This window comes from Lissotriton helveticus, chromosome 2_1 (genome assembly GCF_964261635.1).
Source record: "Lissotriton helveticus chromosome 2_1, aLisHel1.1, whole genome shotgun sequence".
Lineage (NCBI taxonomy): Eukaryota > Metazoa > Chordata > Amphibia > Caudata > Salamandridae > Lissotriton > Lissotriton helveticus.
The window spans coordinates 424807562-424879650 of record NC_136059.1 but is presented as its reverse complement, the minus strand read 5'-3'; positions in this window follow the sequence as shown (position 1 = coordinate 424879650).

The following is a 72089-nucleotide window of genomic DNA, read 5'->3' as shown; positions in this document are numbered from 1 at the left end:
TTTCACAGGCAGATGTATCTCACACCTAGACCTTCCTCCGCCATTGTCCAAGTAGCCAGAGTGGCATCAATCCCAGTGGGGGGGGGACCTGTTTAAGAACTGGGTTATGGGGGAGCTCCTCAGTTCCCTAGCCATGCATCAGGGTTAATCCCAAAGTTCCGACCAGGAGGAAGAACAATTCTGGCATACTGTATTTCAGCAGAGCAGGGCACCTCGGAATTGTTAGGGGCAAACACCCAGGTGATGATGTCAAAATTTATAGATTTTTCTCACAGGATCTGTTTTCCTATTGGATTGAGTGTTTCCCGAAACCACAAAATAATGCCATGGGGAAAGGTGAAACTCCTGAATACCTTCGTCAGAACACTACTGGGCTGAGGAAGACAGAAGAAGACTGCATTTGATGAACCCTTTGGACTGCAGAAACAGGATTGCGCCTAGTGTGAGCTGTGGAGAGAAAACACAAGGGCTTGACTTGCTCCCACTTGAATGCAGAACAGAAAGTGGACTCCAAGGGATAATTACATGCCTCCTGTTACACAACAGGGACTTAAACATTTGCAAGAAGCACACATTCCTAAAGAGCCCAGATGACCAGTTCCAACTGGACTTGACTTGGACTCTGATGGTGGCTTCCTCTGGAATGAGTCCTGGTCCCCTTGTTATATTCCTAATGTCCAGGGACCCTTGGATAAGTATCAGAGTGTACTCCTCCTGCCTAACCCTAGAAGCGGGGACTTAGAAACTTTTTCAATAATGTTTGTCAAAAGAACCACAGGCTGTCACTGAATAGCAGGTAAGATGCAGCCACATATGTCGTATTGCCAGTTGGACATAACTTGCTGTTTTTCCCCACTCAAAAGAACCTGGCTTCAAAAAAAATTCTATGTCCAAAGGTAGAAATCTTCGAGAAGAAAGCACCAAAAGTATCCAGCTGTGATGGGCTTTCTTTGAGCACAAATTTCAAATTTCTCCTGCTTGGAGTTCTCACACCAAAAGTAAATGGCTTCATTGGGCAGGATATCCAGCCGTGTGGAACCCATCTGAAACACAGCCTTCTGCCTTGCCCTGCAGAGTATTTTTGACTTCCTTTCGAGAAACTAAGTAATAAGATTAAACTTCCCACCAGGCCAAACTTGGTTTGTGTATCCAACCCATGCTCTATTTTGGTTTGCCATAACTTTTGCCTTTGACCCGTTTTGCAAGACCAGATACCCGCAGTTGGAGCTTTGCACATTTTGATTCTAGAAACATCAAAAATTTTGAAAAATCATATCTAGTGCCCTACACCCATTTTTTAAAATGTTGGTGTCTACTATTTGCTCATTAAAATGTTCTCTATTTTTATAAATTAGATTGAGATTTTTATTGTGTTGTGTTTTCTAGTTTTTAACTGTTTTGTTACTGATAATTAAATGCTTTAATCATTTCTCGTAAGTGAAGCCTGTCTGAGTGCAGGTTTAAATTATTGAGACCTAAGTGGACCTAGTAACGAATAGTGGCATTATTACTTGAACCACACTACCATCACTTCAATTAATCACACGCTTTCTCACACTAAGTATGTGAGGATATCTACACAAGCAGAGATTTCCACCAATAAATATACCTTTGTGAATAGGCCTCCTCAATATTGCTATTCCTTTATGGTAGAAAAAGTATGCTCATAAATTCTTAGTAGCACTTGGAAGTCAGTTCTACTTTTATAGAAGAACATCTCTAAAGGCATGGGCTACAACTTGGTCCTTATTATCAGAGGGTCAGAAATTGTGCTCTTTACATGGAAAGTAGGATCCTCTTTGTTTTCTGAATCTGAATGTACATAAACATCTTCCTTTATATGGAAAGTACTGTTGTCTGAAGTCATGGTAGCAGATTTGTAACCTCAAGATTATGGGGCATATGCATAAGCCCCTATTGCCACCACAATATCACTTTTAACAACGCTGTGGTGGCGATAGGGGTTTAGCCTTATTTACAAAGCAGCATAAAGCCACTTAATGTGGCTTAACGCTGCCTTGTAAAGAAGGCACCCTTTCCTGATATGGTTATCAGGAAAGGGGTGGGCAGTGGGTGTTGCAGTTGGTGTTCCACCACAACACCCATTGATTTGATGCTGCCCCCTATGTACAAGGGCAGTGTACATAGGAGGCAGCGCCAAAATTAAGACCAGGGAAAACCTGGCCTTAACTTGGCAAAACGAGGAGAAATGATTTATTTATTTCAAATTTTTGCTTTTTCTATGTGTGCTGCCTTGTGCAGCACACATGGAAAAAGCAAAATGCCATGGATTGTTTATGTGTAGGAAGGTCCCCCTTCCTGTACATAAACAATCTAAGAAACAAAAAATGCCATTTTGAGATTTTCATGTGCGCTCCATGAAGCAGCACCCATGAAGGTCACAAAATGGCATTTCAGGACAAATTCCTACACATAAACAATCCTCCCCTGCACACAGACACCCTTGCACTATGGTATAAGTATAGCTCCATCGCAGCGGAAAACGCATGGCTGCACCATATTGTTGTAAAATGGTGCAGCTTTGTGTTGCTAAAGTGGTGGAGTGAGGCGTTAAGCAATGACGACTAATGTCTCACTCTACCACTTCATTGGTATCTCCTTTCACAGGCAGATGTATCTCACACCTAGACCTTCCTCCGCCATTGTCCAAGTAGCCAGAGTGGCATCAATCCCAGATACTAGGGCGTTAAAAGGAGAGGTCAGCCAGGGCCTTTTCCATGGGCCTTGCCCATTTCAGGACTGTGATCTCTTATTGCAACACTTGTTTAAATAATAAACCAGAATGCCTGACCTGTTTCCTCCTAATGCAGCTAACATAGCAATATATCTGACTGGCACAAAATACTGTGTGCCTCATTTAAGAAGTTTTGCCATGGGGCAGCGCTGCAGGCCTACCAGTTGCGCTGCCCTATGGCAAATGAAAAGTCAAATTAAGTAGTTTCCTTTGTAAAAAGTGCTACAATGCTAATTTATCATAATCTTAATGCAACACCTGCTTAAAATTTGTTATATGGATATTAGAATCCGCAATTGGCAAATTGTTTCAATTTAAGTAGCTCTAGACTCAGACTTTGAGTGTGGTATGCATTTACCTTTGAGTAAATGTATGTAATCTGCATACTATTTTCACCAAAAGTCTTTTTATCCTGTCAATGTGTATGCCCACTTTGAGAAAGTACTACTTTTTACATGATACAAGCAACACATGATGACAATGGTAGTCGAGATGCTAGCACATACATAAATTCAGGGACGTTTAACACTCATAAGTAAACATGGTGTGCTCAATGAAAGCAAGGACACTATGTTATCCCAATAGCGTAAATGTTGGGGGGAAACCATACATATAAATTAGAAATAATGTTCAGAGCACCACCAAATAAAAACAGTATCAAGGTCCATGGCTCCAGTGGGTCCTTTCAATTGTGTTCAGCAGCATGCCGCAAAAAGTACATAGAGACAAAAGGATGGTTCCATATTGTTTATTCTCTATGTCCAATTAAGCGGTAGCCGTCACGTGTTTTGTCGTAAGACATCTTTTTCAAGGCTTATGATAGATAGTTATGGATGACCGTGCATCGAGATGGACGTATTCGAGCGGACTCTAAGTGCCAGCGACTTATCAAGGTCCTGATTGTACATTTCGTACTCTTCCTCGGCGATCGGATCCTGATGTTTTGAGACTTGTGTTCACCTACGACACACTGTGACTGTGGATCTACCACTAACGAATATAGCATATACTGCGCTTTGATGATTCTTCATAACTATGTATCATAAGCCTTGAAAAAATCGTCTCACGACGAAACACCTGACTGGCATAATTAACTCCCCTATAAGGCCATAGTGTACTGTGTAGAAACCATACCCATTTCATTGAAAGTTAAATGTCACATTTTGACTGCAGCACGTATTGTGCATCCACTAGTGGGGCAATGAAAACATGGCTCCAGGCCTACCCTGTGTAGCCGGACTGCTGTAGTACAAGGCTGGCAGTGTGACCTGTAAAAATAATCATTTTGGACAGGTAAATACCTCCATTTTAAATATTCCCTCCTGTACTTGGCCTGAATAAAGTGTGAAAGAAGTGTCAAATTCCTCCTAGGAGCTACATAATAGGTCTCTGTGAATCCCAGGGTGACCTGAGTAAGTAGGGATGACTCCTTTGAGCTCAGGAGAAGGGTGGAGGCCTGCCACCCTGTTTGCACACAGTGTCACATCCTGCCTGACAGGTCTATTTGAGCCATGTAACACTTGACAGCAAGCAAACATGATGCCAGGACAAATAGTGTTTGTTGGTTTCCAGGTTTATGGTAGGCACAGGGCTTTCTTCAACTGCATTTTAATGTTAGTTGAGAGTAAATGCTGGTGATTTACATAGTCCACTTCCCTACACACCCAAACCTTTTCAGCTCAAATTTGGCCATCTTGAAAATGACCTGGCACTTGGCAGTTTGCAGTAAGGCAAACAAGAACTACTAAAAAAGTGGGTCCGGTTGCACCTCGGACCTGATTGGTTAAGGAGTTCCCATGAATCACCCCCAACAACTAGTTGGACTCAACTATAAATGTGGCACCCCAAAGCACCTACTCAGAACACTTTCTGGACCTGCAGATGATTAGAAGAGGACTAGAACTTCCGTCCTTTACCTGAGAGGAGAACTAAAGGACTGAACATACTCTCTCTTTCACTCAGGACTAAGCAGTGGGCTCCCGGGTTTAGCTGGAGACCCACCTGTGTGTCAATAGTGACACAACTAACGGCAAGAGGCCTTTCCTTGGAAATGCCCAGCTGATTAGTAGCAACTGGACCTGCACTTGACTTTGCTGATGACCTCTGCTTGACAGCCTGAAATTCTCTTAAAGCCTTCCCGAGGTCCTGGGAGACTTATAAGTGTATGTTTATGGTTGCATGGGCACCAAAAGCAAGTTTGGAGACTTTAAAAAACAAGTCTTCACCCAGAGTTTCAGTGGCCCCGCCAGAAACAAACATGCCTTTGCAATGCAATAGCTATTGACATTACAAGTAACAATGCCTTTTATTTTTGTTTTCGTTTTCAAAACATAAATAAAAGGCATTTTCATTTGCAATGCCAATAGCTTAAACTTGCATAAATACGTGACCTATTGCATTGCAAATGCTTGTTTTTATTATAAATTAAGGACCGAGTACACCTCTTAATGCACCTGCTATTATGCTGTAGTCTCAGGGTGGGATTCATAGAACTATGTGAGTCCTTAATCAACACAAGGTCACACCACTGCTGTGCAATCGCTTTGCAGACACTTTTTACAGTGAGAGCTCTGAAGTCATGTGTATGTTCAAGCACACGAGGACCAATGATATCTTGTCTGCACCCCCTCAGGTGCCTGCTGTGTTTAGACTGTTTTTGTTCATTAGGCACAAGGAGTCGTTGGGCGTGCAGCTTCTATCACACATGTGAGGGATTCCTGGGACTGGTGGGTTTGTTCATTGGAAGTGTGTAGGATGTGTGTTGCTCAGTGGGCCTAGGTGTCAGTTTTCTTGGTGGTGTGTGTGGGTGGGTTGAGTGTTGGGTATGTGTGGTTTGACCGTCTGTGCTTGTGGTGTAATTGTATATGAACAGAAGTAAAAAGAGGGTGACAGCTGTTAATGCGGGTGAGGTCACGGGCCGGTTTCTGTCACCTCCTATCTATTCGACTTTCAGTCCCTAATGCACTTTGTGATAGCCCTGAGATAAAAATATACATTGCATACTGCCTTGCGTGACAGCAGTCATGATTGTACCTGCAAGCCCTTTTCACAGTTACTCGCTGTAAATGTTTCCAACCGGTAGTGTGTATTATTTACACCATGAGCAGGAAGGCGAGCTGAAGGTTGTCACGGATGTGAGCTTTTCCTTTGTGAGAATGGATTTCAAAGGCAGGGGGCTGTTCAAAGCCCGACCCAATTTCCAAGTCCTGCATTTGCTTGTGACTAAAGTCACCACCCTCCTGTAGGCGCGACACCCAGTACATGCGCCATGATGCTTTCAGCTGGCGGGCGGGAGTGTAACTGCGTGCTGAACTGCAACAAAGAGCAGGGTTTTCCTTGTAAGCGCCATGTCCCCTCTTTGTGAGTCGAGTGGAGGGGGCTTCTGTGAAGACATACATTATTCATGGCATTGCCTAGATTATTTTAGTGTTGCCTGACCTCGAAATTGGATTCATCTGCCCATGGGTGGCTTGCAACCTGTGACCTTGTGCAGCAAAGGGACTAAAGAAAGAGACCAGTACAAAAACAAGATAAAGGCACGCGCGCACCTGCTTGTGCCTGAGCCAATACTCCATCACTCCACAAAGTAATACAACAGACTTGACCTAAATATCAGACCAGTTCTATGGCATCAGATAAAATTTCAGCTTTGTCCAAGTCAATGATCCACTTTACCTGGGGGGACGCGACCCCACTCTCCTCTCCTGCAGCAGCAGCATGGCCTCACTCCCGAACCTTATCACCACGGGCAAGGCGCGCTCGGCCGGTAGTTCAGCTCCTGCGGGGCTGCCGGTCTGAGTCGCTAACGTTCAGCACAAACTCCTTCCACGAAGCCTTCCACACGACGCTGGTGCTACCTCATGTTGCCTTCAAGGGCCCAATCACTTGGCCCTCCTCTCCAGCGCTGTTAGGACTTCTTCCGCCCCTGGTGATCACCGCTCCCCTGTATGTTATGTTATGTTATGTTAAGGCCGTACTTTTAGAGCGCACGGCTACCCCGAGGGGTGTCCCGGCGCTTTGGCAAAGAGACCTGAAACCTAAAAACACAAAGGCAGCAACACCACAGTCGCAGTGATTACGCGGAAAAGAGCATGGTCTTCAGCTCTTTCCTAAAAGCTAAGAGACTCTTAGCTTTACGGAGGGAGAGAGGGAGCTCGTTCCAAAGGCGAGCTGCCACAAATTGAAAGGACCGTCCTCCCATCCAAACTCGTTTGGCAGTAGGCACCTCCATTTTAGCCAAATCGGCTGACCGCAACATCCTCCGCGGCACATAGAAAGCAATACGCTTTCTGATATAATTAGGACCGACAGAGTGAAGGGCTTTGAAAGCCAGCGTGAGGATTTTAAACCTGATTCTTTTGGAAATAGGTAGCCAATGCAACCTGTTTAGAAGCAGTTGGGCGCTGGCTCTCCTAGGGAGGCCAAATATAGCTCTGGCCGCCGAGTTTTGGACAATTTGCAGTCTGGCCAGAAGGTACCTGGACAGACCAGCAAAAAGCGCATTAGCGTAATCTAACCTAGATCCCACTAGCGCCTGAACTACTGTCTTCCGATATTGTAGGGAGAGCAAAGGAAGAAACTTCCTTAGCCTCTTGAGGATGCCGAAGCATTTCCCGGATATCCCCATAATGTGGGGACGAAAGGAGAGGTCATCATCAAATACCACTCCAAGATTTTTCACTTGGGAAGATGATTTCTCAGGGGGGAACATATCCTGGGGCCACCAGGACTTCCAACCCGGATCAGGGGCACAGCCAAAGAAAAGCAGCTCAGACTTATCCGAGTTGCATTTCAGGCTGTGCCGCTGAAACCACGCAAAGACTGCACTCAGACAGTCTTTGGTCCTGTCGCCGTCAAAAGCCTCTCCTTTGCTGCATGTAAACAGAAGCTGGGTGTCATCAGCGTATGAGATGACCCGGGCCCCATAAGCCTCCGCTACCACCGCCAGAGGAGCCATATAGATGTTAAAAATGGTGGGGCTCAGAATGGACCCTTGGGGAACCCCAACCTCTAGCGATGGCATTTCAGCGGAGAACGGAGGAGCCCAGATCACCTGTCGGCGGCCCGATAAGAAGGATTGAAACCAATCCAACACCTCCCCCGCAGTCCGATCTCCCTGAGTCTTAAAAGGAGACCAGCATGAGGGACGGTGTCGAAAGCCGCCGACAAATCCAGCATGACTAACATAGCCTTTCCCCCTAGATCGAGCGTCTCCCTGATGGCGTCGGTCACCTCCACGAGGGCAGTCTCCGTGCTATAATTAGCACGGAAACCGGATTGAGAATCATGGAGAATGTTGTTATTCTCAATAAAGGTGGTAAGTGTGTACTGAACATGCTTCTCAACCACCTTTGCCAGAGCAGGGAGGAGGGAGATCGGTCTATAGTTAGCCAGCAGCAAAGGATCTAACTGAGGCTTTTTGATCAGCGGCAGAATGAGTGCGTGTTTCCAATCCCGAGGCACCACTCCGGAGCTCAAAGACAAGTTGAGCAGGGGGTTCAGCAAGCTGTTTACTGCCGGTGCCACCCTGCCCAAGCACCTTGCTGGACATGCATCCAGGGGTGAGCCAGATTGAAGCCGGGACAGTAGCTCCAGCGATGTTGCACAGGACAGCTGCGGAGAAACCGATAGTGTGGGTTCAGGTTCTGCCTCTAAAGATGGTACCGGCCCGTTGCTGGCGAAATCGTCGGCAACCCCGGAAGAGTCCACGGGAGGAAAGGAATCCTGAATAGTTTTAATCTTTGTGACAAAAAAGTCAGCAAGCTGCCTAATCCACCCTTCGGTATGAGAGTGTGAGAGGGCACCAGCAGCAGGATCCACAAACTCCTTTACAATTCTAAAGAGTTCCCTACTCGTATTATCCGCTCGATCTATCCTGTGCTCAAGATATTCCTTTTTGGCTTCGGCAATACCTTTATGTTAATGTTTTATGGCATCACGATACTTTATTTTCTCCACTGGATCGTATTTACGACGCCAGAGTCTTTCCGCCTTTTTACAATCTTGGCGCATTATACGTAGTGTGGAGGTAAACCAAGGAGCGGAATCATGACAGGGAGCAGTTCTAGTTGACTTCACTGGGGCTAGCTCCTCGAATCTTGTTTGCAGCCATTTCTGAACCAAAATCAGATCAGTATCTAAGTTCCCTGTAAGTTTGCATGGGTGTTGACAGAGAGCAGCCGATAGCATATCTGCTGTCACTAAATGGAATGCTCTGGATTGACGAGTCACCTCCTTCTGTGTTCTTTGCCTGGGCCTAGTCTCATAAGAGATAACAAACTTTATTAAAAAATGGTCAGACCAAAGGACTGGGAGCGGCGAGGACACTTCAATCGACACCGTAGAAAAAATTAAATCTAACGTGTGTCCTTTAACGTGGGTAGGGCTGTACTCCTCACCAACACCTCCGGTGGCACCTTCGACATGCAACTCCAGTGTGTCCGAGATTACTCCATCTCCTGGTGCACACGGTCTTCAGGCGCTCTCCACTAACGCCCGGTCGCACCACGACATGCCTACTGCAGGTCTGAGTCTCACCTCTCCTCCCGGTGCAAACAAAGTACCAGGAGCTCTCCACTAACGCCCTGGCTGCACCACCACACGGTGACCCGCATAGCGGAAACCCATTCCCTCTTGTGCCCAAGATGTCCCTGCACTCTTCACTGGCGCCTGGACTGCACTGCAACACACACCCCCTGTGCGTCCAGAATCTCGGCTCTCTTCCACAACGACCACAATCTACAGGCACCAGCAGCCGCACCAAGAAACGCACCCTGCGTGTCAGAATCTTGATTCGCTCGGGGTGCCCATGATCACCTTAGGCACCCCTTTGGAGGTCTCAGGCTGCCACGACACGGTCCCACCACCGCTCCACTTGAAACTTCCTATAAACTGTTATGTTCCTGTGTTTCGGAACAGGGAGCCAGCTCACCTCTGGCCCTTAGGGTACAGGACACAGCAATCAGTAAATTCCTGCTCAGGAAGAAGGGGGGACACGACCCACTGCAGCACCCATTCAGTCTCACGTCGGGCAGGAACTACAAACTGCCCACAAGCACCAGATCATGAAGCAAGGGTCAAGTGTCTCCCGGAGCCTATTCAGCAACTCTTCCTGAGGCAGAGGTTTTCTTCCCAATCGTGGATAGGTCAAGGCCCCCAGAGACTCGACCAGTCCACAGCGTCTTCAAAGCACTCCCAGCACTTCTCTGAATGATATCGAGACCATTCTCACGGACATCATCAACATAACAAAAGTGTTGGGGTTACAGTTTTTCCAGATATACCCCTCATTGTCTTTGAAGTTTCCTTGTGCTCAGTGGTCTATGACTCCTCCCTAAATCAGTCTTGCGTATCTCCCCCCCAGTGTCACTGTCTCCCTTTGATACCAGGGGCCTGGTTCTTTAATCACTCATAGGGAGATGGGTCTATTGTTTTATGGCTTTGAACCAGGCCTCTTCACCTCGCAAAGCCTCTCCTTCTTCCTGCTCTAGGTGCAGGGCAACCTGGTGCTGTCTTCACCCCTCCCCTGGGCCACAACCTCCCTAAGCCTTTCTTACTTCTCCCAGATCCAGGCCGGCAAGTCACATTCTACTGAGACACACAAAAAGGTCTAAAGCACAAACTCTACCAGTTTCTCAAACAGCGGTTTCTGGACACACATCGACAAGACCATCTTCCCAAAAAGATGCCTTATGACGCTGTGAGTTCAGACATACCAAAATTCACTGATCCATTTCCATTTCTTGGGAAACTAAGCTAACAATGCTACACCCAGCCTCCCCCATTTTGCCCTATGGGCAGGATGGCCTTTCTCCAGGGAAAATGTAATGGAGTATTTTCCACTGTCAAGGCCTAGCACCCACACTGGCACAAGTCCTGCCTTTTACCTACAATGCACCCTGCCTAGGGGCTACCCAGGATGTATTACAGGGTGCCCCATGTGAATGCAAAAGGGAAAGTAGGGCCTGACAAGTGGTAGCACTTGTTAGGACACATGCTAATTTAGCATAATGCGCGCATGCCCTACAACGAAGACCTGTGTTCCCTCTCTGCGCATTTCTTTAGTACTACCTCTGGAACACACAGTGCACATCACTTAGGGATCTTGCTAGTAAGGCAAACATACCAATCAGAGACAACCAAACACCACTACAATGTATACAGGGAACAGCTGTACTTGCACACTGATTAGCAGTGGCAAGTACCCACAGCATCTAACTTCACAGCTCTCTGTCAGGAAAACGGTCTAGGGGAAAAGCAAAAGTGAACTTTAGCCAACAAGGCTAAGTCCAACAGTGGACTACCATCCATCTCAAACAATAATTCACTTTCTAACAGTTGCATTTGAGTTACACAGAAAACAATTTGTCAATTGGATGCAATAAGATCTGGCTTACATGTGCACTTGAGAAATCTTCAATATTGTCTCCTCGGTCATATTGGAATGTGAATCAATCTACTGTGTTGAGTAATTGATCATGGTTTAAGGACCAGTCATGATCAATATTCTTGTTTAGGTCACTGCAGATCTTAGTAAAATTCTTATTAAAAACTATCGTTATATGTGAATGGGGGTAATGGGATACTGTGGTTAAGTGTTTCTAGTGAGAACTTGAAACCTAATTTAATATGTACCTGTTTAGGTGTAAACTTTATCGTGCCAATTATATATTTAGCAACAGGTTCTTAAAATGTCCATTCCAATGAATATGGATGCTGAATAAAGGAGGGGTCATCATGAGTTTCCATGCTATATAAAAGCCCTTTCCCTGAAATATTTATCATTCCCTTCTGGAATTCTAGTGGCCCTTGCCTTACAGTTCGGCATGGTACTGGTTCAACATGGACATTGCTCAGTTCTGATTTATGCAAGATGGGTACCTGTAGGAAAATGGCCCTCCCTAAAGGGTTACCCCCAAACGTTTCACCTTCCTTCCCCTACTTTTTGATGAATTCATTTTTATCGGCTTTTGGACTATGGGCGCATTACCACTGGTAGCCAGTGTAAAGTGCATGTGCTCTCTCCTTAAAACATGGTAATATTGACTTATCCGCAATTGGCAGATTTACTTTACCTCTAAGTCTCTAGTAAAGTGCAGTACATGGGCCGATGGTCTGTAAATTAAATGCTACAAGTGGGCCTGCAGCACTGATTGTGCCACCTACTTTAATATCCCTTTCAACATGTCTCAAGCCTGCCACTCCAGAGCCTGTGTGGGCAGTTTACACTTCCATGTAGACTTGCAATTTAAACCCCTGGACAAGCCTTAAACTCCTCCTTTATTACATATACGTCACCTCTAAGGTAGGCCCTAGGTGGCCCATAGAGCAGGGTGCTCTTCAATTAAAAAGTAGGACATACACTTTTAAGCTTTACATGTCCTGGTAGTGAAAAAATACTAAATTAGTTTTTCACTACTGTGCTGTCTACTCCTCCCATATGTTCACATTGGGAATACCTTGGTACATCTAATAAGTGTAATTCCCGATTGTAAGGAGGTAGAGCTGTCATGTTTACTACATGAGAAATTGTAATGATAAATCTTATTAAATGTTTAGTTGAATTTATCATTACAATTTTAAAAATGCCATTTTTCTGCTCTTAGCCCTGTATGTGCCTGCAGTCTATCTCCAATCTATGTCTAGGGTGGGTGACAGCTGGTACGTATGCATTCCCTCTGGATAGCCACACACAAAGAGAGCTTAGGTGTGACTTGATGGGCCATCCTGGGCAGGATGGGAGGGAGGAGCTAGGCAAAACCTCACACTTACATCTCTTTAGACTATGGCCTGTCCCCACACAAAGAACTGCTTAACCCCCTGTGGTAATTCTGAAACCAGGGCGGAAAGGGAGGATATCTGTGTATTTCAAAGTCTTCTTTGAAGTCTCCCCATTTCAAAAGCACCGCTGGGTATTAGAATTGAACTTATGACCCTACCATCTCAGCACACTTCTGGACTTGTCGATACTCTGCCAGGAAGGAGGACCACTGTGCTGCTGAAGGACTGCCACTCTGCTGGACTGCTTCTCTGGAAGAACTATTTTTTTGCTTTTCAGCTGTTCTACCTGACTGCTACCCTCCTTGCCTGGGTGAGAAGGACTGGATCTGCACCACTTGAACCTAAAGTGACTCCAAGGGCTTACCAGCTTGCCTCCTGGTCTAGAGTCTAAGGGACATCAAAGACTTCCAACCACTGTGTCAAAGCACACAGACTCTCTCAACTGTGATTCTTGCTCTGCCAAGTGGTGCCAATTCAGCTATGGGTCCTAGAATGTGGGTATATAGTGCTGCTCCAGCAGAAATCCATGCATCGGAGCTGTTGCGATGTTCGGAACTGGTGCATCTTCATTGACAGTGACGCATCGCCTCCATCCTAAGGATCGAAGCCGATGCATTGCCTCCTTTGCTCTTCGCATCTTGTCCTTGACGCAGCCATGAACCAAGGTAATGTTTCAACAGGCCAGGCCAAGGCCATATACCCAACCCACACTCCATCACGGTCAGCTTGAACTTTTGGATTTGACGCAGTCTGGCTGACCAGATAGCCCTGGTAGGTGCCATATGCTTTTAAGCTTGGAACAATCTTGGCAGTCTGATAGGAGCCCATAATTCGGCTGCCTTCCAAAATGGAGCAATAAAGCATATAAAAATAGGAGGCTCAGACAAGAGCTTCAGATTGGAACAGGTTCCCATGGATGGAGCCAGGAATTGAAGCTTTAAGATGAGGAATTATCTTTATTGCCTCCAAGATATCATTGAATTTGAAAGTCAATGGGATGGCTTCTCTTGCTTAGGGATTAAGGGATTATTCAATATCTCTACACATATTAGTTGGAATGGCTGCAAAGACATTCTGGAAGTGAGCCTCCCAGGTGTTTGGTTTGAGTTATAATCAACACAAGTAGAAGAATTGTGACTGCCTCGGGCCACTATGCCCAGAATTATTTGCTAGCCCCTGCCTTAGCAGCTACTACCAGATGCTCCCACACCCTACAATCCCATACAGATCTGACCTGTGACAGTGTGTCTTTAAAGATTTTCAAGGACCAAGCAATATCAATTCTATTCCCAGCTTTTATCATCTGATTAAGGTAGGTTCTGATCTGCCTACAATCGCCGTCAAAACAATAACAACTAGAATGTGGCTTAGTTTCCTTACTACTTTCCTTTCTTAAAAGACCTTGGAGGCAAGTAAACAATTTTTCATGAGCCTTACGTACAGACATAAAGTCAGGGGCTCGCACTCGGCTGGGAATCAGTAGGTTTTTTAAAGCAGCACCATCTTTATTAATACATGAGCTGCATTTAACAAAAGGGTCCCTATTTGGAAATGCAAAAATAGGAATCGAGGTGTGATGTTCCATGTAGGCCACCATGCCTCTGTTCATACACAGCTAAAGGTGGTCACACATACAGACCTGTCTTATTAATATTCATTAGACACGTGGTTCTGTGCGCCCCTGCAATTGGAGATTTTGCAACGTGACCTCTTGGTATATAGATCGTATCACAAAATAGAAGGCAGGTGTCAAAAAGTCACTATACACTTTGCAACCAACAGTTCCAATCTGCCCTTTTGCACACATGACCCTGATTTACAAATTCATATAAGACAGACATTTCCACTTATCAATCAAACCAATGCTTGTGTGTGATTGTTTTTCGCAGCCTTCATGGGCATAGTATTAGTGGAACACAAAATCTGAAGTCTTCCCTTAAACCAAGCCCCATTTACAGGGTGGGCTGTTATATGTGCTTTCCTATAATAATTTTGAACTGCTCTTTAGATTAGAAACATATATTCCTCAAGCTGCACTTATGCTCTCATTGTTTTAAACATATTCCAGCCACTAAGGCAAAGCATACAATGCAGATCACTACATAGAACAGTTTGAGTAATTTAACTTTTGTTTAACTAAACAAGAAGCCAATTTTATGCGGACTAAATTCACTTTAAAACATAACATTATAATAAATGTATTTTAAAAATGTAGGAATTTTGATTGAGGAACTAGTTAATCGCTCTTTGGTTTACATAAACCTTTTTAGCAATACCACATTGCGATTGAAGTAAGTAAGTTTGAAAATACTATTGCGGATAATCTGATGATAGCTGCGAGACATTCAATCTACATTTACATAAAAGCATCTTTAAAGTATTGCTTTAAAGCCATTATAGTTTGAAAAACAATTCTATTTACTTGTACTTATGTTAAGTGGGGCTTAGTGTACTGATCTAATTGATGTAATAAAGGATGAAATGACATTAGAATCTATGTTTTAGTTTCTGCACGCATTCAACCAGTATTAGCTTTTTGCTGAATGTGTTATGTTGTTTCAAAAAGTTATTGCCTAATGCTCAATATTTCGCTGCTGAAGTACATACAATAATGCATTTTGAAAATCATTCTGTGTAGGTTTTAAGTATTGAAAATGTAACTTTATATTAAGCAGTTTGTGCACTATGAGACACTAAAAGCCTTGGCTCCAAAGAATATCATTATTGCCTCCGCTAATACCTATTTCATTGATCAAGGTCTCCAGTGACATGTTTGTTAAACATTTTCTTGGAGTGGTTAGTTGAGAATGCAGCACGGCACCTTAAAGAGGTTTTCCACACCATGAACACGCTTGAGTAAAGATGGAACAATAGAACAGACAATGAATGACATTTAAAGCCTGAGATAGAGGAAACGCACAATATTGCCCACATGCATCAAGGTAAATTGCATTCGCAAACGGTGCGAATCGCAAAATTCGTCCGTTTGCGAATGCAATTTCCTTTTTTGGATGCATTATTTTTTAATTTTTTTTCGCAATTTAAGGAATAGCAATTATGTTGCGATTTCTTAAATTGCGATTGCATTTAAGAAATCGCAATTTGTGATTTCTTAAATGCAATGCATTAACATTTTTTTTTGCGAATTCGCAAATAGGAAGAGGTAAATTACCATGAAGTTGAACTTCATGGTAATTTGTGAAAACTTTTGTTCATTTTTGAAAGTTCATTTTACACACACACATGCCCTTGGGGCATGTGTGTGTGAAAAATGTTCTTAAAGTTTAATTTCAGGGGTGCAGGGGGGGGTCCTTTGGACACCCTCTGCACCCATGAAAAAGCATTCTCATTTTGCGATTCCTTAATTGCGAATCGCAAAATGGAAATGGCTTCCCATTCATTACTATGGGCCTCTAGGCCTATAGGAATCAATGGGAAGGTATTCCTTAATTGCGATTCGCAAATTGTGAATCGCAATTAGGGAAAATTAAGAAATCGCAAAAAAAATTGCGATTTCTTAATGCATAGCATTTTGCGATTTCTTAATTGCGATTCCTTAATTTTCGCAATTAAGAAATCGCAAAATGTAACAATGATGCATGTGGCCGTAGGAATCTTCAGTGGGTCGATTACCTCCTGCACTTGAAGAGCTATATCCACTATTTGCAGTTGTCCTGAACTTTCAAATATTGTGCTATGGAAGTGGAACTTAACTCCCTCCACAATAAGGGGACTATTTTTGAGCAGGTTTGGGTTTCTGTTGTACCACATAGAGTGGTGCAAGAGCGACACAAACCTACAGTCAGGTTTATGAAGCCACACAAGGCCATTTTGTGTGGCCCCGAGTGGCTCTATAAATCTGGAGTAAGGTAATGCGGCACAAATCACTGCACTGTCTTACTCTGCCCTGGAAAGGAGTTCCATGGGCATTCTGTGGGTGTTCCTATACAACTAACATGGTATCTGACGCATTCCCAGATGTACCAGAACTGATAAACCTGGGGCAGCACCAATAGATATGACTTCCCAAGAGAGGCGAAAGAGAAATGTCTTTATCGCTCATCTTTTTATGTGTGCTACATTCTGCAACATAGAAAGAGGAATATGCCTCTAAAGATTCTTTTTGTATAGGATGGTATCCCTTCCTGCACAATAACAATCCTGCATGCAACATATGCCACCCTCCACAGTGGTGCAGGGGTGCCACTGTTGGCGCTAGGCTGCCAAAAGTGCACCAGTGCAGAGGAATAAGCAGGAATGCACCGTATTGGCTCAAACACGGCGCATTCCTGTCTTTTGCCTGTCACGCAGTCCAGCACAGCAAGGTGACTTGTTGCGCTGCACTGCGTGACTTTTTCATAAATCGGTCCCTCAGTGTTAAATAAAAGGCTGACAATTCATTATATGGGAGGATTTGTCACCAATATTTGGCCTGGGCAAATTGTCTGAAAGATCTGTACCTTGTAAAAAAGCTATTCCTTTAGTGGATCTAAATCCTCAAAACAGGTCCACAGGAATGTGGATATTGACAGATAACTTGCGAATTAGATGAAGTGCCACTTCATAATCATGGAAATTACTCCGGCTCAATTCCCCATTGTCTGTATGTAGATAGTCAAAGTTAATCTTTGTGGATAAAATACAGCTGTTGGATATTCTGACAATCCACCACTATGCTGGAGATGGCTACATAATCTATCTTTACTACATCAGCATGGTTGAGGAGCAAGTATGATGTACGGGGAAATATTATGTTACCCCTGCACAGCTTTCAATCAGGCCCTTAATCTGACCATTGAAATAGCAGGCCTGAAGAAAGTCATTACTGCAGGTACTTGCAGAATGCAGGACAACCAGGTATACGAGATGCGAGAAGGGAGACCCTTTAATGGAAACTGACAGTGACAATGAGATTTACATTTTTTAAATAACATGAAACTACTCACGAAATGATATTTAAAAGAAACGCACGCGACTGAATAAGTTATATGAGAGGCACCTTTCCGGTGAGTTTTTGGGGGTGTTAATAGGTCGTGTTGCACAAAACTCTAAATGATAAATTTGTTTTTTGATTAAACGTCGGTACTTTATAGCAAGATTAGAGGACTGTATTATGCAACTGTTCACTCCTTTATTATATTAGTAGCTCTGTAGGAGGTGAACATTCAATAGATAGATGCCCCTAAACCCACCTAATCTGGAACACTCTGAACTGCAACCGCAACGCTTCTCATCTTGCTGCTTGCTCTTAGTGCACTTTGTCTTCTCATAGGTATATGGAAACTTTGTGAAGTTTGCAACTTTTTTTGCTGACACGTGTGTGGCATCGGAGAACTTTGTGAAAACGAATATCACATATAAGTTTATTTAAGATTAACTAATTAGTACTGCTTAAAATATTTATTAAATACATTCAATATTATTGTAATCTGCAATTTTATGTTAGATTTTTTTGAACTATAGATATTTTTGTCGGGATATATTTTGGAATCAATATTCTTGTTATTTTAACTATAACTATAGGTTTCACAATGTTCTGGAAGTCAATATTTTGTAAACTGATATTTTTGTTGTGGATGTTCAGGACTACACTCCCACCCACAAGCAGTTCTAGTTTGCAGAGGCAGTGGATAATGACTGCTGAGGTGCAGGGAACATTATCGTGTTCACGTTTGCCAGTAACAATGCTAATAAAGACACTGGAAACAGCTCAAATTAGCATCTGCATAAGATCGTCACACAAGCAAAAAGATCAAATGATGGACCGAATACTGAACAATGAAAACATTTACCCCCAGTCACATAGATCTGGGTTTAATCCGTCTTTTTTCTTTGCTCACCACGCCACCCCAGTTTGGACCCAGCCATATGCAAATCATTCTTGACCCAGCTCCTGATGGGAACAGTACAGCCCGAGTTGCCAAGCCGGGTCTTCCCTGAACCGGAAACAAGCATCCTAGGACCCATCATCAGCCAGGCTAGCTTAAATCCAGTGGAACTGTGAGCACAAGACCCACGTCTGCGCATACCCTTTCCACTTAGGATGATAAAAGCAAAAAGAACAGATGTAAGTATATTTATATAAACAATATATTTATATATAATGTGAATGTGTCCAATTATTAGACAATGTACATTATGGGCCATATGTATGACCATTCCAAATTGCTACTCGCGAGTTGTAAATTGCGAGTTTCACTTTGGAATGAACAACAGTGTCTGAGACACTGATTGTGATTCCCACTGGGGTCACAAAATGCGGGTTTATGAATATTAATGAGCCACTCGCAATTTGCGACCCCATTGGGAATGGGTGGCTCTCCCAGGGATGGTGGCCAGGTGGTCAGCAGACCTCCATTTCTGGGACTGCTTGTCAATAAAGCAGTTTTTTTTAAATGCAGCCTGTTTTAGGTAAAGGAAAATGGGCTGCACTTAAAAAAAAATGAAACGTTTTTGTGTCCCTGGGACCACTGCTTGCCCTTAAAAAATATTTTTAGAAACAGTCACAAAAGAGAAGAGGTCCCCTGGGGACCCCTTCCCATTTGTGACTCAATTACCACACTCTTGAAGAGGGTGGTAAATTGAGAGTGTTTTGCAAACACAATTGAGGTTTACTCCTTTCCTTCGCATCTTTCTGCTTGTTGCTGACCTTTTCTGCCTCTTCTGGCTTGTTTCTGATTTTATTCTGCTTCTTTCTGCTTCTTTCTCACCATTATCCTGCCTTTTCTGCTCATTTCTGACCTTTATTCTGCCTCTTTCTGACTTTTATTCTACCTCTTTCTGCTTGTATCTCAACTATATTTTGCCTCTTTCTGCTTGTTGCTGACATTTTTTCTGCCTCTTTCTGCTCATTTCAGACTTTTATTGTGCCTCTTTCTGCTCGTTGCGGACCTTTACTCTGTCGCTTTCCGCTCCTTTCTAACCCTTATTCTGCCTCTTTTCTGTTTGTTTCTCCACTTTTTTTGCCTCTTTCTGCTCATTGCTGACCTTTATTCTGCCTCTTTCTGCGTGTTACTCACCGTTATCTTGCCTCTTACTGCGTGTTGCTGAACTTTATTCTACCTCTTTCTGCTCGCTTTTGACTTTTATTCTGCCTTTTTCTGGCTTTTATTTTGCCTCTTTCTGCTCAGATTTCAACTATTTTTAGCCTCTTTTTGCTCATTGTTGACATTTTTCCGGCCTTTTTCTGCTCATTTCTGACTTTTATTCTGCCTCTTTCTGCTTGTTGCAGACCTTTATTCTGTCTCCTTCTGACCTTAATTCTGCCTCTTTTCTGCTTGTTTATCGCCATAATTTTGCCACTTTCTGCTTGTTGCTGACCTTTATTCTGCCTCTTTCTGCTTGTTGCTGACTGTTATCCTGCCTCTTTTTGCTCATTTTTGACCTTTATACTGCCACTTACTGACTTTTATTCCGCTCGTATCTCAACTATATTTTGCATCTTTCTGCTCTTTGCTGACCTCTATTTTGCCTCTTTCTGCTCTTTGCTGACCTTTATTTTGCCTCTTTATACTTGTTTCTGACCTTTATTCTGCCTCTTTCTGCTCATTTCTGACCTTTTTTCTACCTCTTTCTGACACTTATTCTGCCTCTTTCTGCTTGTTTATGAGCTATGTTTTGCCTCTTTCTGCTCTTTGCTGACCTTCATTTTGCCTATTTCTGCTTGTTTCTGAACTTTATCTTGCCTCTTGCTGCTCGTTTCTGACCTTTATTCTTTCACTTTGTGCTCAATGCTGACCTTTATTCTTCCTCTTTTTGATCATTGCTGAACTTTATTCTGCCTCTTTCTGCTCGTTTCTAACCCCTATTTTGCCTCATGCTGCTCTTTTCCACCACGACCATGGGGGAGCTTCTAGACCCCTGCGGTCCCTGCCAGCTCCCTACTTCCTGCGAGAGCCAGCATTGGTGCTGCATGGAAGAAGTTGCTGAAAGGCAGTTCTTTCCATGCAGGAACAATCCTTACATCTGTTTTCCTGCACAGACGAAACTTCAGCTTCCCGCGAGCAAGAGCATTTTGTCAGCTCTCGCTTGCTGGAAGCGAAGTATATGATCTGACTTGGTGGGAGCTGTCAAAGCTCCATCCAAGTCACAGCAAACAACTATGTCCTAGGATGGGCACCCCGGAACATAGCTGGAGCAGGCCTTGGATGCTGGCAGTTCCCAGGGCCATTATTGGTCCCTGTGCCCACCCAATTTTTTCTAGTGTAGCCCCAGAGAAGTAGTGGTCCCTGAGTAAATCAGGGCCCAGAGTTATCAAAATGTCACTCCCTGCGGGGCAGCAAGACAACTCGGTGCACTGCATCAAAGTGAGAGGGCAGGAATGCAACATCTATTAATATATCAAGAAATGTTGCATTCCTGCTTTCTCTCTACACTGGTGCACTGAACACTGCCTACCACCAATATAGGCACACTTGTGCCATGATGCAAGGGTGCCACATTACATGGCACACTGCATTGTTTTTGTGCAGGAAGGGGAAACCTCCCTGCAAGAAAACGGCCTAGAGGCAAGCACAACACAACCTCTTGATAAATCTGGGCCCTGGAAGTAATAATGAACGGTGTCAGCCTGATAGGGAGGGTGTTGCACTGCAGTATTGGAGTGGACGTCAAGTGAATTGTACTGCCTGGATTCTGTTCCAGAGTGTGCTCACCAGGTGCTCACTTGGACTGGTTTAAAAAGGGACGGTGAATCATTATGAAGTAGTATATCAGAGGTGTTAACATTCTTCCTTGTGCTTTTAGGTAGCCCATTCAGTCCCAATCTACTTGACATGCAGAATGCTAATGGAGACTGACTTGACCCATCAAAGAGGTCGGAGATGAAAAGATCAATTGTTGAAATGCATGCGTAGGTAAAGGTAACATTTTAGGTAAGAAAACTAAGAATAGACTATCTGAAATAGGAAGTACAATGCTGCACCTGTCCAAATGTTTTTTGTAGATAGTACCACTAATCAATTTGTAATCTTCTTTTCCTTTCATAAGCTCCAAAGGGCAAGAGGGAATCCACGGCCCAAGTGGCTGCCACCGCTAGCATCGCAGTGGGTTGGTAGAACTACCTCTACCATCAGCGCTGCAGCCAAGGCAGATGGCTCTTCTGGCTCCAGGAAGTCATGTTTATTATCATTTTTTACTTTTACCTCTTCCCACCAGTAAAATTATGCCCTTGTGTATTTTATCCTATCTACTTTTTTCAACTCCCATACCTAACGTTTGTTATCCCTACATTTCCCTGTGTTTTCTATATTTCCTACTGCAGTAGCTGACTTTCTCCTGTGTGTAGCTTTCTTCTAATCTCTTTTTTAGTTAGCTTTCCCTTGCCCGACTGTTATATGTCTTGTGTAGAACCATTAAGGGAACAGATTTTTGGTAACGTGGAGAGAATCTCAGGCCCAAGTAAACTATTCAGCAAACATTTTAGTTGAGAAGAGTTTCTTGATCAAACAGTCCAAAAATATAGGGACAGAGAGATGAGTGGTAATGTTCATGGACCCCCAGTGTTGTCTATGTTATGTTATGTTATGTTATATTTGTCTTGTATCGCGCACGGCTACTCAAAGAGTGTCCCGGCGCTTTAATGCACACCTGTATCACAACATAACAGAAAGAAAAAGCAGAAAAAGAGGAGGGAAATCCAGACTAACCAAGAAAACTAATATCTAAGAAGTAAAAAGCCAGGTTTTAAGGCCCTTCCTGAACGTCAGTAAATTTGAAATACTGCGCAAAGTCACTGGCAGAGTGTTCCAGAGCTGTGGAGTCAACAGTCTGAAAGATCGGCCTCCTATACGAGCCCTTTTATTACGAGGGACCGCGGCAAGGAACAAAGATCCGGACCTCAAGGATCTTGTAGGGTGGTAAAAAACAACCCTTTTTTGTAAATATTTTGCTCCTGAAGCATAAAGAGCTTTATGAGCCAAAGTCAGGGCTTTGAAAATTATCTGCTTCCGCTTAGCGCATTTCTTCGCAGCGCTCTACCATTGTGCAGCCTGTAATTTTAACTCGTCCCGTTTTTTATCTCTGTTACTACTTTTAATTTGGAGCACTTTTCCCTCGATTTTAAATATTGTTGGCCACGCTCACCTGCACGCTGCCACTCTCACCTGCATTGTAATTTGTGAAACACCGCATTTTGCGGGTCCCTCGCCATAGTCTCGATTGGGTGCCATATTGGGTGAGGGCTGAGCCACCGCGCGGTCTAGTCCTCGTTTAGGAGGCTGGACCAGCATAAATTGCAGGCAAATTCAGGCGAGTGCCCCTACAGCTTAGCGCGTTTCTTCACAGCGCTCTACCATTGTGCAGCCTGTAATTTTAACTCGTCCCGTTTTTTATCTCTGTTACTACTTTTAATTTGGAGCACTTTTCCCTCGATTTTAAATATTGTTGGCCACGCTCATCTGCACGCTGTCACTCTCACCTGCATTGTAATGTGTGAAACACCGCATTTTGCGGGTCCCTCGCCATAGTCTCAATTGGGGGCCATATTGGGTGAGGGCTGAGCCACCGCGCAGTCTAGTCCTCGTTTAGGAGGCTGGACCAACATAAATTGCAGCCATGCCTACGCGCAGCGTCATCGCGCAGCGGGATCGCCGGATTCCCGCCGGAGTTACGCCTGAGTTCAGCCCGTCTGCGCCCGTCCGCGCTGAGGACGGGCTGGACACGGTAGGTACCCTCCTTCCATCTTACAAGGTACCCAGACAATACTCCATGCTGGAACTCAGGGCATTTAGGCCATCACTGCAACGGTGTTCTCACCGCTTTTCACCTGAAGGAATCCTACACTCCCAGCAATGTTTTACATGTAGGACCCCCTTTCGCTGCCCTGATCCTAGCTCTACTAGTTTACATTCTCGCTCAAGGCGTTGCCCTATCCCGATTTCTAAAACTGGGTTCTTAATCAATGCGCGATCGCTGATCAAGCATAATGTCGTCTTTCACGACTTTGTGGAAGAAAGACAGCCGGACTGGGTTTTTATTACTGAGACATGGGCCTCGGAGTCCTCTGGACATGAGCTACTCCTGGCCATTCCTGATGGCTATTCGTTTTATAGACAGGACAGACCACTTCGTAGAGGAGGAGGAATTGCTGTCCTCTGTAAGTCATCTCTCTCCTGTACTACCAAACCGCTGTCAAGACCTGGAGACTGCTTTGAGGCACTCTATTTTAGTATATTGTGCGCTTCATCTATCTCTTTTACTGGGATATTGATCTATAGACCACCTGGCCCGAGGGCGAACTTCTCTTTACAGCTATTGGAAATTCTAGAACCCTATTATGGAAGAACCCATTTCTCTATCTTGGGTGATTTTAATGTTCATTTGGATGACATTAGCTCCAAGGATACCCTGACATTAACTGAATCACTCAGTGCTTTTGACCTTGTTCAGCTAGTGAGTAGTTCAACTCACAAGGCTGGCCATATTCTTGATGGGATTTTTTTGAGTGATTCTAGGATAACTGCTGGCTTGCCTTTGCCTTTAGTCTGGACAGACCATTCTGCTGTGCCATTTGAATTTATTTCCTCTGCCCCCCTTCCAGCCAATTCGGCTGCCTCCTCATTTATTCTCAGAAGAAATTTTAAAAATATTACTGATGATACTATTCTTCCTCATATTCGTACACCAGAATCTATTTCCCTGAAGGGTGTGGATGAGGCAGCTCAAAAACTCACTGATTCCATCTCTAGTGCTGTGGAAAAGCTTGCCCCTGCCTCCCTTCGATATGTAGCCCGGCAGAAACCTACCGCACCCTGGTTCTCTGAACGTCTGAGACTTTTAAGGCAGGGTTGCAGGAGCAGTGAGAGACGATGGAGGAAGTCCTGGGATTCGAAAGACCGAGAGACCCTTAAGTCTGATTTACGAGACTATAAACAGAGAGTTATATTGGAGAAGCAAGAGTATTTTACCAATCTTACAGGTTCCCTAACTTCATCAAGGGAACTATTCAAAATTGCTGACTCACTATGCTCTCTTCAACTCCCTGACCCTGTGGTCAGCTCTCAGGACCTTTGTAACAACATCTCTGACTTCTTTCACAACAAAATTCTCGACATCCATATCGCCTTGGAAGTACAAAGACGTTCCTTGTACAGGGATATCCCTTCCGTCATTTCCAACCTAGATTCCGGGGGCGAAGGTCCTTCCAAACAATTGGGACAATTTCCTTTACTGTCTCTGGAAGGACTGAATCTCCTACTTGATAGGACTAAATCCTCCGCTCCAACGGATCCCTTGCCGCTAAAAACTTTGAAGGAGTGCAGGAACAGTATTCTCCCGCCTTTGTTGGAAGTCATGAATAGTGCCATCATTCAGGGTTCTTTTCCATCTGTCTGGAAAAAGGCGATTGTGAGGCCTCTTTTAAAGAAACCCTCTCTTGACCCTGGCACTCTCAAAAACTTTAGGCCCATCTCCCTGCTCCCGGTGCCTGCGAAAATACTGGAGGCACACCTTAATCTACATCTCTCCACTTTTCTGGAGACCAGTGAGTACCTGGATTGCACTCAGCACGGATTCAGGAAATGTCATAGTACTGAATCCGCTCTCACTGTTGTTGCAGATAACATCCGCCGGAAAGTGGACAGAGGCCAAACTACCATACTTGTCCTATTAGATCTCACAGCCGCGTTCGATACCCTGTCTCCCGCCATTTTAACATCTCGGCTTAGGGAGGCAGGGGTCTCTGGGCCGGCTCTGAATCTTCTTAACTCCTTTCTCACTGGTAGAGAACAGAGAGTAAAGCTTGGAGACTTCCTTTCCCCTGCTAAGTTGTTGCAATGTGGGGTGCCACAGGGGTCGGCTCTTAGCCCGACCCTGTTTAACATCTACGTGGCCCCCCTTGCTAGACTAGTAAGATCGCAGGGGATGGAGGTGGTATCCTACGCCGATGACACCCAGATCATGGTGTCTCTGGCCCATTCCTCTGATCGTCTATCTGCCATTAGCTTTAGGTCATGCATGCAGCATGTAGCTGACTGGATGATTATCAACTCCCTAAAGCTAAATGGCGCTAAGACAGAGGTCTTGGTTTTTGGGAAGGACCAAGATGCTTGGTCGAGTGAGTGGTGGCCTCTGTCTCTTGGCACCTGCCCCACTCCCTCCCAATCAGCCAGAAATCTCGGTGTGGTTTTTGACATCTCACTCTCCATGAAGCTCCAAGTGAATAGGACGGAGGCCACCTGCTGGGGTGTGATTAGGATCCTGAATAGGATCCGTCACTATCTCTCTCTCCAGGCCCGCAAGCAGATTGCAGTCGCTCTTGTTGGCTCAAGGCTTGATTATTGCAATTCCTTGTATGCGGAGTCCAACAAGGGTCTCATTCATCGACTGCAAATAGTGCAGAATGCGGCAGCACGTTTTGTGTTGGCCCTTCCCTTGGCATCCTCTGCCACGACTGCCAGGAGAGACCTTCACTGGCTCCCTGTTCAGTATAGAGTCTCTTTTAAGATTTTATGTCTTACATACAGAGCGCTTAAGGCAGGTCCGGATGATTCACTCGGGTCTCTGCTCTCTCATTATATTCCAACTAGATCCTTACGATCTGCTGGTCTTTCCCAATTGGTAGTGCCGCGTATACGGCTAGCCACATGGGGAGCAAGAGCCTTTTCTGTGGTGGCCCCTAAGCTTTGGAACTCTCTCCCAACTGAGGTTAAATCACTTCCCTCAATTGAGCTGTTCAAAAAAGCCCTAAAGACGTGGTACTTCACCAAAGCTTATCAATGATGGATTGCTGGATTGATTCGCTAGCTGCACTATTTGTTTTAGGCGCCTTGACGCCCATTGGGCTAAGTTTGCGCATGATAAGACCTACATCATTCATTCATTCATTCATGGGGAGCCAGTGAAGTGACTGCAGGAGACCCGAAGTTCTAGCACGGCCAGATAGTCCGAAAATGGCCCGTGCTGCCGAATTCTGGACCACCTGCAGTCGTTGTAACAGATACTCCGGCAGGCCAAGATACAGAATGTTAGAATAATCCATTCTCGAACCGATTATAGCCTGCACCGTTATCTACCTGTGATCTTCCGATAGTATGGGAAGAAACTTGCGTAGCATCCGGAGCAAACCGAAACAGGTGCCAGTGAGACCGATTATCTGGGATCGCAGTGTCAAGCCATTATCGATCTTAATCCCCAGGTTTTTAACCACCTGGGACGAACCTACAGGTGGAAACATATTCGCCGGCCACCATTCCTGCCACTCTGGATCCGAACTGCACCCGAAGAAGAGTACCTCCGATTTATCCGAGTTGCACTTGAGGCCGTCAAAATCCGCACCTTTCCCGCACGTAAAGAGGAGCTGGGTGTCATCGGCGTAGGAAACGATCTGGGCCACGAAAAACTCCGCCAGTGCCGCCAGAGGGGTCATAAAGATGTTAAAAAGAGTCGGGCTCAGCACAGAGCCCTGAGGGACTCCGACACCCAATGACGGCATCTCGGCGGAACTGGAGGAGGCCCAGACCGTTTGCCGACGGCCCGCCAAGAAAGATCGAAACCAGCTGAGCACCGTCCCCCTCAGACAGAACTCATAAAGTCTGGCGTGGAGACCCTCGTGGGGGACGGTGTCAAAGGCCGCCGACAGATCGAGCATCACCAGCATCGCTTTGCCACCTGAGTCCAGCACCTCCTTAATAGCCTCCGAGACTTCCAAAAGCGCTGTCTCGGTGCTTAGGTTAGTGCGGAAGCCGGATTGAGTGGGGTGCAGTAAATCATGTGATTCCAGATAATCGGAGAGCACCTTATGCACATGCTTCTCAAGGATCTTGGCAAAGGCGGCAGAAGCTAAATAGGCCTATAATTAGCCAGTACCTCCGAGTCCAGACCGGGCTTTTTGAGCAGAGGTATAATCATCGCCTGCTTCCAGATCTGGGGGACTACACCCTCACTAAGGGAGCAGTTCAAAAGGGGGTTCACAATGGGATTAATAACTTCGGCCATTTTAGCCAAAAATTTAGCCGGGCATGCGTCACGAGGTGAGCCCGATTTAAGGCAGGCCATCAGGTCCAAGGATGAGGAGGCTGAGAGAGGTGGAAAGTCTGCCAAAATCGAGTCTGCACTAGTAGCGGAAACAGGGCCACCCTCCGAAGAGTGAAAAACCGCAGGCCCCTTCGAGGGAAAGGAATCCTGAATCAGCTTGATCTTGGAGGTGAAGAAGTTGGCAAGGGCACTCACCCATGCCTCCGTGGGAGGTGCCTGGGTCGAGGAATCACGAGGGGCCATAAACTCCCTCACAATGGCAAATAGCTCCTTGCATGAGTTGGAGGCAGTCTCAATTTTTTTAGAAAAATATTCTCTCTTCTCAGAGAGAATGTCGCGATGGTATGCTTTAACACAGGCTCTGTAGGCGAGTTTAGCCACCGGGTCGTATTGCGCACGCCACGCTCTTTCTGCCACCTTACAATGCCGTCGTGAAATCGCCAGTGCTTCGGTAAACCAGGGGGTGGACGCCCGTTTTGCAATATTGCGAGGAGGTCTCCTCGGGGCAAGATCATCCAGCCTCTCCGAGAGCCACAATTGCAACTGCTCTGAATCCCTTTCTAAATCCCCTGTCAGGATACACGGATGAGCCAGACATGCCTGTGTCAACAGTTCTGGAGTAACCCGATGGAATGACCTAGATCCTTGGGAAAGCTGCCGAGAGACACTAGATGGTTTTCTTGTCTCCTGCACATAATACTTGACCAGCCTGTGATCCGACCATAGCACCTGAATAGGTGCTAGAATCTCTATAAAGGTCGTCGAGAAGACCAGATCCAGGATATGGCCTTTTTCATGCGTCGGTCCGCAGTGATAAGGCAGAAGGCCTAGAGGAGCCGTCACGTCAATCATTTTAATCGTGTCTGCATCCCTTTCGTCATCCATATGGATATTAAAGTCGCCGGCCACTATACACTGCTCCGATCTAAGCGCCAGTGTTGAAATTATTGACTGGAACTCTTCAAAAAAGGTGCCAGTTGGCCCCGGGGGCCTATAGATAAGGAGTCCTTTAAAGGATTGGTGTGGCGATAATACAATGGAGAAAGCGAGGGATTCGCAACCCATGATAGTCTCCATAGGAATGGTGGTACAGGTGGCTTGATTATTCACCACAAGAGACACACCCCCCCCTCGCCCTTTCAGTCTATCTTGCCTGAAGATATTGTAATCAGGGGGAATGGCTGCGGCAATATCGGGGTTAGAGGCCTCCCCAAGCCACGTTTCAGTCAGCATCAGGCACAGAGGTTTTTCTGTTACCAGCAGATCATAGATATCCAAAGCATGGCGACTGAGAGATCTGGTATTTAAAAGCAGACAGAGATGCTTAACACTATCTGCCTCCCTAACTAACACAGGGACCTGATTTTTCTGTGGCAACCAGCCACAGTCAGGGCACCGGCTCTTACCCTTGTGGCGGGCCGGAAAAACCTTACGGCAAGAACCCCTCAGCATTTGTAGGGACCGGAGCTCCTGCGCCGAATATTGTAGCATAATAGCAAGATGAAATATAAAGTCCGCCAGAGACCAGTCCTAGCCAACGCCCTAAACGCCTCCGGGACGCTGACGGGCAGGACTCTGGCGCGACTCAGGCGCAGTGAGGGTGCGACCGCTGCGCGTCACCGCTGCGCGCTAGAGAGAGAGTTTAAGAAGGGCAGGCGGAGGAGGTCCGCAAAACTAGAGCGCTCGGTCCGGCGCCTCTAGAGCGGCGCATCCACACCCAAGATGGCGGCCAAAAAAACGAGCAACAGGCTGGGAGCCCACAAACCCGGACCCGCTAAGCAGCGGTGATAATCACAATTATGGTGCAGGTAGGGGCCGGGAAACCCACTTAAAATCAGGGGTAAAAGAAATTAAATGAACCCAAATAAGAAAAACGGGCGTTTTAAAATGCGGGAAGCGCTACCTATTAAACGTTATAGCGTGCAAGTCAGCATGCAAGTCGGCAGCATGTAGATATCCAAGTTGTTATTCAGACTGACCCACTAAAGGCCAGCCTTAAGAAGGGCGGGCGGAGGAGGTCCGCAAAACTAGAGCGCTCGGTCCGGCGCCTCTAGAGCGGCGCATCCACACCCAAGATGGCGGCCAAAAAAACGAGCAACAGGCTGGGAGCCCACAAACCCGGACCCGCTAAGCAGCGGTGATAATCACAATTATGGTGCAGGTAGGGGCCGGGAAACCCACTTAAAATCAGGGGTAAAAGAAATTAAATGAACCCAAATAAGAAAAACAGGCGTTTTAAAATGCGCGAAGCGCTACCTATTAAACGTTATAGCGTGCAAGTCAGCGTGCAAGTCGGCAGCATGTATACTAGCAGTTTCCATGACAGTGCAGCTTGGCAGGAAAGGAATGGGATCTCTTTACCAACCAATACCATATGTCCTTCATTGACCACTCCTTTCCACCCTTCTAAGTCAATTCAAGTCAAGTCAAGCCAAGTTAACCTGTTTTTATTTGTTAAATTTCTGTAGCATAAAAGCACATAAAAAAGCACAATACATATAATAAATCAGCATAGAGAACATACAATAGTTCAACCCTTCCTCATTCACAATAAAAGGCACAAATATATTTATAGTAGAAAGTTAAAAAAAATTAAAAAATCCAAACCATCATACATGAAAAGCTATAATAAAGAGCCTGAGTCAGATAACCCCTGTCCTGGTGCACGTTTCCGTATTTTTTAAATCTGCCATATAATTGAGGCCAATGCAAAGCAAATCGGAGGGCAATGTATTGCTGCAAAAACAGCGGAGCAGGTCTGCATTGTGTAAATTTAAAAACTTTACAAAGGGGCAATGTAACTTTACCTCTGGGTAGATCATAAAAGGAACAAAAAAGCAAGACTTGCAAAAATAGTCTGGAGTGACACACCATCACACAGGCAGGGGCCCTAACTCGCTAAGGTGAAACATTTAGCCAGGTATCCAACCATAAGCATTAGAAAGTTAAAATGAAACCAAGCTAAATCAAAGCAATGTTGAATATTCTGATTTGAAGATAGATAAACAGGGAGGCCCTCTTGGAAGCACTACGTTAAAATCAATCACCAAGGATGTGCGTTTGTCTGCCACTATTCTTTTTGATGCGTCCTTTTTCATGTAAATTTGTTTTAAAGTGGCCTTGTTAATATGAAAAATTATTCTGGAGTGGCATATAGATCCGGGAGCCCAATCTCCACACAAACAGCCTTTACATAGGCAAACCATGATATATCTGGGGCAGCGTGTAGTTTCAGACAGTCCATTAGAACCAATTTGTTTAAAGTTTTTTTTCCTTTAACCAAATAGAGTACCATAGCAGTAGGGGCATTAACTTGATTTTTATTCACAATATATGGGACACCCAGTTCAGCATGACATATAGCATTTGTGCAGCTTTGCGGAACTGCCAGTAGATTTTTCAAAAACAAGTTTTCCACCCTTTGAATGCCTTTCACGTCTGCCATTCCCCTAATGGCTGCCCCATATGTGGCAGTCATCATGCCAACGATGAGCACTAGAAGCTCTCTACCCACTATAGCGATTAGAACTACATAATTGGCATATAATAGATTGGGTGAAGATGTGTCCCAATATAACGTGTGACCCATGCTCTCATTTTTAAAGAGGTCTCCACTCTATTTCTGCAGAGGGAGAATGAGAAAGGGGTGAGTATGCACACTTGACTAAAATAAAGCCCCTTCTAATTTTAAAGTGCTCAGTACATTTTCTGTTATGTCCAAAGCGGACACACGCAGTTGCATTCCTATACAGTTGTCTTATAGAATTGATAATATTCTCTTCCACTCCTAACTCAGCCATGATGGACCAGAGTTTCGAATGAGTGACACAGTCATGATAGATCCATGAAGAAGACAAATATTGAACCCTTTTTAGCCATTGTATATTTCCCTATAAGAATTGATAGGTTCAAGCACTGGTCTATCATGCCAGCCCTTTTTTGAAACCATATTGTATATCTGTTAGGATATTGTTTGTGAAAGGCCAATCATCTAATCTGTGCAGTAGGATTCATCACATGACCTCCATTGTGGCGTCTAGAAGTGATATAGGCCTATAGTTTTTTGGTTGTGGTTTGTCTCCTTTTTTAACAATCGGGATTTTCACGGAGCTGTTCCATGTAGAAGATGGACCTACCCTAGCAATGGCCTTAAAAACAGCAGTAAACAGTAGGACCCATAAATCTTGCCAAACATGAAACAGGTCTAGAGGGACCCCATCTGGACTTGTGACCTACTTTCCATCAGGGCCCTTTGTATCTCCCTCAGAAGAAATTTTAAATGCTTGGTCTGCTCCAGGCCAGCATCGTGGACTGAGTGTTATATATGCCCCAAAAATATTCTACCCACATGTATTCTTAAATATGGACTTTCAATCTTGGATCAGATGATCCCATAAAATAAGGCCCATTTATAACCTTCCAAAAAGAAGCACTGTCTTTTAGTTCGCTAGCCGCCTAAAGCGTCTCCCACGCATCCTCCTTTATCTGTTTTTTCCTGACAATGAGTGCCTTCTGTAGTGTGCCCGTACATTCTTAATTAGTGCCACGGCTCTCGGTTTAATGCGTAGGGTAATTTGTGAATCTGTGAGGGCTTTAGTACATCTGGAATCCAACCATCTCCAAGTTTGAACACCGGGCCTATGGCTGTCACGCCACAGAGACTGCCTTACATTATCAGTAATGCTTATGAACGCCAATGGACGCATATATCCACCTCTGTCTTATTGTGGTGCAGGGTGGAAGCGGGAGGGCTCATGTGTTCAACCTTTTCCCATTAAATGGTATGGCCATTTTTATTCGACAGTGCATGTGTTACATCTTATGTAGCACAGGTTGTCATCATCCCTTGTAATCCCACCCGCCAAGCAAGTGCTACATTGTCACTATATTCTGGTAATTTGATCACAAAAACCATCGCCCGGGTGCTTAGGTTCTTTGTGATTAGCATGTAATCATTTGCGGAGGTGTGTGCATTGCTCATAAAAGTTAGCGCTAAGCCTATTGAGACATCCCCTAAGTCATTTACCATCATAAGATTTAATTTTACCAATAGATTATTTAATGTTGTTCCATATTCATCATGATGAAATTGAAACAACTGTTCTCCATTAATGTCTGTAATCCCACACACTGAAATTGCAAGCATACTGCAACGATGTGCATTAAAATCACCTGCCCAAAACATGTGTAGCGGTTTGAAGTGACTAGTACCTAATATCCGGATGGTCATGTCAAAACATTTGTCATAAAAGTAAATAATTAACAAATCCCATTCTTGGGGACATCACAGACTAAGAGAACTTAACAACATTCCCAGATGAGGTATTGGAGATGTCTGTAGCCAAATTTACCTTGGGTTGATGGACGTGCTGGGATTTGATATACCAGAAATCCATCCATAAAATATTCTGTTAGCTCCCAAGTTTCCTGAAGACAGATTATATGGTATGTAGATATCATCTCCTGCCACCACGGAAAGCCTATCTTTTTTCCTTAAACCTGCTATGTTCCATGAAAGGAACCTGACTGTGTTGGTAATACCTTTGGTAAAGTTTAAATTGCCCTCGGATTCTCCCATAACAATTATGTTTACCCCTTGGCTGGATACAGCTTTTGCTGTAACAGTGTACTGCTGGGAGTCATTCTCACACTGCCTTATCACTAGAGCCAGGCAATCTTGGGTGTTTAGGTCGCTGAGACAACCAAATAAATTACCCCAACTCCAGTCAGTGTGAGGCTGTGATGGCTGGATTACAGGCCACCTATGAGGATAGCAGGCCTCTGTATCGTGTACCATCCTCCTCTTTGACAGGTACCCACTATTTCACGATGCCAAACACATGAGTGGCCTGTAAAAGAAATCCAAAGGTACCAAGGTTGCGCTTGGGGGAGTTCTTTCCTGCTTGCAAAACCCTATCCACCAATATAGTATCACAGAACTTCATTACAATACAATCCACCTCTATTGACTTTGTATCTGTACCCACCCATTCCACCTGCCTTATCATAATCACATTTTGAAACAGAGCTATACTATTGATGTGGTCTACCCTTGTGATCAACCAGTGAATGTATTTATTCTTAAGTTCTATCCATGTATCCTTCCTATGCTCAGGAAGGGTTTGAACCCCCACCAGCATTGCAACATCAGGGGCTGACTGTGAGGGGAGGTCTAAAGAGAACATCATAGGAGCCTTTGAGACTGCCGGGGCTAGGTGACAAGGGAGAGGTATGGCCAACACTGATTGGGCCTGATCCCTGTCCTCCCTCCTCTCTCCAATAATTCTAAGCACAGGGTGAGTATATGACAGTTGTACCTGCCCATGTTGCACCCCTCCCTGGCCAGCATTCACGTTTCCCCAGTACTGGGCCTATCTGCTTACACATCGTGCATGTCTCCACATTGGCCACATGTTTTAAAGAGCCCATACAAGACTCTACAAGTGACTTAACTGAAGAACATCTTTTAGAGATCACATTTAACAATGCAACCATGCATTGTTCCATAGCTCAGAGGATCTTTTTGCAACTATTTAGAGTCAAAGTCATATTCTCAACAACACATAAATTGGAATTTACAGCAGGCCAAACTTTGGTCCATCAGCCCCAAGGATTAGGACATTTTGGGGAGTGGGCACCAGTCCCCTTCAATTTTGTCATCTTTTTTGGGAGCCTTTATTGCTTGCCTGTTCGCTCTGGGGCCAAGTGACTCCCACAAGCCTTTCCCCCGATGCTCCCTCTAATCTGGTGACCAGATATTTTGATTGCTGCTCCTCCAATGAAGTAATTGATTTAATGGTTGCCTCAAGGTTTGCCTTCCTACTACTGATCTCCTTGTTTAGTGCGGGACAGGGGGTAGAGCGAAATAGCGCCAAAATCACACAGCTGTTGTCAATACAAGGACAACCTTCGGGGGCCGTCAGTAATCAGGTAGTTGTTAGCTCTGCCCTTACAGATGCTGGTGAGCACTCTCATTAAGTTCAATGTCATCCTTTCATAATCTTATCACTCCTTTAGGAGAAAAAATGCTTTGGTTCACTTGACTACCTGGCTTTTTTAACATTTTGTCAACCAACAAACCTCATGAAGTGATTATTTAATAGAAGATACTGTTAATCAAACTGTAGTGAGGTATTGTTGTTGTACTTTGTGTAAAATAATTACTTGGGTGGCTAATTTGATATCTAAAATGGGTGCATTATGTTTTTTTCTAGGCACACAGACCACCAGTGCTACAGTCATTGGCAGTTGCCAGCCAGGGACGAAGTAGGCCTGGGATGTCAGAGGTAGAGCAATCGCAGTGGTGGCAAGGACAAGTGGTAAGCCACCTTGCTTTCTTATTGACAAGACTGGTCCTCAACATCTCCCACCTCAGTCAAATGACACAACATCTCCGACAACTCCACTGGCTCCCTGTCAACAAGATAATAACCTTCAGGCTCCTCACACATGCCTACAAAGCTCTCCACAATGCAGGACTAGAATATCTGAACCACCGCCTCACCTTCTACACACACGTCAGACAAATCAGTTCCACCTAACTCTTTACAAACCCCTGATGGATTTTTTTAATACTGTATTTGTTAAATGAGGTGATATCCCACCCAACACTTCCCAATGCACTGCATTTTGCCACCTAAAATAGCAGCATGGTTTAATTCGGCACTGTGATGTAGGCAGTGAAATGTGCATCTGCTTCAGTCAACAGCGCAGCATTATGAAATTTGCAATGATTACAAACTGAAAATAAGGTGTATTTTCCAGTGCCCACTCAATCACCTACTACTAGTATTTCACTTCAACATATTTTCTTCTGTCTTGGCTAACTAAAAAATTTAAATTCTATCTTGGCTTGAACCCAGTGGCAAAGTGAGCAAGGGACTCACGTCTGAGCATACCCTGCCAACTTATGGCGAACAAAGCGGTACAGAAGGGGGTGGTGATGGACAGAGCATCTAAACCAATCAAACACTCACACCCAGTCAACAGATCTGGGTTTAATACATCACCATTCTTTAACCCACTCTGCCACCCCAGTTCCGACATGGCCATGTGCAAATCAGTCTGACCCTGTGCCTCATGGGAACAGTCCAGCCCGAACTGCCAAGTCATGCCTTCCCTGGACCGGAATCAAGCTTCCTAGGACCGGTTTCTGGCATTCCAGCCGTCTTCAGCCAGGCTTGCTTTGTACCACTTTGTTCGCCATAAGTTGGCAGGGTATGCTCAGACGTGAGTCCCTTGCTCACTTTGCCACTGGATTCAAGCAAGCCTGGCTGAAGACGGCTGGAATGCCAGAAACCGGTCCTAGGAAGCTTGATTCCGGTCCAGGGAAGGCATGGCTTGGCAGTTCATTGCTGCAGATGAGTTATGATTATGCATGGTAACTCTCATCGAGTCTTATAACATTGGGATTTTATTAATTTTGGCACCACTCTGATTGTTAATTACCGGCAGCACGTAAATAATACCTGACAAAAACGGTCAGACCAGTGAAACCTGGGACCCTCCTCAGCATGATGGTAAAGGTAGTCAATTTTAAGGACCCACCCCTGTAATGGTTGTGCCCTGTGCTCTTGTTTCTTTGTCTTTATGCTGAGGTTCACAGGTCATGTGTTTGCAGCCTGGAAGTGCAGCTTTAAAAATACATTACAAATCCTGGAACTGGAAAAGAGGAGCATGGGTAGAATCGAGGTTCTGTATGGAAACTAGGTGAGGAACATCTGCAGTTGAGAAATGGAAAGTAGGATAACCTACTAAGTTGCTCAGATGCAGACATATGCAGTATAGATTCACAGTGGCAGACAATATAGTACCTGCAAAAAATGATAAGATTATGGGCAATGAATACTTGTTGTAATTATTTATTGCCTATGCTTTACACACGTTTACATTTTTTTAGTTTTTTGTTTAATATAGCGCAAACTTGAGACGAAGGTATCATGTATCTGAAAGCTTTACACAAGCACCGGTTACATTACACAAGTACACATTCATGTTTGTTAGGCACGGGGAGATTAAGTGATTCGCCCAGAATCACAGGATGTTGAGCGTCATTGCCAAGACTCGAACACGGATCCCAAGATTTAAGATCCACCGCCCTAGTCATTAGACCACATCCTCTCCCCAAATAAAATATTCCTCTGCTCACTGTAATGCAGGAAATTGCACTAAAACAGGTTGCTTAGAGAGTAATTGACTTCTGCAAATACTTGTTTCCACAATACGTCTTTGCAATGCAAATATTGGAGATTATCCCTACGGTGATTAGATTTATTATAGGAATTGTACTCCACTCCTGTCCCCTGCCTCCCTAACTACCTGTGGGCATCGGCTGATGGAAACCACAGGGGACAGAAGCAGGGGTCTGTGGATTTCTGCTTCCTCCCATCATCCTTGGAATGATCGGGCCCATGCAGAGCACTAGCAAGGAGCACACAGCACCTGCTGCAAGAAGGAAAGTGCCATAGCAGACCTTGCGGGCTCGGGATACAACTGGGAGATAGGCACAATAGCACTGCAATGACTGGTGTGTTTTCGTGGGTGGAACAAATGACATTTTGGGTGTGAGAAAACCTATTGATTTCTTATTTGGAGCAAGAGAATCTTTTTCCTTAAGCCATGACCTCTTATCCTGGAACTATTTCAATCTAACACTGAATCCAGTTGGTAGGTGTTCTAGTGTTAGGAATTTGTGTGATTGGGGTTTGCAAAACAGTTGAGATCAGGAAGGGAGGGACATCTACGTGGGCATAGGCCTTATTTGTACTGGTGGGTGCCATTAATCTCTGCTACATGGCGTAAGTGGAGTTTTTTCCGACTCTGCCCTCCAAGCAGAGTGCGGAGTGACAAAAACTCTGTGAACTCTGCTGGCAGAGTGGAGTTTACCACCCACTCCTTGTATTAATAGCCAAGTGAAGGATTAAGCTCTGAACCAACTCATATGCTTCTTCCCTCAAACTAGCATACTTTGCAACACCTTTTTCAGCTGGTCCTGTAGTAGACGCAACAATGAGATTGCTTGGCTAATCGTGCTGTCTTCATTGCTGACTTTCAATGTGAAAACCTCAAAAGGAAATAGCATTTGCGTCAGGCATTTGACTAGCCCTCATTTGCACATCTCCATTGTCATACTTTTCCAAGTTGTATGCCCTCCTCTTTGAAGGACATAGTAAGCAATGGGTTCTGTACTACTCAAACAGACATTGCAACATGTAATAGGTCGACTTACAAGGTGGTGGCACCTCCTGAAGGAGGGCTTTAACCTGTACTCTATTAGCACACTGAATGATCCTCCACTGTTTCTGGGCTTCAAAAGAATGCCTGGAATAAGTGCAGATACTTCTGCAGTTGTCCAGTATGTTGCTATGTCTCTTTTTGGAGACACTACTGCAAAATCAGGTTGACGCAATGCACCAAATACAGGACCCTTAAATATCCACCAGCTACCATGCCCTTGGCTATAATACTGCCTTTGTCCATGGCAACAAATCCAATTCTGAGACGTATGGGTAGAAACCATCCAAACGCTTTGCTGTAAAATTCTACCAAGATGTTTGCAGTTGTATAGGATTTCTCCATAGCGAACATTGCTACTGTTGCATACCACCAAACATCCCTAAAACCTTTTTCAGTGCTGAGACCTGTAGCTTAACCACCACAAAAGAGGTCCAGGGTGCAGAGATACACATGTAATCAGTTGGTTGATAACTGGTCCACAAGTCCATCATCAGTGTGAACAGCACTCTGCTGCATTGCTTGGCCAAACAATTGCAGCATATCATGATGGGATGCTGGAACAGCAACTCTGGCAAAATAGGTTCAGCTGGGAACCTTCCATTTGTGCAGATGGCTGCCACAATTTTTCAAAATTGAACTCCTTCCACAAAAGAAAACGGGAGGAGGTCCAGCGCTAACATTTTAGCCAGCTTCCTGTGTTCAAAATGTCATGGGTGGTTGCATTCATAGTGCCCCTCTGCCTAAGCATGTGTGTAATAGAGGCTTGGATTTTTTCTTTTCTTCTTTTGTGGTAGCACTGATACAGGTGACTTCTGGAGAGAACCAGGAGGTGGCACACTAAATGTGTGTTTTAGGAGAATCACTGTATGCGGAGGTGTCTGCATCTGAGATTTGCACCATTTGAAGGTTGCTGATGTAGGTGATGCTAGCACCCTGCTGGGAATAGGGCTGGTTTGTGTGATGCTATCATCCTCTTCTTCCCCATGACTACCTTCTACTTCTATCATTGTGCACTCAGCTGCTTCCCCTCTGTTATCATCACCACCAACAGCTATCTTTTTAAGGTGCTCTTCTCACCAGTTTGTTGATGTTTTCTCAGATGGGAAACTTGGGCTCCAGGACTCTAGTGCGTACCTGGCTTATCTCGATGAACACTTGCATGGCAAATGGAGCATATTGAAATGTTGCCCTCCTGCATGCTAATTGTAAACTATGGAGGAGAACTTTTCAGTGTGTCACTTCCAATTCCAGAAGAACTGGAGGTAGGTCGGTGTGTTATTTGCCACTCTAAAGGGTATACTTCGACTGTGCTATTGGTGGATGCTAGTCTCAAATATGGAAGCCAGCGGTGATGGAGATAGAACTATATCCCTCTGAGCAAGTTGAATAGGAAGGGTCATCTTGGTGCCCTCAATTTTGACAATCGCTGGCTCATCCCAATTACCATCACTTTCCATGATTCTAAGTCTTTCAGGAAATTTCCTTTTCCCTTGTCTCTCGGTGTGGGTCTTGGACTCGTCAATGGTTCAATCCATGTCCAAATCTAAAAAAGGGGGCTTGAAGAAGATGATGGAGCCCCATTTTCTGTTCTTACTGGAGAGTGTGAAGCAAATGCTTAAAGAGCAACAGATTGCTCAGCAGGAATCTCAAGCTCCCATACTGCCTGTCCTTCAGGAAGATCTGTTGCTGGCTGCGGTTCCTGTTGCCCACTTTCTTGTAATCATTGAATACTAGTTTGTGTCTCAAACAGATCCATTTCAGATTCACTGCTCGTTGCCATGACTACAGTGGCTGCAATGCTGAGAGACATGTGCCTGGGCTTAGCCTTTGATAGGGGTGGTGCTGTTGATGATGCAGGAGTGCTGCTCCCAGCCTTTTTCTGCCCAGAGGAAGGTGCAGAAGGTACACAATGTTACCTGAAAAAGGTGGAGAATAGCACGTCAGTGGTAGCAATATCCTTCTTCCTCTCCTACTCACTGGCCACTTTCTTGATAAGAACACCCTTCTTTGGGGTGTTCTCCAAATTCTGTCTTAGCTCTGGCAGCTGCCACTTAGCTGTACATGAGGAAGTAGAGGAGGACTCAGCTGGTGTGTGTCACTTCTGTCCTTCTGTCTGTCTATAATGTATATAAAGATGTCTCTTGTGCACCAGAAAAAGCCAACAAATATGAAACATGACATTTGCTGTTTGAATCTACAGACAATATAATTTAGTGAGGTAACATCACAAATAATTAACATTGGTGTTAGAACTAGGGGTCTCTAGTTGGCAGAGGTAGGTACCACTGTCCAAATAGGGAACCTTGCTTCTAGTCAGGTAAGGAGGATACACTCTTTAGATAACCCCTGCTCACCCCCTTGGTAGCTTGGCACGAGCAGTCAGGTTTATCAATGCAATCTGCTAAGTATTTGTACCAACACTCACAGTAACACAGTGAAAACACCACAAATGGACTCCACAACAGTTTAGAAAAATAGAATTATTTAATCTAAACTAAACAAGACCAAAATGACAAAAATCCAACATACACAGTTCAAGATATGGTTTTTAAAGAGTCATTAGTGGTTGCGTCAAAATAATCCACAGTTGTGTTAGAATAGTTCACAGTTGCGTCACGTTTAGCCAACAGTACCTTTAGATGCAACAAAGATCCAAAACAGAAGCTGGTGCTGTGAAAAACAAGTGATGCGTCACTCCTGAGACCCTGGGGAGGTGATGCGACAGCCCCGCTGGACGCAGCGGGCGTGTTGCGACAAATCCGGTCTGTATTGGAAGGGAGGCGATACCTTGTATGGATTTCGGTATGTAGGTTCCGTAGGGAGCGTCTCGCAAAGGCACAATGCGACGATCTCTGGGACGGCGACGATCTCAGATGCGGTGGTGATGCGCGGCGCAGCATCGAACTTCTCCTCTCGCGGCCCCTCAATGTGATGGCTCTGCAACGATACTCGCAGCGGTCCGCAAGCAAGCATGGTGGCAATCTCACCCAGCGACGACAGGCTCTGCGACGATACACGCAGCGATGGTACTTTTCCGGCACCGGAGCGATGCGTTCCGCAAGCAAAGGATGCATTGGTTCTTGCAGCTGCAACAGGCGCTGCGACGATCTCGATCTTCACAGCGGCGGGAATTTCCTCGCACTGATGAGCGATGCGTGAAAATTTGCAGATAGTCTTAGTTTCTTGTACTCCAGCTCTCCAAACAGCAGGCCACAACTTCCAGATGCCCCTCAATAGTATTCAGCACTCAGGAAGGGCACAACTCTCTCAGCAGAGTTCAGGGAAAGCTGGGAGTGAATTCCTTTTGTTCCTGGGACTTCTTAACAGGAAGCCAGCTCACCACAGGCCTTTGGAGATCTATTCAAGCAAGGGGACAAGGCAACATCAAAGTCCTTCCCCTCTCCGTGATAGCAAAGCAACTGCAGGTCAGTCGAGCAAAGCAACAGCAGGACAGTCTTCCTTCTTCAGTCTTCCAGCTTTTTCCTTGGCAGAGGTTCCTTCTTGATTCCAAGATGATCTAATTTTCTGTAGTCAGGGGTCCTGTACTTATACCCCTAAAAGTCTTTGTTCCCTTTGTGCAGGAGGGCTCTGAGCCCGGTCTGAACCAGTTCTGGGTGTTCCTTGAGCACTTTGTTTTCCTGGCCTCTCCTTTCCTTTCAGAGTGAGGGGCAGGGTTGTCAGCCGCCCAGCAGGAGGTGGAGCCAGCATTGTGGAAGGCAGGCACAGCCCTATTCAGGCCCAGGTGCTACCCCCTCCCACTACTCTAGATGCAGATGGAGATATTCAGCCCAGGGATGGCCCACTCAGTCTCTGGGAGCCACCCAGCCCCTGTCACTCACAAACCAGACAGTCAATTCACAAACAGGCCAAGGCACACAGAAAGGTCAGACAAGAGAACAGCCACTTTCTAAATGTTCTGTTCTCAAACACAGGATTTGAAAACAACCTTTCCTAAAAGATGTGTTATCAAATTCTGAGTTCAGGGATACCAGACTTTTATGTCCTAACTTGCTCCTATGGAAAGATATGCTGGTAGCCACTGTAGCCAGCATTCCCCATGATAGCCTATGGGCAAGATAGCCTCACAATAGTGAAACATGAAAATGGATGTAATTCACTACCAGAGTGTTGGACTTGGCCCGCAGGGCAGGTTCACCCCTAAACTTTTTGCTTTATGTGTGACCCTGTGTCAGTGATTTTTTGGGTCTCTGCGCACTTTTACCCTGGGTCCCAGAGTAAAGTGCGTGTGTGTAGTATGGCTGGCCTGCCCTCCCATAGGAATGCATGGGGAATGTGTGTGTCCCTGGTAGTTCCTGATGCGTGGGGAGTGCAGGCTCGAGTTTGGTATGTCTGAACTCGTGAGAGTGAATGCTGCACGATGGTATGTGCGACTTGTATGTGTCTAGTTGGGAAGTGCTACTTCTGGACATTGATATGAGTGTGCAGTGAGGGTGCTGGAGCGTGATTGGCTGGGGCTGGCTGGCATGCCAGGCTCCAGGAAGTCTGGATGGGTCTGCCCGGTGGTGAGTGTGAGATTAGCATGAGTGATGTGTGGGAGGAGTGTACCTGTGTCCTGGATGGGCTGGGTTTTCCCCACACAATGCTGGCTCCGCCCCCCTGTGGTGTGTCTAACGACCCTAGCCTCCCCAGTGAATGAAAGGGGTGGTTGGGCCATCAAGGGTGCTCCAAAACCAGCTGCGACTGGTTTCTCCCCCACCCTGCACCCTGAAACAAAGGATTTGCTAGTATAAAAATGGGGCTGTGTCCCCACAGAAGTTGTTCTGCTTTTGGATCCTGCCAGAGGGGGCTGTTGCTGCTGCTGGGGCCAGGAGGACCGCCACTTGGACTGTCTCCCTGCCTGGAGACCCAGTGTGCTGGCTCTGGCCCAGCCTTGCCCCCCTGCCTGCCTCCAGCCCCTGCTGGAGCTTGTGCTGTACCTACAGCACTGAGAGCGCTGCTCTCTGCCCTTCAGCGCTGGGGAGCGCTGGAATCCCTTGCCTAGCGCTTGAGAGCGCTTTATTTGGCCCTGTGGCGCTTGGGAGCACCTTTTCTTGGATGCTAGCGCTGCTAGCGCTTTGTGAGCCCAGCCGGTGCCCACCCGGCATCAGCCCGAAATTGCGGGGCATAGCGAGTGCCTACCTCACTTTATATTGATTTAGAGGCCGGTGCCCACCCGGCATTGCCCCGTTTTGGAGATATTGATTTATCACGAGGGAGCCCACTCCTCGGATAATGGGACCCCGCCTACCTATCTAAAGCGAGCCGCCGCGCTGACCGCGGCGACCCGGAAGTCCCGCCTCCAGACCCCCAGGGCCGCGTTGCCATTGGCGGCCCCAGAGGAAGTCAGGCGGATTGCTGCGTGACGGGGCCAGGCGGAGAAGAAGTAGAGCAGCCGGCCGCGTCATAGCCCAGCCGCGCTGGGATTGGCCCAGGCGGTCGAGCCTCCTGCCGCGTCATCGGAGGGGAGGAGCCGAAAGCAGGAAGCAGCCTGCGCCGTCCATCCCGAGGCTCCCGAGCGAAGGGGGAGCCCCGGGGAAAGAAGACAGTCTCGCCACGGCCTGGAGAGTCCCGAGGAGGGGGAGCTCTCCTTCGACTGCTGCCGCCCAGGAGAAAGGACCGGAGTCCCCTACGAACCGCCCGGTAAGTGAAGGAGGGCTGGCGGGGGCTCCGTGACTGTGCAGGGCTCTGGGGGCAGTCCCTATTTGTTCGCCGAGCGGCCCCAGTTGGCAGAGGGCCGCTCCAACACTTCAGGCGGCATCTTATCTTCGAGTCAGGAGGCTCAGGGGGCATATTCGTTCTCGGGTCCCCCGTGAGGGACCCCAACAGCCCAGTGAGGCTGCATCGTTTTGTTTTAAAGCCCAGAGGAGGCTCAAGGGGGCATATTCGTTTTGAGAGCCCAGAGAGGCTCTGGGGGTGCCATTCATTTTGAGAGCCCAGAGAGGCTCCCGGCCAGATGTTGTTTCACGAGCCCTGAGAGGCTCAGGGGCATAATTGATATTCAGAGCCCAGTGAGGCTCTTGAGAGACAGTCAGTTGGGCAGAGCCTGCGAGGCTCCAGCGTTGGCCCATTATTGATGATTCAGCTGCCCAGCACTTTGTGGGCAGCTGCTACGTTTAGGCCCTGACATCGGGACACAGGGACAGTCACAGGTGGTGACTTGTGAATTTGGCGCCATTACAATTGTACTTTTCTTACACCTCTGAATGGGTAGTTTATTCATCATGTGTGGTGCTTTTACACCTCTGAATGTATTGTGATGCATCATGTGTTTCCTTCCTTAGACCCCTACAGGTATAGCGATACTTAGGTGGTTTCCTTCTTGTTAGTACAGGTGGTACTAGCGAGGCCCAGGTTCCTTGTGTGATCTCCTAAGAGAGTGAGGATTACATAGGTGGTGCTCACCTGGTACCAGTAGTGACTGGTTTTGTGTTACAAGTTCTATTTTTGTGCTACAGTAATTTTATTCTATGATCTAAGAAGTGCTAAGTTCTAAAAGTGCATACCCTTGACAGTGGTCCAGGTGACCCTGTCCTGTACAATATCCCTTGTAAATTCTGCCCGTGCCGGTTGGCACAGTGTAACAATATGTGTGTTTTATCTGATGTATATTTATTATAATACAAAGGCTATTTTCATATAACCTGGTGTGGAGTTTCCTTTGTGGTGGGCCTTTGGTTGTTGTTGCTGGGGTGCGTGCGCAAATACTTAACTTACATCGCCTCCAAGTTTAGCCTTGCTGCTCGCGCCACGTTACCTAGAGGGTTAGCAGGGGTTATCTTGGCGTGTAACTCCCTTGCCCTGACTTGGGAGTGGTGGTCTCTGACTGACTTTGGTGAAAGCCCTGGCCAGCCAGGGATCCCATTTCCAACATTGGCGGCAGCGAGTGGGATAAGAATTTGTGTTTGCGTTGTACCACAGTAGCAGCTGGCCGCACTTCAAAGCTCTACATTTTTAGATAACCACATTTTTGGGAATATTGTTTTTGGTGAAATTCCATTATTGTTTCTCCTGAAGAGTGTCATTTTATAATTGTGTCCTGTACATTTGTCCCCCGCCCTGCTTCCAGAGTTTGGTACCTGTGTCGCTTTTGGTCAGGTTGAGAAGTCAGGGGTGGTAGAAACTGCCTTACCGATACGAGGGGAGGGTGTGTGTGGATGAATGGTGTGTTTTCCTGGACGCATGAGTATGAGTTCTCTTTGATAAGGAGAGTGTTGAAGTTTTGGAATTGTGTACTCTTACTTCAGATTGCTAGGTCCCTTGTGTTGCACGTGTCTGTGAGCATCCTGTCAAGATGGAATCTCCTTGTAACCTCTGTGGCCTGTTTAGGTACAGTATGCATGAGTTGGTGCGGTTTTGTGAGGAGAGAGACATCACAGTGAGTGAGTCAGACACCCAGTCCAAGCTTAGGGATAACATGATCCTATGGCAGAAGGATGACAGGGAGCGTGAGCACAGTGAGAGAGAGAGGGCCCGGGCCGCACACCATGAGGGTGGTGGGTCTGAGGGGAGCCCTGAAGAGTCTGATGTGGAGAGTGAGTTTGACAGTGGATGGGCGCCAGCAGAGAGCGAGTACCCCCTAGATAGGGAGTCCCTTGCTGGGTCCAGTGTCAGATGTAGCACCCCATCCCTTTCCCTGTCCCCAGATGAGTGGTTGGATAGGAGAGAAGAGAGGGAGCACCAGCTGGCCATGGAGAAGCTCAGGTTAGAGTATGCCAGAGAGATGGCGCAGCTGGGTGTGAATGAGCGGTTTGCGGAGGCTGAGAGAGCCTTGGCCAGGGAGAAGATAGCCCTAGAGGGTAGGTTATCCCCTGACCGCAGTCCTAGTTTTCTGGATTCCCCAGGGAGGGTTGGATCCAGTGGTGGCAGCAATAGAGAGTTTGGTGCGGGAAGTGCCATGCCCCGTTTCCAATGAGTGGTACCTTGTTCCCGAGAGGACAGGTACAGATTGAAGTTCAGGGGCAGTAGGAGACTGCCTCACCAGGATTGGGCGGACTATGTGGATGATTGTCATGATGCCCTGCTTGATTGGCTAGAGGTTCATGGGGAACCTGATTTTGAGGGTCTGCTCAACCTGGTTATCAGAGAGCAGCTGTTCAATTGTTTTGTGCAGAGTTGCGCAAACACCTGTCAAGAGGTGACTATGTTAGTCCTTGGAAGCTTGCAGAGGAAGCAGACCGCTGGGAAGGTGCCGGAGGTTTTGATACGTCATGGGTGAGTGAACCCGAGAGTAGTGGGTCAGGTATCTTCCAGACCAGTGTGGTGGAAGAGGCTCAGAGTAGCCCAGCTAGGTCCCAGTATAGCGAGAGGGGTGTAGGGGCTCACATCTTGTCTCAGTGGAGTAAGAGTGAGTGGGGGACTGAGAGTTCCCAGGTGCCCGAAACCCAGTCTCAGAACCTGGATGGTTTCTCGAGGGAACACCAGGTTGGGGACCTAGGCTGTCCTGTTAGACCCCTTGAGGGGGATCTCCTAGTGTCTAGTGAACCTGGAGTATCTTTAAATAGAGCTCCAGGGGTTCCAGTGTCCGGCAGTGTCGCTCCAGTTGGGAGGGCACAGAAGTCCGAAGTGAGGAGTGATTGGGGGATGAGTTTCCCAGTGGATGCACCAGTGGACCAGAGACTTGCCAGTTGGGCTAGATCTTCTTGGGGGGACCCAGGTGGTGCCACTTCTGGTCTGGGGAATCTCCCCGCACTGTCAGGTGGACAGGGGACGGGAGATCTGTGCCAGACAGACAGTCACACAACAGATGTGTCATTTGTTAGCCTCAGGGGGATGGCGTGTGAGTCCCCAGAAGTCCTGGAGTGCCAGGCAATTGTTCCACCGAAGGTTTTAGACCAGAGGTTGGAAGGCCAGGTTCAGGATCAGCCTGACCTGAAGGGTAGGATGACTGTAACCAGTGTCCTGACCGGTTCCAGAGGAACTTCTCCAGATGGGAGAGGGCAGACCTCTGGAAGGGGGTGCAGAGGGTGGGAGAGTCCACCTCTGACCCCGGTGCAACCTGAGGGGGTTAAACCCTGGGTTGGAATGGCGTTCTAGGTGTCCCCCTCGCACGGGGAGGAGGAACCCTAAAAGAAGAGGTAAGGGGAGGAGAGCCTTCCCTGAGACTCCTGGTCCGCCTGAGGTTGTAGACCCTAGGCTGGAGAACCAGTGGCAGTCTGGCCCTGTCGTGCAGACAGGAAGAGTGGAGAGTGGCTATTATGTGCCTGGGGTTACTACCCCCCACTTTGTGAGTAGGCAGGATCCAGTGGCACCTGGGTGGCCTAGGGCCTGGTCCTGGCCGAGGGCAGCTGGAGAGTACCAGTGGGGTAGCCCAGTTAGTCCCTACAGTAGTTTTAGAAGGAACCCCAGGGGTTCACCGTGGCGTAAAACAGGAGGGTGTCCCTGCAGTTGCGGCCAGCGTCCGTGTTTCATCGCCCCAAGCAGGGAAGCCCATCACGGTGGTGATTGGTCTGCCCTGCGTTTTGGCTGGAAGGGGGTTGTGTTGGACTTGGCCCGCAGGGCAGGTTCACCCCTAAACTTTTTGCTTTATGTGTGACCCTGTGTCAGTGATTTTTTGGGTCTCTGCGCACTTTTACCCTGGGTCCCAGAGTAAAGTGCGTGCGTGTAGTATGGCTGGCCTGCCCTCCCATACGAATGCATGGGGAATGTGTGTGTCCCTGGTAGTTCCTGATGCGTGGGGAGTGCAGGCTCGAGTTTGGTATGTCTGAACTCGTGAGAGTGAATGCTGCACGATGGTATGTGCGACTTGTATGTGTCTAGTTGGAAAGTGCTACTTCTGGACATTGATATGAGTGTGCAGTGAGGGTGCTGGAGCGTGATTGGCTGGGGCTGGCTGGCATGCCAGGCTCCAGGAAGTCTGGATGGGTCTGCCCGGTGGTGAGTGTGAGATTAGCATGAGTGATGTGTGGGAGGAGTGTACCTGTGTCCTGGATGGGCTGGGTTTTCCCCACACAATGCTGACTCCGCCCCCCTGTGGTGTGTCTAACGACCCTAGCCTCCCCAGTGAATGAAAGGGGTGATTGGGCCATCAAGGGTGCTCCAAAACCAGCTGCGACTGGTTTCTCCACCCCCCTTCACCCTGAAACAAAGGATTTGCTAGTATAAAAATGGGGCTGTGTCCCCACAGAAGTTGTTCTGCTTTTGGATCCTGCCAGAGGGGGCTGTTGCTGCTGCTGGGGCCAGGAGGACCGCCACTTGGACTGTCTCCCTGCCTGGAGACCCAGTGTGCTGGCTCTGGCCCAGCCTTGCCCCCCTGCCTGCCTCCAGCCCCTGCTGGAGCTTGTGCTGTGCCTACAGCACTGAGAGCGCTGCTTTCTGCCCTTCAGCGCTGGGGAGCGCTGGAATCCCTTGCCTAGCACTTGAGAGCGCTTTATTTGGCCCTGTGGCGCTTGGGAGTGCCTTTTCTTGGATGCTAGCGCTGCTAGCGCTTTGAGAGCCCAGCCGGTGCCCACCCGGCATCAGCCCGAAATTGCGGGGCATAGCGAGTGCCTACCTCGCTTTATATTGATTTAGAGGCCGGTGCCCATTGCCCCGTTTTGGAGATATTGATTTATCACGAGGGAGCCCACTCCTCAGATAATGGGACCCCGCCTGCCTATCTAAAGCGAGCCGCCGCGCTGCCGACGGCGACCCGGAAGTTCCGCCTCCAGACCCCCTGGGGCTGCCATTGGCGGCCCCAGAGGAAGTCAGGCGGATTGCTGCGTGACGGGGCCAGGCGGAGAAGAAGTAGAGCAGCCTGCCGCGTCATAGCCCGGCCGCGCTGGGATTGGCACCTGCACGAGTACATGCTCTACCTTTCACATACACTGCACCCTGCCCAAGGGGGTACATTAGGCCTTCCATAAGGGTGACCAATATGTACAGAAAGGGAAGGGTTAGGGCTGGTCAGTGGGGACACTGACCAAGAGGACATGGCAGTTCACAGACTGCACACAGGCACTGCGGTGGCAAGCCTGAGACACCATTTTAGGGCTACTCATGTGGGAGGCACAATCAGTGCTGCAGGCCCACTAGTAGCATTTGGATCACCAGCCCTGGCACACCCAGTGCACTTTATTAGGGACTTCTTGGTGATACAAATATGCCAATCATGAATAACCAATTACAGTAACAATGTATACAGGGAGCACTTGCACTTTAACACTGATCAGCAGCGGCAAAGTGCCCAAAGCATCTAAACCAGCAAAAATGAAATTCAGCACAGCATCAAAAACACAGGAGGTAGAGTCAAAAAGATAGGGGGGAACCACGCCAAGGATGCCAGATCTAACAATTAGTGTATCTATTCCAAACTATAATACCAACATATTTCAACAACATACAGATTGAAAGGTTTACTATATGTGCCACTAAGGTTTATGAGAGGCAAGAGGTTCAGGGGGACAATGGATGAATTGTTTAAAAATTATTGATATTGTCTACAAATGGCCTATGGCAGACGGTGGGGGTAAGGCAGGCCAGGGGAAAATGGAATAATCCTTAAAAATGTATTGCTGTTGCTAATCTATGGCAGGTGGAGATGCAGGGAAAAATTAAAAAAATAAAAACAATTACTGGTGACTCCAAGGGACTATGAGAAATCCTATAGGAGGCAAGGGCACAAAGAGGAAATGGAAAAAAACACTGTGCATACCTATTAGAATAATCCTCAAGCACAATAAAACCACATCAGGAAAAAAGAAACAAAAACCTAAAAGGCATAGGCCTCTTCCATCAAAGTACTAGCAAATAGTTTTGAAAATTTGAAGAAAATGAAAACACTGGCTATACAAAATGGCTGCACTGGCACATGGCCCCCAAGGGCGAAAACATGGACAAAAAGAACACCTGTAAGCCTAAGGCACAAGCAAAGCACACTTACTACAAAATGATGGCCAGTCACATGGCCCCCAACATGAAAGGCATGGACAACAAAGAACACACCACAAGAAAAAAAAAGCACATTGACCATAAAATGGGTACTGGCCACATAGCCATCAAGAGCAAAGGCATGGACAACAATGAACACATTCAAGCCTATTAGAAAAGCAATGCATACTGATTACACAATGGATGTCGGCCACATGGCCACCAATGGCAAACGCATAGACAAAAAAGAACACATGCAGGCCTTTGGCGAAAGCAAAGCACACAGACAACAAAATGGCCATCGGCCACCAACCACGAATGCATTGACAACAAAGAACATATACAGGCCTATGACAAAATCAAAGCATACTGACTACAAAAAGGCCACAGGCCACATGGCCACCAAGGGCAAATACATGGACAACAAAGAACACATGCAGGCCTGTAGCAGAATCAAAGCACACTGACTACAAAATGGCCACAGGCCACATGGACAACAAAGAACAAATGCAGACCTATGGTGAAAGCAAACACACAGACTACAAAATGGCTGCCGGTCACATGGCCACAAAGGGCAAAGGCATGGACAACAAAGCACACAGGCAGGTCTATGGCAAAAGCAAAGCACATGGACTACACAAAACAAAATGGGCACCCTGCCATATGGCATGGAGAAGAAAGACAAAATGGTGGACTATGATAAACACACACACGCAGTGGCCACACAAAAAAAATGTTCACTTGGCCAGTAAAGAATGGAGGTATGGTATACATAGAAGAAAACACTTCCATTAAATCAATGCCAAAAATGAAAATAAATTATCTGTCTACTTCAAAAATTCACCAACCACAAACATCTCAAGAAGACACCAAAATGCTTTAATACTTGGCAGAAAAAGACGTAAAATACCAAAACAAATGATTTTGCTTTTACTCTATGGCCATCCTTATATCAATAATGTTTAAAAAAACATATACCACATACACAACAGCTGTTTTATATATATATATATACATATATAAATAAATATATATATAAAATAAATATATATATATATATATATATATATATATATATATATATATATATATATATATATATATATATATATATATATATATATATATATATATATATATATATATATATATATATATACAAAAATATATATATATATCACGTTAAGCTACAAACTGCTTCACAGGCAACCACGGGGAAAACGGACACTTGGATGAGCTGAAAGTTGCAGGTGATATTTATTTCATATTTTCAAGTGAATTGCTTCGTGTGAGGTTCTGTGATTTTCGACTTCGCTTCGTAGTCAGCCGCCATTTTGTGACAGCCGCCATTTTGTGTTGCCCTCACTCAGGCGACGTGGCGAACATAGTGTTTTTGCCTTTCTAGCTGCTCGTCTCTCTTGTTAAACAGTAACCCTTTGTCCTTGTTTGTGAAACCGATGTCAGGGTTTGGCCGAGTTAGTTAATCCATGTCTAGACTGATTGATCCTTGTCTTAGTTGACTGTTTGGGTCCCACCATTCTTCCTTTACTTTATCTTGTTTAACTGGCCTTCACTATTCTCTCCATGTATTCTCTTATTACACAACTGTCCTTTGAGGCTCGCAAACATGTCCTGCCACCTGCAAATTGAATTACATGCACTAGCATTGATTAACTTGAGGGAGGGGAGAACACGGGGTCTGAAAGAAGGCTTATACAAGACACTTGATAGCTTGTTTTCAAACTTTTCTCATTTGTCAGTTTCCTATGTTTTGGGAGTGGGCATTGTAAATGTGTACGGTAAATAAGATTGTGCGCCACAGACTGAAGTGGCAGTCTCCTAAGAGTCTACTCTCTGTAACTTCTTGGACAACTGTGCTTAGCTGCAGCTAATAAACCTGATTTTCTATGCCTAACGGAGTGTCCCATGTCTTTGTTTGATAAGGCAGGTGAACCCGGAGATATTAGGCGTGCCCTGCGCCGCTCGGCCCATAAGGCCCAGTTCTCCAATTGGCATCCCAACGTGGGGCGACTTCAGAGGTAGCGGTTCAGCCCGAAGATCGTAAGGAGCCTCGCAAGAAAATTCTGGAGGATTCGCGAACCATGTCAAGCGACCCCTGTATGTCGAAAGTGGACCGAAAGTCTTTTGCAGCGCGGCTACTCCTTTCCGATGGCTGCGGACGACTGCTGCCATGACTGTCGCCCTGCCTTGGCCCTCTGATGATGATTGGTATCGCGAGACGTTAGACGGACACCTGTTGGCGTGAGAAAATATTTAGTTTAGTAATCGTGGGTGGCGCCCACTCTTTTGTTTGGTTTTGGTTATTCGACTCATGCATTAGTCGAAGCCGAGGGGTAAGTACGTTTGTGCTGTGCTAATTGCCTTAAACCCCTTGAAGTTTGTGAATAGTCCAGTACGTTTCGAAATGCCTGGACTTAGTAAGTTTAAGAAATTTTGCTGTTTTAATTGTACTAGGGATTCCCGGCTAGAGGACTCTTGTCCAATTCCTCCGGTTGGAACTCCCACTTATGAGCTCTATTCGAAACATGGTCTTGGCCCTATTATTTTTACTGAAACATGGGTTCGATATACAAATAAAGATGGTGTTTTACAGTGGCCACAAAATGGTGGCTTTGAGCCTGACATATTAGATAATTTGGAAGTAATTTTATTTAAGAGAAAAGCCCGGTTGGCAATGTTTGACTCTTTCCGCCTATGGCGTAAGGAAGCCAAACAGAAAGAAATTAAACAAGCGAAAAAAGATAAGAAAGCGCAGGATATGACGATTCTACAAGCTGCCCAACAGTTTAAAAATAATGAAACTGACCAGGTGATTGAAATCTCAGAACGACGGCATCGTATGGCAATAGATAGATGTTATCCTGTATTGCCCCCTTCCATAAAGAGTAAAGATCTCGACGAAGATCCCTTAATGTCTCATTTATTGAGATTACCTCCACCTTATGTATTAGGTGCTAATGCACCCCCATTACCACCTGCTGTTGTTCAGCAACCTGTTGTTCAACCAGTTGTTCCGGTTCTTCCACAATTGCCTCTACCAGTAATTCCACCTCCACCTCCTTTGCCACCGACTTCTGTACCTCAGTCTCCTTCCCCGTCAGTTTCTTTTACTGATAGTTCTTCTCCTGCTGTGCTTAACACGTTGTCTCCGATTTTACTGTCAGATTCTCCTACAGCTCGTCAACGATTAGTTGATACTGTTTCCGGTATTTTGTTACCTTTCTTCGGGTCTCTTAATTTGACTCCTGTTTCGTCCCGAAGACAATCTCGTAGTCAAATTCCAGACACGGACGAGCGAATTAGGTTAGACTCTCTTGCTCACAATTGGATCATGAGTGGTCCACTGTATAATGTGCGCGATATTATGGATACTTTTCTTCAGTGGAATGCACCTATACAGAGATACGTTTTCAATGCTATGTGTAATATTCTTGTTAAAGGATGGGGTGATATGGATTTGGATTTACCTCCTCAAGGTTTATTTGATATACAACCTAAATTTGATAAGGGACTTGTTGTGGGTTCTGATGTCGAGAATGCTGTTCGAACACTTATCACTTTTAGATCTTCCTTTTTCTCTCAAGCTTCTCTTGAACCTGATCCTCCAGTAAGGCATAAAGTGAAACACTATCCTATGCGGGAAGTTCCTCCAGTATGGAGAGATGCGGTTCCACAAGCAGGCGCTGTTCCAGCCATTCCTGCTCATTTTCAGCGTATATGGGTACGTGTCCCTTGGAAAAGATCTGAAGTTCTGGCGCTTAAACAGTCTCTACCGGACCCTCGTAAATATCCTGCTGGATATTACAATGAGTTGTCCCAGACTGTTGACGCGTGTGTTATGAATTTGGCCGATATCGATTTGCTGATGGGAAATGTAGTCCCTCAAGCATTATGGGCTCGGATTCGTAAGGAGGACCATGATCAAGCTTTAGGTGGTAATTGGGCTGCTTTGCTTGCCGCAGATGCAGCACAAGTAGGTGGTGCTAAACCCGATGATTTGATCAGGGAGTTGCCTGGTAGAATAATAGCTCTAATGAAAACAATGATGCCTGCCCTCCGAGTTAAATGGAATAAGTTAGCTGCGTGTAAACAAAAGAAAGATGAGAGTGTTTCTGATTTCTTTACTCGTTTCGAAGAGACGTTTATCGACCACAGTGGTCAAGATATGAGTACGGAGGGTGGACAGCGATTATTTGTGGATAAATTTGTATTTAATTTGCTTCCCGAATTATCGCATAAATTGAAAGATTCCGAGAGTTTGTGGTCCGTTTCTTCGTCTGCCCAGATATTGGCTACTGCTCAGTATTACGAGAACAGGGATAAGGAAGGAAAGGATAAAGCAGAGAAAAAGACTAAAGAGTTGAAAACAAAGGTTCTTTTGCAACAAACTTATCCCACTCGTTCTGCTCAGAATCAATGGCAACAGCCTCCACAGTTTCAAAGATTGTTACAGAAACCTGCATTGTTTGTTTTGCGAGCTTTGTTAGTTCCTAATCAATGTGCCTATTGTGAAGAGGAAGTTCATTTTAAGATTAATTGTCCGGTTTTACTGCAACGTACTGGTGGACAATCAGGGCATCGAGGCCGGGATGGTTTTCAGTCGACACCTAGGGGTAGAGGGCGAGGTGCGCCATCTCAAGGACAGCGTTCCTTACCACCTCATAATACTATGAATTATTTTGATCAGCAGAATTCTCAGTCTGCACAATATTACAATGACGATTATTGTATTGAGAACGACAATTCTGATTCTCACACCAGCTAGGACAGCCATCGACAAAGCAAGGGAGTGGTATCAGTTCCAGTGGATCAGGATGGGCCTTATGTTAACGTTGTTGCATTGGGTGCTTCAGAGCCATTTCTTTTGGATACTGGTGCGATGAGAAGTTCTATTATTCACTCCAAACTCCCTGGGGCACCTTTCTCTGGCTTAACAAATGTTCCTGTAGGATTCTCTGGCGCCCCAGTTAGCAACCCAGTTTCTTGTCCTTTGCCCCTCTCTATTGGTCCTCATGATTTGGAAGCCCCGCTCATTTTAACACCTGGTTGTGGTGAGAATTTGTTGGTTTTGGATTAATTGAAACGTCTACATGCAACATTGTATTGTTCCCCCTCTGGTGTACATCTTACTTTGGGTGATAAATTGATTTCCCCTATGTATTTGTCTAAAGATCAACTACCACTTGAATTGCGTTCACTTCCTGCTACGCTTTGGGCAACGGGTCCGAATGATGTTGGTTTGCTTAAGATTCCACCTTACGTGATTACTGTCAAACCTGATGTTCAGTTGCTACGTATTCCTCAGTATAGGATTTCTAACGATGGCGAAAGAGCTCTGTTGGCCATTGTTTATGATTTAGTTCAGAAGGGTGTTGTTGAAGAAACGAGAGGAAATGTTTGCAACAGTCCTGTTTTGCCTGTTCTTAAACGTACTGATCCTTCTAAGCCTCCTGCATACCGTTTTGTGATTGATCTTCGAGATGTCAACAAAATTGTTGTCCCTCAGTTTCCTGTTGTTCCGGATATTACTGCTGTGCTTACAATGATCCCTGCTTCAGCTGTTTGGTTCTCAGTTATTGATCTCAAGAATGCTTTCTTTAGCATTCCTATTGCTGAGGAAAGTAGAGATCTCTTTGGTTTCTCTCTCGGAGGCCGAAGTTTTAGATTTCAACGTGCACCTCAAGGCTACTGTAAGAGTCCCTCCATTTATAGCCAAGCTTTGAAGTCCCAGCTGGATACCTTTTCCTTGCCTTCAGGTTCTACTCTTATTCAGTATGTGGATGACTAATTAGTGGCTGCCGATTCAGAGGATGCTTGTAAAAATGCGACTATTTCGCTTTTGCGTCATTTGTCTGATTTACATCATAAGGTGTCACCTTCTCAGTTACAATATTGCCGCCAAGAGGTTACCTATTTAGGTCATCTCTTGTCGAAGGAGGGAAGGCGATTAACCCCAGAACGTATTCATGCAATTTCACATATGTCTGTACCATCCACACAAAAGGAAGTACGTGCCTTTTTGGGCATTACCTCTTATTGTAGACAGTGGATTCCGAATTTTTATCAATTGGCTAAACCCCTGTTGGCACTCACTTTGAAAGACACACCCCAACCTCTTCCCTGGACTGACAAATTTCAGAAGAGTTTTTCTGATTTACGTGCTGCTTTGTGCTCTGCTCCTGTGTTGGGTACTCCAGATTATAGTAAGCCTTTCACACTCTATGTGCATGAACGAGAAGGATGTGCATTATCGGTTTTAACACAACAATTTGGAGACAAGCAAAGGCCATGTGCCTATTTTTCGGCTACATTGGATCCAGTAGCCAAGGCATTGCCTAGTTGTCTCAGACCAACAGCAGCAGCCGCGATTTCCATTCGTCAATCTGCTGGATTGGTATTAGATCACACTCTTGTTGTTATGGTACCACATGCAGTGGATACTCTCTTGAACAGAACGAAAACACAACATCTTACGAGTGCTCGCTTGTCTGGGTATGAGTTAACGCTTTTGGCTAGTCACATACATATCAAGCGATGTAATGTTTTAAATCCAGCAACATTGTTACCTAATCCCGAAGAGGAAGATCAGCATGATTGTTTTCTTCGTACAGAGGAGGAAACTAAGGGCAGAGTAGATTTAAAAGATACACCACTTGTGGATCCGGATAGGATCCTTTGGGTAGATGGGTCGTGTTTTAAGCTTCCTAATGGTGATACGACAGCAGCCTATGCTGTTACTTCTTTGCATACAGTAGTGGAAACTGCATGCATTTCACATAATTCAGCACAAGCAGCTGAATTGATTGCACTGACAAGAGCCTGTGTGTTGGCAAAAGGAAAGAGAGTGACTGTTTACACCGATAGCCAATACGCCTTTGGCGTGGCTCATAGTTTCGGTCGCTTGTGGAAGGAAAGAGTATTCTTTACTTCCCATGGGACTAAAATACAGCATGGTCAGTTGGTTACTGACCTCCTTGAATCTCTTGCCTTACCTATCCAAATAGCGATTGTGAAGTGCAGTGCACATAAAAAGATTACTGATGATGTGGGTCGTGGGAATGCATTTGCAGACGAGGTAGCAAAAGAAACAGCGAAAGATGTTAAGAGTCGTATGTATGTTGCAGGTCCTGCAAGATGGGTTGGCGAAGCAGGTATGTGTGAGGACACAGTAGAAATTGTGAAGATGATTAAAGGAGAAGCAACTGAGAAGGAAGTGGAGAGAGAGTACAGGAATGTTGGACACGACAGGGTGTTGGACGGAATTGTCGGAACACCAAGAATGGTTGTTACCAGATGCCTATGTACTGCCTGTAGTTACTATGGCCCATGGTCCGGCTCATATCAGTGCGAAAGGAATATGTACGCTTCTGGCTCCAGTATGGCAGAATGAAGGTATTCCTAAATGTGCAGAGAATGTGGTAAAGCATTGTATTGTTTGTTTGATGCATAATCCAGGAAAGGGAACACCAACTCCGGCAGGTCATTTTGCTCCCGCTATGTATCATTTTGAGGTTTTACAAATAGATTACATTCATATGGAGCATTCCAATAACCTCAAGTATGTCCTTGTGGTGGTCTGTGCCTTTTCCAGATGGATAGAGGCCTAACCCATAAAGGATAATACTGCCTTGTCTACTGCCAAAGTCTTCTTGAAGGAATTCTTCCCGAGGTTTGGTTTGCCGCGCATTGTCTGGAGTGACAATGGAAGTGAATTTGTGGGTCAAATTTTTCAGAAGGTGTGTGCGGGTCTTGGGATTAGGCAGAAATTCCATGCGGCAAACCATCCTCAGTCAGCGGGTTTGATAGAGTGCTATAATGGCACTCTCAAGCTCAAGTTAGTGAAGATTCAGGCCAGTACGGGCCTTGCCTGGCCCGACGCCTTACCTTTGGCACTTCTCTCTACGAGAACAACTGTACATTCTCGTTTAGGACTTAGTCCTTATGAGGTCGTTTTTGGACGACCACCCAATGTTTGGGCAGTCCCGCGACCTAAAAAGTACTCGGATATTCCATATCCATTGTTGGTTGATTACTTGCATGACATCTCCACTAAATTATGTGTTATTCATCAACAGGTCCAAAACGCTTTGCCGAAGGCTTCCTCAGATGCAGGTCATTCCATCCAACCTGGTGATTTTGTGTGTCTCAAGAACTTCCAGAGGAAGAAGAATCTGGAACCTCGTTGGGGGCCGCCGCGACAAGTGCTTTTGACGACACGTACAGCTGTAAAAGTCGTTGGGAAAAAAATACTGGGTCCACGGCATGCACTGTAAGAGGGTACCCTTGCCTTTACCTTATGATCAGTGGGTTCAAGAAGGCATTGGTGATAGCGAATGTGAGAAAGTACCCCGATTTGTACCTTTCAGTAGTGCACGCCTGGACTGGACAAGTTCTGAGAAAGAAGACGACGACGTGTTGCAAGAAGCTGTACCACCACATTTGAGATTGGACACGAGTAACCCAGAGACTTTGTTTCGAAACCAAACGAAACCTGGCAAGACGTGGTACAACCTAAGACCCAGGTCATCGAAAGACAATTGAACTTTGTTTTCTTTTTCTTTGATTACCTTTTTGTTGAAAGACACTTTCCTTTCACTATCCATAAAGTTGCAGGGTCAAGGTATGAGTCTTAGGCTGTGACCTGAAGAGTGACTAGGTCAACAGGACTTGCAGTGTCATAGGACGGCTAATAATCACAGCTAAGTGATCCAGGAAGATTACCATGAGCAACGCCTTTAGAGTAATGGATACTAAAGTGGAAGAGAATGATGTTAAGATTGTAAAAAGAAATAAGTACAAGAAACTATTGTTTAGTCGATGTGGCGTAGTAATATGTATTCTAGTGTGTTTATGTAGTTTATTAGCTTGTGTGGGATGGATTGTCCACATTATGCAGCAAGCATTTGCTCCGACTTCTGTTGCTTTGCTTTCCTCTACTAACTCTCCGCATAAGTTTTATACACTCCCAGACCATGAACAAGTTAGGAGAACAGAATACTTCAATAATTCATTCATCCAGTTGTTACATCAGCATCAACTGGTAGTTAATACCACTGACTGTTGGGTTTGTGGGCTCATGCCTCATAACGCCGAGAAAGGAATGCCATATTTAGTTCTCCCGTTTTCATATGAAGGATGTGCTTGGGCTTATTTGGCTATGTTTTCTAACGCATATCAGAACCAACTTCGATATCCTCCTGGTGATATATATACTGGTGGATCAGATTATAGTCATAGTCCGTTGATAAAGGGAATAGTGACTATGGCTAAAATTGCTGACATTAGTAAAATTCCCGTTGATGAGAAACGAGCATATGACGGTTGGAATGTGACTCGTTACATTACTAGTCTTACTGACAAAGCTAGACAAAGAAGATCCTTACCAATTTGGACCGTACTTCATAAAGGCAACCTATGTTTACAGATAAATGGTCAGAATAACAAGAATAAACAGGAAAAGAGTGTTTGTTCTCATACCTATGTCTATTCCCCCTTGATTTCTTCTCTGTTAGTACCATCTCAAGGTACATATTTTGTCTGTCACGATAGGGCCTATACATGGCTTCCCGCCTATTTCTCGGGAACATGTTATATAGCTTTTCTTCTTCCCCCTACATACACTGCTCCTTCGGGATATCACAGAAAAAGATATGGTAGAGGGATTATTGATTCTGGAGACACAGCTGGACAAGAGGTAGGAGACTTTGTTAAAGGGTTTCTTCCCTTTTGGGGCCCAAAGGCCAATAGCAGAAACATCAGACAGCTAGTTCGTGTTGTCGAGGCTACCATAAATGTGACTTCTGGAGCCTTGAGTAACTTGACGGCCGTACTTCAGGCGGATCGTCTTATGACTTTACAAAACCGAATGGTTTTAGATATTGTCCTTGCTGATAGAGGAGGAGTTTGTAAATTGATTGGGTCTAGTTGCTGCATTTACATTCCCGATAATTCTCCTACAGTATACCAAGCCATTTCTAAGTTACACGTGATTTCCGAGTCTATTCATCAGGACACAGGAGATTGGTCCGTGATGGGATGGTTTTGGGGACTACTGTCCACATGGGGATGGAAAGTGTTAACTTTCCTTAGAATGATTTTAGCCATAATTTTCTCCTCCTGTCTCTGTTTGCAGTGTGGTCTCGCCATTTGTGGTCTTTGTGCCACTTTGTGTGTACAAAAGCCTGCGTCACAGAAAACAGAGAACATTAGAATGATGTTGCAGCAACAGCTCAATGACCTCATGACCATTGACATTGACTCAGATTAACTTGAGTCCTCTGGGGCAGATTTATGTTAACTGGCGCATCCCCAGGGATGCGCCAGTTAACATGCTCCACAGTGCGCCACTGCTCCGCCACCCATGGTGCGCCGCATTTATGATGCGGCGCACCATGGTGCAAGGCAGTGAGGATGCGTGACGCATCTCTCGACGTACGGGCGGCGCATTGCAGGAGTCATGTCACAAGTGCGACATGACTCCTGCAATGCACAGGAGCCACCTATTCAGTGCATGGTGCGTCATCCTTACGCCTGCTCCAAGCAGGCGTAAGGAATTGACGTAGAAAGTGGCTGAGTGAAATCTCATAGATATCACTCAGCCACTTTTAGGAGGCGTTCCTGCGCAGGAACGCCCCCCCTGCGCAGGAACGCCTCCTTATGGCGCAGTGCTTTCCAACGTGACGCATCTCGTAGATGCGTCACGTTGTAAATAGGGCGCATTGTTTGCGCCGCCATTGCGTCACATTTAGTGACGCAATTGCGGCGCAAGGAGGCGCAAGGCCATCATAAATCTGCCCCTTTGTGTTTTGCCTGAGTAATGGCAAAAGGAGGGGCTGAGGTTCTGTGATTTTTGACTTCGCTTCATAGTCAGCCGCCATTTTGTGTTGCCCTCACTCAGGCGACATAGCGAACATAGTGTTTTTGCCTTTCCAGCTGCTCGTCTCTCTTGTTAAAAAGTAACCCTTTGTCCTTGTTTGTGAAACCGATGTCAGGGTCTGGCCGAGTTAGTTAATCCATGTCTAGACTGATTGATCCTTGTCTTAGTTGAATGTTTGGGTCCCACCATTCTTCCTTTACTTTATCTTGTTTAACTGGCCTTCACTATTCTCTACGTGTATTCTCTAATTACACAACCGTCCTTTGAGGCTCGCAAACATGTCCTGCCACCTGCAAATTGAATTACATGCACTAACATTGATTAACTTGTGGGATGGGAGAACACGGGGTCTGAAAGAAGGGCGTATACAAGACACTTGATAGCTTGTTTTTTAAACTTTTCTCATTTGTCAGTTTCGTACGTTTTGGGAGTGGGCATTGTAAATGTGTACGGTATATAAGATTGTGCACCACGGAATGAAGTGGCAGTCTCCTAAGAATCTACTCTCTGTAACTTCTTGGACAACTGTGCTTAGCTGCAGCTAATAAACCTGATTTTCTACGCCTAACGGAGTGTCCCGTGTCTCTGTTTGATAAGGCAGGTGAACCCGGAGATATTAGGCGTGCCCTGCGCCGCTCGGCCCATAAGGCCCAGTTATCCACGTGCAAAGAAGAAAGACGCGTTTCGGCGATCCCAGTCACAGTGTTCACAAAAACACTAGTGAATTGTTACCAACAAGTATTTGAACCCACTCAGACCATCATGTGACAGGCTGTCACCTGACTGGTGATGAACACAGTAAACAGACTCAAATGCAAAACAGAGTTCATTACTGGGCACAGGCAACATAAAACATGAAAAATTGACATGATATGACAGGCTAAAAGTTCAAAAACATTTTATAACAGTACAAATACATTAGCCCGGTCATGTGATCACTCTTATGAACAGTTGCTAGTAAATAAGATTAGCTGATATCAGTTATAGTATTATTATTCTTTTACTCTCATTGATTGGCTAAAAGTCTGATCACTACCTTTGTACTCCCACTGCAACTCTCATGAAAATCGCAGGTATATTGACCATACATACTCTCTAGCCTCCATATTAGGGTTGCCCTGGCTTCAATAGACAGCCGTACAGTGAATAAAGTGCAAGTGCTAAAAAAGGTTGTTTCATAAATCCCGTCCAGGGACAATAAACATGAACTAATAGATGTTGTACAGGGAGAAAGAACGGAGGTATTGGCTATTAAGTTACATTAATTTCAAAAAGGAAAATTTATCAAAAAGAGCCCAAATCAAAAAATCGGAATATCGCTGGCAAAGTCAATCAGAACCTTCATGAACCAGGAGAGCCCCCCTGGCTAACTAATTATAGAGTTCCCCCTGTGTAGCAGGAGCATGTAATAATGCACATGCCCTAAGGAGTATATATCATATTGAACGAGACCCAAATGACAATGATCATGTTATCAATCTGTGCAAAATGCGCCACTAAATAGTATAAAACCACACATTCATATCACAATTATAAATAAATGGTAAAACACATAAAAACCGGTCACATTGCAAAGACTAAAAACATTAAAAGCATTTGGTCTAAAAGCGTAATCGTTGGAGATAAAATCAATGTAGAACTAAAGTGCATCTCAATTGTAAACATGATCCAAGTACTCACTGAACTATCTGACTGGAGATCTAAAGATAATGCTGCAAATCTTTGCAAATATTGAGCCCTCTGGGAGTCTTCTTGTCAAGCTCAATAACGTATTTAATCTCTAACTGTCTCAGGATCTTTTCCCTGTTGCCACCCTTTTTGTTCTGTGGGACACTGTCAATTACAAAGTTTTGCAATACATTGAGGTTGTTGTTATGTTCCATTTTTAAGTCGGATCCGAGTTTACAGTAGCCCGAAGATGTTGCAAAATGCGTGAAAAGACCTGAAGTTTTGTGCTTCCCACGTACTATAATCTGTAGATGCATTTGAGAACATAAACTGTGTAATCAGTACGACAGGTATAATGTCCAGTTATTTTAATTGGGACGTCAGAAAAAGCAGTGGTGTACGAAACCTTTTTTGGGGGAAGCCAACTGCTTTTATTGTAAACTTCAGGACTGGTCTTAACTAGATCACTATGCATAGAATGCGCTTTCCGGTAGGTAATATTAGGTTTGCTCGGGAGAACTCGTTGAAGAACAACATCTGTGAGTACAAAGGGCCATTGGGCATGGATAATTTTCTTAATAGTATGAGATTGTCTACTGTAAGTGGAGATGAACCTACATGATTCTACCCCAGGCCCCACTTGATTCACAGCATTTACAGTAGTTGCTGGGGATGTAGTTATTTAACTGGTGACCTTGTGGAGTAGCTTTGATCTGTTTTTAAGGTTGGCTTTACAATTTACAATTTATGTGGATCATAACCCCGTTCTAATAGTCTGAGCTTCACGGCTTTTTGAGCGTCCATCAAAGCAGATTCAGAACTACATGCTCTGCTGATTCTTAAAAACTCCCCATAAGGCAAACTAGCAATTGTATGATGGGGATAGAAGCTCGAGGCATATAAAAGTCTGTTGCCTGCCATCGGTTTCCTGAACAAACACGTTTTAATTGCACCCTTTTGCACTGAAACTGTGATGTCCAGAAAATTGGTGGTAATGGGGTCGATAAGTGATGTAAAATTTAAATTATATGTATTAACATTGATAAGATCCACAAATCTGTTAGCCTCCTCTTGGGTCCCTCTCCATACAATATATACATCATCAATAAACCGCCACATTTCAATCACATGTTGTTCATAAAGTGCCCTGTGTTCTACCTTGAGGACATGCCCTTCCCACCACCCTACATGTAAACATGCATAGCTGGGGGTGAAGCATGCCCCCATTGCAATGACCTGTTTCTGCTTGTATATTTTGCCATCAAACAAGAAAACATTATTGAAGATGCACCAATGTATCATCCTCAAAATCTGGTTATGTCGATATATATCAATATTTCTGCGTTTAATATAGTAATCAACAGCCTGTAGCCCATCTTCATGCTTGATGCTCGTATACAGAGCGGCAATGTCAAGAGTTAAAAACAAATAATCTTCGGCCCATTGCACAGTACGCAATTTGGATAGAAAATCACTCGAGTCACGCAAATAGGAAGGCAAAGTGGTCACATGTTCTTGGAGATAGTAATCCACATATCTGGAGGTGCATTCAAATGTACTATTTCTCGCAGAAATAATGGGTCTTCCTGGCATAGGGTCAATGCCTTTGTGCACCTTCGGGATAAGATAGAATGTGGGCAAAATGTGATATTCTTTATATAAAAACTTGTACTCTTCTTTTGAAATAAGGCCTTCTCTTTGCCACAATAAGAGGTCATTTTTGTAATCCCCATTCATTTTGCTCACTGTGGCTGCATTACTGGACTCATAGCACTGATCATTAATAATGTGTTTGAAAGCCTTAGTTCTATACGAAGCTTTGTCCCACAGAACAATATTGCCCCCCTTATCTGAATTATTGATGACCACAGAATCATTGAGTGTGAGCTTTCCAAAATAATGGTGCAGCAATTGCATGCTCGATAAAGATACTGACCATATTATGCTTCAGGTTACTTTTTTCTGTTGCGGCCCTTTGTGCCCCAAGACTGACAGAATTGATTGTGATTATTGGGAATAAATAGTGTTTTCCTGAAGAAGGTGTTGGCTTTAAATAAATTGCCCACCGAAACGCGTCGATGCTCTTGAGAGTGGAAAGTACGCTAAGTCTGAAGAGACACTTATATTGATTGATGATGTGAATAACAACTGTAAATTTATAATTCATCTATGTTTGACTATTGTAGCTTCTCTCCATAAATAGGAATTGATTTTTTCCTTAGTACATTCCCAATTGTGTTTTTTTTTAATTTTTTGCTTCTTGTGAAATGCCATATTTAATTAATTGTTTTGATTGATTAACATTGTTATTGTTGTACATATCAACTTGTTTTCCTGCTTGTGCTAGGAAAAGAACACAGAATCTGATGATAATGTTATATAATGTGTTTTTATTGCTTTTAAAGAATATTTGAATACATTTGTATATTTTTACTTCTTTGTTTTTATTTTATACTGAATACATTTCCTCCTTGTTTATCTGACTGGTGAGTAAAGAGTATTGTGGCAAATTGATGTGCGGTGTGTAACACTTTACCCAAAGGGGATCTTCTTGTTGACTTTGGTATAAAAGTCAGTTAGCCGGACCGAAGGTTTTGAAATCATTCAAGCAGAATCTACAATGTTGTATTATTGATGCATCCAATCTAGGATTGGGAGCAATTCTTGCACAATGTGATGGTAATGTTGAGAACACTATATGTTATGCCTCACAAGTGCTGCGAAAGTAAGAGATACATTAGTCCATAATAGAAAAGGAACTTTTGGCATGTTGGTGGGCAATCCAAAAGTTCAAACCATATTTTTGGGAAAATTAATTTACTATTATGACTGATCATAAACCATTAGTTGCTATTCTAGCAGGAGCAAATATAAAGGAACAGACTCCTAGAATCCTAAGATTCACTACATAGCTATTACATTATCTTTATGATATAGAACATATTAAGGGTACCAACATTGTGTGTGCTGATTATTTGTCTAGGTGTGCAGCTGCTGAATGTATCCAAGATAATGAAAATGATGATGTGGATTTGCTTGCTGCTATGGATTTAGAAGAGATGTGTACAGTGTCTGAGAATGAATGGAAGTCCGAGTTGAGACAAGACGTGTTGTTAAAAGTGGTCATGTCTCTTGTTAAATCATTTTGGCCAACAGAGAAGTCATTACAGTTTCAGTATCAGCCATTTTGGAAACTTCATGATGAATTATCAATAGTAGATAGGGTATTGATGAGAGGGATAAATTGGTCCAACCAGAGAGTATCAGACTCAGGTTGGTCAAACTGGGCCAAGAAGGATATTTAGGGAAAATATTATCGAAGCACAGGATCAGGCAGACTTTGTGGTGGCCATCAAAAATAAAGTAATCTACCAGTTTGTGGAAAGGTGTGTTCTATATTCAAGTGCTTAAAAGGGATTGGCAGTCAGGAAGACTCCTTAGCAACTAATTGTATGCCCTTCCAAGCCATGGGAGAAAATTGGCATTGATTTGGTTGGCCCATTTAACACTTTGCCAAGCCTCTTACATTATGCATTTACGTTATGCAGTGAATATTATAGTAACCAATATCAAAATAATTCAACAAAGAGCCGCAGTTCAACTAGTGGTTACCAGATGTCCCTCACAAGTCAAATGCAAAAGCTTGATGAAAGGGTTTCAATGCTTTTGTATTTGACTTGTGAGGGACATCTAGTAACGACTAGTGGAACTGCAGCTTGATGTAAGAATAATTTCAGACTGCGTGCTAGGCATGACTGGTATGGATCCCAAATATTCTTAGGTCTACAGCGCGTTGGTATGAGAACGTTGTAATTATCAGATTGAGTATTACAATATGATAGATCAGTGCACCATTCTGTAAGTCTAGGCACAGGCCCTCACATCCATCTCATGGCTAACCTTCTTTTTGCTATCAGTATTCCCAGAGCAATCAGTTTCCTAACGCTTTTGTGTAGCGCCCTGACATAGCCCAGCAATGCTACTAGCGGTGTCTTTGGTATGTGTATTTCAGTCATGTCCTGTAATGCCCCCATTACTTCTGACCATGACTTTTGTATTGCTGGACAATTTCACACTAAGGGGTCAAATATGAAGGCGGAAGGATCGCCACCACCTGCATGCCATCCTTGCCCGTCTGCCACCTATTTCCCCCGCCATATTATAATGGCGGGGGACCGTGGCAGACGGGAAGACCGTCTAATATGGTGGCGGTGTCTATCAGACAGTGCCAGCCATATTAGGAAGGACTGAGGGGAATGCCTTTCCGTGGCGGCAATGCTGCCACGAAAAGGCATACGGTCCTTGCTTTGGGGGCCCATAGCGGACCCCCAGGGTGAAGGGAGGGTGGGTGGTGCACATGGGGGGTACCTATGGTAACCCCCTGTGTTTCAAAATACAACATGGCAGGCACCGCGTGGTGCCTGTCATGTTGTGCTTTGAAACGCACAACATGCATTTTTTGCATTGCGGAGGGGGGTGCTTTCAGCACCGCCCGCCGCAATGTGAAAAATGCGGGATGCACCCACCACTGTGGCGGGTGCATCCTAATTCGAGGCACGGGACATCTGCCGCTGTGATGGACGGTCCCATCCTCTGACAGGATAATTGACCCCTATATGAGTTAAATCTGTCCCTGCCATTCCGCATCTGTCACAGTTATCGACATCTATCAGCCCATATCTGTGTTACCTGGTGGGTGTATACTATACTCTCTGTAAAAATGTAAAATTAATAAGGTAGTGTCTGCCATTCTGTGATATAGTTTTAGCGCGAGTGCAGCAGTACAACCACAGTTCATCTGTTATGTCCATTTTCAATTTGGCTCACCAATCTTGTAGGACCTTGGCGTGTCAGGGTTATTGCCCAACCTTGTGAGTAAGTACAACACCAAAATTGTTCAAGTTAGAGAGTGTTTTTGTAATAGATATGTTAATGTTGTGTATTCCAGCAGCTCCTGCATGCTATCTCCTAGCACATCACGCAGTGCGTGTCTTGCCCTATGGAAATGTTATCTCTCGAGTAGGGGTGGGCGGAATTTGCATAATCGCATTACGCAACTCTTTGCGAAAATGTAAAATATCCGCAAACACGCCTCTTCGTGATATTTTCTGCGTGATCGCATTGGAAATGTCTCACCAACTTGCCCATGCGGTCGCCATCTTGTTTTCACTTGTCCCGCCCGCTCGAGGTGCTTATTTCCTGTTCCGGGTCACGCAATGCATGCTCGCGCCCATTCGCGATACGTATTTCCTGTTTGGGAATACATTTACGTGTTCGCCTTGGTTTTTGCGTGCTTGGGGGGAAAATATCGCGCAAACTTGCCCACGTGGTCGCAATGGGCGTGGCCATCTTGTTTTTCACTCTATTGTTATGGTTCTGGGGCCTGCTTTTTAATCCTCCCTGTATCTCTTCAATCCTTTGTTTGTGGAAACTTTTTTAAAATCTTTTTTATTTATTAACTCTAAGACTATTTACCTGATTCTATATTTTTTGTTTTTGTCTACTTCTTGTGTGTTTTTGAACTAATGTTTCACTCTTTTTCTATTGCCTGCTCTTTTCATTTCTTTTACTTACTTTTTTAATTGTTATCATTTTTTTTATTTTCCACCCCCCTACCCCAGAACCATGTGCAAAAGCCACAGGGCTCGACACCGGAGCCAGAGCAGCGACCGCCTTCCTTGCGGAAGGCGGCGCCCACATGGGTTGCAGGCACGGGCCTTATTTGGGGAGGTGGAGTTGGCTGCACTGGTTTTCTTTGTGCAGCGCCACCTCCCTTTAACCCTGGCATCAGGTGGCAGGCCTGGGTCCGGGTACGGGCTCCGGGAGCATCGGCAATGGTGGGGGGAAGGTGCGCCGGGCAGTGTTTCGCTGCTCTGGTGTCCGGCGCACCCAGAACTAGTTGACACACGGTGGTCCGATATCCTGGACGGAGCAGGACCTGCTGGACATGCTAGGAGCGGAGGTCCCGGACCTTGTTGAGTAACTATTTATTTATTACTACTTTGTGTCTTTTCTTTTGCTCTGTGTCATATATTGCGAATATCTTTTTTTTCAACCAGCTAGAATGCTGCTGCTTACATTAAAGGTAAATTCGGTTTAAAAATCTTCTATGATTGTTATGGCACAGGTGCTCTTCTGCGCTACTAATCTCACTTGTTTGCAACTTTGCATTTGCACTCGCTTAGCGTGATTATGTAAGAGTTAATTTTAGAGAAATTAAGTTACGTAATGCTATAGTGACTCTAGTCATGTGTCCTCCATTAGACCATTTATGTATTTTTGAAGACTAAAAGAAGTGGAAATGCATACTTAATGTACAATTGGCACGCCTGGAATAGGTGGGCTAGGTCAGGTTGTAAGTACTACTTAGGCTTAGTTAGTATTTTGAAATCAGAATGGAAGACTGGATTAATGTTGATAAATAATAAGTAGTCGATCCGTGAATCCCCTGATACTACTTGTTGACCAGATGAGATAGTTCAATTTATTTATTGCAATTAGTGTTTACATAAATGTTTTTTTGACCGTCCTTTAAAAATATTTCATTTGTTTCACATCAATAATCAATGTTTGTCTCTTTCTTATATCTTTCATGTTCAGCACCCAGGTACAAGAAGACAGGGTCTCAGTCGGCGAGAGGAGCAGAAGAACAACACCAGGGACAGGAGGACCATGACAAGGGCTCTTCTGATGGCCCTAGTAAGTCTTCTTGTTTTTAATATTAATAATTCTTATTCCCTAACTTTTCCTGAACTATTGTTTCCGTTTCCTAATGCTATTTTTTACCAACAATTATCCTTCGATCTGGACTATCTGTTTCTAAATTCTTGTTATCCCTGCCTCTAACTGCCTCTGCTATGATGACTCTCTGTACTACTACTATTAGTCTGTCTGTAGCTAAGCTTGCCCATTTGGCCACTCTTTATTTAAAAGGTTTTACATAAAACTCAGATTCACCAGTAGCTCTAGCCGTTGAGTCCAGTCCTTTGGGTTGTCCTCTTGTACTACTTCCATTCTTATTGATCTTGAGTCTTTGTTAATCTTGAGGCTTTTCAACAATTCCCACTAACAAATGCCCAACCAGATTTTACTATTTTGATAAGATAGGACATACTACTGCTGTTGTAGGGATTTTGCACATACAGAACTTTGCACAAGAAAATAGGATGTTGGTGATGGTAGGTTGGACCTTCCTCACACCTCAATCAGAAGTTCAGAACGCACCACAATCCCCTGCTCGACTAGTTATAGTAGTGTCTCGTCACAACTATTAGCTCTCCGAACCCCCCCAAGATACCCAACAAGTAGACACCCCAGAACATAACGCTCTCGACCTCTCAGTCATTGGAAGCAATGCACATGCAAACCCTTCCTTTCGCTCGCTCACTCGTGTAAGTCCACACCAAATACCACCGAGTCTATGTAAGTTCAAAAGTTTTATTTTCAATTGACAAGCTCTGTACGTTGTTCTATAATGCAGCACCAACAGGAAAATGCATATTATTAAAACAATAAACATTGTTACACTTAGTTACAGTTACAAAAACTACATATCCATAGAAAAACAATGGGAAATCATGATAATTGAACAGTGGTGGAACCACCACCATCCCCTTTTTAGGAATATAGTTTGTATAAAATTATAAATGAAGATCTCTGAGCGAATTCTGGGGACCCCTCACCCAGTACTGGTAGCTGTTACATCATAAGCTCTGCAAAGCTCTGTTTCGTAGAAGGGAATCTTCGGTCTGTAATGAGAAAAATGGTGCACGTTAGTATATTGCAAGCATATCTCAGTGTGCCAAAAACTGTAGCATTTTTATGTATAAGTAATATGGACTAACACCATAAAATGTGGCTTTTTTTAAAAAAAAAATTTTTATTTTCAATACCTTTATTGGTAATCGAGAGTATAAACACAGCATATTGCCTACAACCATGACATGGCCGGCAGCGTTTTAGAGTGGACCTTAGGCATCCGACAATAATTCAAACAGTCGTATGCATTAACACAGCAAGCCGTCTACAACCACATCGGGCCGGCCGCGTTTAAACTGGTGTCGATGCGACAGCCGACAACATTGGTAATAAGGCATATAAACTTCAGGAAGATAGAGAAAATTGCGTAAGAAGTCAAAGGCTTGAAACATGTAATGTGGCGTTCAGCTCTCTACCATCCATTCATTTTATAGAGCTCCAAGCAACTCGTTCTCGAAAACCATACAATCATACAAGCATGATTGAAGTACATCACTGCAGTCCTTTCATATATGTTTTCATGAAATCCAGTAAATGACGTACAGAGTTGTGAGAAAGAAACAACTAACTTGTGAAACAAACTAAATTGGCATCAGTCAATACAATAGCATCAAAAGATTACAGGGTTAATATCGTTCTTTACTGGGTATAATCAGCCTATAACTTGTTTAGGGCTGCGAAACATGTCGGGATCACATTGAGATCATGCAGAGCGTCATGCATCTTGCGTCCATACAGGAGGTCTATCACAACGTAGTGGCAATTGGCCGCGAGCATCGAGGCCTGCTTCGCGTCAGGATTCAGGAAGGGGAACCAACCCCCCAGGGTCAGCGCGCTGGAGCGTCATTATAGTCACCCACTAAGCTGGAGTCCCCACAAAAGTTTCTTGCGCATGCGCCACCTCGTCCGAAGCCGGGGAGCGCACCCTAGCTGATGCCCACTGATTAAACGGCTCCCAGATGTCCTCGGGTCGGGAAGTAACGGGCATAGTCTCCCAATAGATACCTAGCTGTGTATGTCCGTAGGTAACGTCTGAGAGCAAGTCGGAAACTTTGGGTATCTTCCTTCTACCCCAATAACGGAGCAATTTGCCCAGCGTAAAGTATTAGCGGAATCCACCTCCGTCCTGGGACGAACGTGCTTTTGGTAAAGAGCCACCGCTAGGGGCGTGGGTGCCAATGTATCTTGCTCCACCGCCACGTGTGGCTGGTAGGGCGTCGGATAGGCCCAGAAGTGCAAGAACTGAGCTTGTGCACAGAGAGCATACAGATGCATGTCCGGGGCCCCCAACCCACCCTGTCGTAAAGACAGGGTCATCAAAGCCCATGATGCTCTGATCTGACCCCCTGCCCACACCAGTGAAAGTAGGTGGGTGCGGAGACATGTAAAGAAGTGTTTATTGAGCGGAATCGGTATATTACTGAATAGGTATAGGAATTTGGGGAGGACTACCATCTTAGCCAAAGCCACCTTCCCCGCAATGGAGATCGGCAATTTAGACCAGATTGCCACCTTGCTCTCCAGCCAGTCGATCGCACGTCCAAAATTTAAGGACCAGATATCCTGAAGATTGCGGCTATTTGATGTCGTCTGCCGACCAGCGTAAGGGGAATTCCAATCTCACCTTGGGCGTACCATCCGTCAATGGGAATATCACAGATTTGGCCCAATTGATTGTGATACCAGACAGTCCGCCAAATTTCACAAATTCTCGTTATAAGGGGTCCAGGTTAACTGAGGGCTTTGAGACTTATAAAGTTACTTCGTCCGCATAGATAGATATCAACAGGCTGCGGGAACTGAACCCAATCCCTTTCGCAGTATGGTGTTGCCTTATTCGGGCTGCGAGTGGTTCCATTGCAATAGTGAACAGTAGGGGAGATAGGGGACAACCCTGTCTCGTGCCCCTAGTCACCTCGAATGGTTCTGAGATCATGCCGTTCACCCGCACTCGCGCCATCGGGCTAGTATATAAAAGTCTCACCTGGGCAATGAATAACGGGCTAAACCCCATACGCTCCAATAAGCGGAACAGATACGGCCATTCAAGGGAATCAAACGCCTTCGTGGCATCCACCGTAGGATGGAGATAGTGTAGCACCGAAAACAGCGTTCTAAGATTATGAGCCGTGGACCGACCAGGTATAAATCCCGACTGGTCCGGTATGGCCACCATCG